This window comes from Aegilops tauschii, chromosome 4 (genome assembly GCF_002575655.3).
Source record: "Aegilops tauschii subsp. strangulata cultivar AL8/78 chromosome 4, Aet v6.0, whole genome shotgun sequence".
In the NCBI taxonomy this organism is placed as follows: Eukaryota; Viridiplantae; Streptophyta; class Magnoliopsida; order Poales; family Poaceae; genus Aegilops; species Aegilops tauschii.
This window is the reverse complement of record NC_053038.3, coordinates 61,054,723-61,126,811: the sequence shown is the minus strand read 5'-3', so window position 1 is coordinate 61,126,811 and position 72,089 is coordinate 61,054,723.

Sequence of the window (72,089 nt, the reverse complement as noted above, 5' to 3'; positions counted from 1 at the left end):
AGGGCCGGCTCCGTAACAGGAACCGTAAGGGCAAGATTGTACTTGCCGTTGAGGGATCTGGCGACCCCGGCGCCGCCAATAATGCCAAGGCCGACGACCCCGGCAAGGAGATTGCCGAGTGCGCCGCCTACCGGGCCTTGGCGGCTCCCGACAAGCCAGGAGGCTCCGACAAGCAGTATTGCAAGATCCATCACACCAAGGGCCATGACCTCCAGAACTGCCGACAGGTCGAGCTGCTTGCAGAAAAGCAGAAAGCTGAATATGAAAGGCGGGACAAGGAGAAGGGCTAGGATGGTGTTGAGGGGTCCGGCAAGAAGCGTGGAGGCCAAGGAGGCCGCCGCGGCAAGGATAATCAACAAGAGAGGCCCGCTCGGGGCCGCGACAAGAAGCAGGAAGATGATGATCATGACGAGGATGACGAGTCCGGCGAGCACGAGTTCCAGAAAGCTACAAAGGCCATGTGCGTCGACGGTAGCACCTCGTTGCACGCCTCACACCGCCAACTGAAACAGTGGGCATGTGAGGTCACTGCGGCGGAGCCATCGTTTGATGCCCAGAGGCCACTGAACTGGTCCCGCATGCCCATCATTTTTGACACCGAGGATCACCCTGATCGCACAACTGTGGTCGGGTGTTTGCCGTTGTTGGTTTCACCGACAATACGCAACCTCAAGGTGACAAAAGTGCTGGTTGATGGTGGGGCCGGTCTGAATTTGATCTCGCCCGATGTGATCAAGAGGTTGCAGATTCCTGATGGAGATCTCGAAGAGACGGGCAAGTTTCAAGGGGTCAACCCGGGAAGGAGCAGCCAAAAGGTAAAATCACGCGGCCCGTTACATTTGGGGGTGAGCTGAACTATAGGACGGAGAAGATCGTTTAAGATGTCGCCAAGATCCCCTTGCCATACAATGGGATCCTTGGCCGCCTAGCGCTGGTCAAGTTCATGGAGGCGTCGCACTATGCCTATAACACATTGAAGATGCTGGGGCCGCTGACCATCATCACCGTCCCCTCTGACAAGAAAGATGCGCTCATCTGCGCCGACCAACTCTACCGAGAGGTAGCTGCAGTAGCTGCAGCCAAGGCACTTGCTCCTGCTGCTGAAGCCCCGGGAAGGAAGAAGGCCGGTAAGACCTCTTCCGGAAAGACCCCTTCCGGCAAGACCTCTTCCGGCCAGACCTCCGGCACCCACTTCGGCAAGCGCGCCTCTTCGGGGTGCAGCGCTCCCGTCGAGGACGTGCCAGAGAGCTCCACTGGCAGGAGGAAGAAGTCCAAGGCTGCACCACCGGAAACCAAGAAGGTGTCCGTTAAGGAGGACGGCACGGGCGGGGCTTTCACTATAAGCTCCACCCTCGACAACAAATAGGAAAGTGCGCTCGTCGCCTTCCTGCGGCGAATGTTGATGTATTTTCATGGCAAGCATCTGACATCCCCGGCGTTCCCAGGGAGGTGATTGAGCACCATCTTGTTGTCTGTCCTCATGCGCGGCCCGTCAAGCAGAAGGTCAGGAAGGAAGCTTTGGAGCGACAAGAGTTCATCATTGAAGAGATCAGGAAGTTGGAGGCGGCAGGCCTGGTTAGAGGAGTGCTCCACCCCACGTGGTTGGCCAATCCAGTGGTGGTGCGTAAGGCAAATGGGAAATGGAGGCTGTGTATTGACTACACAGATATCAATAAGGCCTGTCCAAAGGATCCTTTCCCTCTGCCACGCATTGACCAGATTGTGGACTCCACTGCCGGGTGTGACCTACTGTCATTCCTCGACGCCTATTCAGGATACCACCAGATCTTCATGATGAAGGAAGACGAAGAAAAGACCGCGTTCATCACCCCATGTGGTACATACTGTTTTGTACGAATGCCGTTCGGGTTGAAGAGTGCTGGTTCGACGTTTGCCCGAGCGATCCAAATTGGTTTTGAGCCCTAGCTACATAGAAATAGGGAAGCTTATATGGACGACATAGTGGTCAAAACCAAGGACAGGGCCACGCTCGTGCAAGATCTAGAAGAGACATTTGCAAATCTGCGCAAGATCAACCCCAAGCTCAACCCAGATAAGTGCGTGTTCGGTGTCTCCTCCGGCAAGCTTCTTGGGTTCTTTGTGTCATAGCGTGGGATCGAGGCGAATCCCGACAAGATCATGGCAACTGAGCATATTGAGGCGCCAAAACGGGTCAAGGACGTCCGTAGGCTCGCCGGCTGCGTTGCTGCCCTGAGTAGGTTCATCTCCAAATCTGCTAAGCGTGCCCTCCCCTTTTTCAAAGTTTTGAAAAAGGCAGGTCCAGTAAAGTGGACTCCGGAGGCAGAGGAAGCACTGCAAGATTTGAAGAGGTACCTCTCCTCCACGCCAATACTAGTCGCGCCTAAACCACAAGAGCCGTTGATGCTATACTTAGTAGCAATGAATCAAGTGATTAGTGCTGCGTTGGTGGCACAGAGGGAACTTGAGGAAGAAGCAGCAGCAACAGCCGCGAAGCCATCGGATGGTGGGCCGGAGTCCTCCCCGGCAAGGTCTGGCCCCGGCAAGGCAGAGTCTATGCAGATGGGTGAAGTGGAACATAAGAAGAAGGTGGTGCAGCACCCATTTTATTTTGTCAGTTCCCTCCTATAGGGGGCTAGATCAAGATATTCTAGTATACCGAAGCTACTTTTCGGCCTCCTCATGGCCTCAAGGAAGCTGCGCCACTACTTCCAAGCACATGAGATCACCGTCGTCACCCGCCTCCCGTTGCAACGAATCCTGCACAACCCGGATGCAACTGGGAGGATTGTGGAGTGGGCTTTGGAGTTGTCAAGCTTTGGCCTCAAGTTTGAAAGTACTTCGACAATTAAGAGCCGAGCCTTGGCAGAGTGGACCGCAACGCCTGACAAGGATATTCAAGAGACCACCCTTCCCGGCAAGGAAACGAGTGGTGAGTGGATTATGTACTTTGATGGAGCTTTCTCACTCCAAGGTGCTGGTGCCGGCGTACTACTCGTCGCACCCAACGGAGAGCCCCTCAAGTACGTAATCCAGATGCACTTTCCCTGGGAAAAATCAATGAACAACACGACGGAGTACGAAGGATTGCTGGCCGGTCTCAGGATCACGGCAGACCTCGGAATCAGGAAGCTCATCATTAGGGGATATTCACAGCTCATCGTCAAGCAAGTGAACAAGGATTACCAGAGCCCGTTGATGGAGGCCTATATGGATGAAGTAAGGAAGTTGGAAGAGCGCTTTGACGGATTGCAAGCAGAGCATGTTCCCCAAGCGGGGAACAGCATTGCTGATGACCTATCAAAACGCGCTCCCCTCAAGTTGCCTGTGGAACTAGGTTGTCGGAGTAAATGGCCATGGGTAGCCTAACCGACAACCCCTGGCTCTTCAAAAAGTTACCAAGCCATTCGAGCCTTCAAGCATTCAAAGCATTGGGCCGCCTTCCCCAGGAGCCGACTCTCAGAAGGCGACCCAGCCTCAGAAACCTCCCCCAAGATAACTACGAGATGGCCGACTCTAGGAAGCCGGCCATAGAGAACGCCGACTCCCCAGAGCCGGCCATGAAGAACGCCGACTCCAAGAAGCCGGCCAAGAGCGCACCCACCGAAACCACGCCCACATAACGGTGACAAGACGGGGTGTGGCTACAGCGCGGCCCACTACCCCCGAATCCCGAGGTAGGCATGGCCACAGGACGCCGTACGGGTCGGCCATCTCCCGTCCGGCTCGGCACTGTAGCCATGCTGGCCTCAACGTCATCCACGACAGACGCCAGTACGGCCCACGGGCGGCGGGCCCCTTCGGCCAGAGAGAGGCACGAAGGCAGCCCGGCCTCCCCCCAGTCGGCCAAGGGCGTAGCCGGCCCCCAGAAGCCGGCTACCCCCCCCTCCCTCGAAACATGTGCCACATTAAGGAGGCAAGACGAGGTAATGCTACAGTGAGAGCCCTCGAGGCGGCACACTGTAGCCACGCTTACCTCGACGAAGCCCTCGTCATCAAGGGCGAGGCTACAGTAAACAGCCGCCGACAAGACCCCCAGGCGGTGGGGCCGGCCTATCGACCAAGAGGCCGGCAGCCGGCGGGACCCACCAGTCGGCGGGCCCCAATGGCCGGCGAAGAAGCCGGCGAGCACAGACACTGACGACTGGGACCCGCGCCCAGCCGGATTACAATTGTACCCCCGGGGGGTAGGCCTATATAAACCCCCCGGGGCACCCATGCAAAGGGTTGGCTTCTTAGAGTTACACACACCATATAGAGAGGGAAGTGAGAGCTAGACTTGCTCTTCTTCTCCCTTGAACCAGACAGCTCAAGGAGCACTTGTAGCGACTCGCTCTGATTTAGTGATTATGCGGAGACCCCGCAGAGCAGGACTAGGGGTGTTATCTCCACGGAGAGCCCCGAACCTGGGTAAGATTTGCCGGCGAGCATGTCTTCGCCTCATCCCGTTTCCAGGCACCGACGACGTCTTACTGGCTCCCACAATGATAAGCCACCCGTTGGCATATGTCGCACCTACCACCCGACACAGGTACCTTTGTGCTCCAATTAACTCAGCCATCTGTTGAACCATCAGCAGGACAGAGCAAACGAAGGAAGGCATGCCCTGGCAAGTACTTTCCCGCTGAGCTCCCAGGAGCCGCCGACAAGGACGTTGCCGGGTGTCCCGAGCTTGCTGGAGAGCAGCAGCCCCCGGCAGGGCCCCAAGCCCGGGCCATAGAGGCAGCTGTCCTTCCAACCGAAGATGTGCCTTTAGTCTTTGTCGTCGAACCCCAGGCTCCAGCATGGGCGCAGCCCACCGTCTGTTTCCTCAAAACAGGGGAGCTTCCCGAGGAACAAGAAGCAGAGAAAGTAGCCCATTGGTCCAGCATGTATCAGTTCGTGGATGATGCCCTATACAAATGGAGACTGAACATCGTGAAGTTGTAGTGCATTCCTCAGGAAGACGGACTGAGGCTATTGGCAGAGATACATGGAGGCATGTTTGGCTCCCACATAGGGTCAAGAACCCTTGCCGGCAAGGCATTCCGGCAAGGTTTCTTCTGGCCCACCACTCTCCAGGATGCGATGGCACTAGTAACCAAGTGTGAAGCGTGCCAGTTCCATTCAAAAAAGCTTCATCAACCAGCCCAAGCCCTTCAGACAATCCCGCTTTCCTAGCCTTTTTTGGTCTGGGGGCTCGACATACTGGGCCCCTTTCCCCACGCTGCGGGGGCTTTCAGTACTTGTACGTCGCGATTGACAAGTTCACAAAGTGGCCGGAAGTGGAACCAGTGAGAAAGGTGACAGCACAGTCAGCCGTCAAGTTCTTCAAGGGGCTAGTCTGCCGTTTTGGTGTGCCCAACAGGGTCATCACTGACAACGGCACACAGTTCACAAGCCACACCTTCATGCAGTACATTCAGGATCTCGGCAGCAAGGTTTGTTTTGCTTCTGTTGCTCATCCCAGAAGTAATGGCTAGGCTGAGAGGGCGAATGCAGAAGTGTTGCGGGGCCTCAAGACCAGAACTTTTGACAAGCTGCACAACTGTGGAAGGCGCTGGATTGATGAATTGCCAATGGTTCTTTGGTCGATCAGAACGACGCCAAATCGAGCCACTGGCCAGACACCCTTTGCCCTAGTATATGGGGCAGAAGCAGTTCTCCCCATGGAACTCATATATGGGTCAACTCGAGTGCTCGCTTATGATGAGCTTGAGCAAGATCAGTTGCGTCAATAGAATGGGACGCTCCTTGAGGAAGATCGTCTTCGGGCTGTTGTGCGAGCCACTCGCTACCAGCAAGCCTTGCGCCGCTATCATAGCCGCCAGGTTCACGCCTGAAGCCTTGAGGAAGGCGACCTTGTTCTTCGGCGAGTTCAATCCGCCAAGAATTCAAACAAGTTGACGCCAAAGTGGGAAGGCCCTTATCGGGTAATACGAGTCACCAGGCCCGGCGCAGTCCGCGTGGAGTCTGAAGATGGCATTCCGGTGAGCAATTCTGGGAATATCGAACATCTTCGCAAGTTTTACCCCTAAGGCGCGGTTGCCGGGAGCCCCGACAACCCCCATTTTGTACTAGCCTTGCCGGCAAGGCATGTAACCCTATGTACAAAGCCAGGCGCAGACCCTGAGCATAAATAAATGAAGCGCTGGCGCCCTAAGTTTTAGCAAGCATGCTAGGTTGAGTCTCTCTCTTTGTGTTAGGGTCGATAGTGCTTAGCAGCGACTAACCCCTAGCATAGAGGCCGAGTGTGCGTCCCTATGTCTCTTCCCGTCCTTTCTTTTGGTTCGCAAGATGTGCGAGCGTTTCTGCTGAACTGTTTGGGGGAAAGGAAACAGGCCGACGCCCAAACCCCGGCAAGCCAAGGTTGCCGGGGGCTACAGATACAGAGATCCGACCACGACAAGCCCTGGTTGCCGGGGGCTGCAGAATCAGATAAGTCTTTCATCCCCCGCTCTACACTTTCATATGGAACTTGAACGTACGAAGCTTCGCTCACTCTTATAGCGCCATGTTCCCTCTTTCCTATGCCCAAGGACCTTTCTTTGGGCCGGAACATGGTTGTAGCACGATGGGAAGGGAGCAAACGGAGAGCCTCATCCTCCTTTGCCCCTACCTCCGTCAAAAAGCGTGAGTGTAGTCGAGGTATAGAGCGGGAGGACGGCAAGGTCTGTTGCCGGGTGACGATGTTTATTTTTAAGATAACAAGGTGTCGGCGGAAAACGGCACCTACGGAATCACTGGGATCCCTTCTACGGTTGGCGGGCACGGGGTTGTGCAAAGAGCGGGTCTGGTAGCTAGCACAAATATCGTTTACCCAGGTTCGGGCCGCGAGGATGCGTAATACCCTAGTCCTGCTTTTGGTGTGTATTTGATTTTTCTTGAGCTCTCGAACTAGCTACGGTGCGTGCGTAGTCCAAAAGATCCGAATCCTTCTCCTGGACGCCCCGGGCCTCCTTTTATAGTAAAAAGGGGTCGCCATAGCGGCACACAGGAGGTGGAAAGGTATACGTGTACAAGCTTATCGCCTATCATTACGGGACAAGAAGCATTAAATGCGCCCCTTAGGTGTCCCATTGGTTTATTGGGGACGGCGACGAGGCCCGTCCCGTCCGCCGCCGCTCCGCCTCGCTCCAACACGCACCCAGGCCAACGACGAATGCAGCGCCACACAAGCTGGCAGGCTGCTGAGATGGCGCGGTGGTAGGATCTTCACGAAGATCTGCATGCCACCACGCAGATGCTTGCTGAGTTGGCCTGGGGGCCGCACGTTGCCATGCAGGCGCCTGCCCAGCTGGTTGGGCTGGCAGCTGCATGGGAACGGCGGTGGAGTCCTTGGCAGACGCGGGCCTGGCTGTGGCCCTGCAGATGTCTTTGGCAACGGTCTTGCTGGGCCTCGGCAAGGGCCTTGCCGTGGCTTCGCGGTTGTCCCCGGCAAGGATCTTGTCGGGGGTCTCGTGGATTTCCTCGGCAGGAATCTTGCCGAGGATCATCGTCTTCTGGTCCTCATCTGATCTTGTGTGTACATGATCTTGACAAAGATCTGCATGCCACCATGGAGGTGCCTCCCGAGCCTTGGTTCCAATGTGGTTGACGGTGTTGGAACCCCTTGGGCTCAAGGGTGGCGCGCCCTGCTGGTGTTGGGCAAGTTGCCCCGGCAAGGCTCTTGCCGGGGCTGCGGAGGCCGCCCTGGCAGGGGCCTTGCCGGGGAGCCCACCTCGCCCTTTTGCTCTTTGCGTCTCTGGTCTTGGCATTGCTCTGCTTGTCTTGTGCCTCTGGTTCCTCCCTTTGCCCTACTTAGTGTGGTCGCGGGTGCGGCTTTGATTGCCCGTGCACAAGTAAAGGGGTAAAAAAGGAGAGCCCCTGCTTTTGTACACCGACAGGAGCCCCCGGGCCTGGGCCACACATAAGCGCGTCGCGTTGTTGGGCCGGGCCCAAAACTGTGCGCGGGCAGGCGGGGCGGAATTTTACCGTAGTAACTCCTCCGCTCACTACGCTTCCCCACGATACGCGTTGAATGCGCGGCGTGGAGGGTCGTGCGTGACCTGGGGGTCATGTGTGGGGCGGTCGCTGCCCTCATGCGTCACACCGTGGTAAAGAGGCAGCACGCGCCTTCCCCATAAAAAGAGGAAAACGCAGGGGCCCGACCCATTTACTGCGTAGACTCGGGTCGTGGCCTTTGAGGCGCCCGTGCCCTACGATCACGGGGTGGAAAACGGTCGCCTCACCCGTCCCCTCGATTTCTGTTTGCTCGCCACGTTTCCTCCATGCCTTGAAGATGCTAGGCAGTGCGCGCGGGCCTTGAATGACGAGGCGGAAAACCGGGCCGCTGTTGATTGGAGCAGCGGGTCGGTCTTGATTCCCTGCGCTCCAGATGGCCGGATTGGTCGAGTGGGGCAGCCGAGCCCCGACCCCGCCCCTTCGTAAGAAGGGGAGGGGGATGGCACCCCTCAATCTTTCACCACCCGCCCCCTTCCATGTCAGCTTCTTTCTTTCTTCTGCTATGGCAAGAGGGCGCGCCGGTGCTTCGACGATGGCGACGAGGGTCTCCGCTTGACAGCGCGCTCCTCCTTCCCAAGAGCTCATGGCGGCGGATCCGGCCACGCGGGGAAGGGGGAGGGGGCGAGGCCGAGGTCGTCGTGGCGCTCGGGGAAGAGGAGGACGGGGCGGCGCACCGGCCTCGCCTCCGCCGGCGGTCCCTCCCACATCGGAGGGCCACGTCGGGGACCAGCCTCGCGAGTTCTTCGTCAGGCTACACCGGCCAGCGCGCCGCCGTCTTTGTCTCCCTACTCCATTTGCTCGGGAGATGGAGCTCGACCCGCCACAGACTCTGAGATTGCATATGAGGGGCTGCGGGAATGGTGACACGCGGGTCGATGTTGATTTTCCCGCCCCTCATGTCATGTATCTTCGTCGCGGATGGAAGACCTTCGCTCGTATCCACAGCCTGACGGCGGGGCTCGTTCTCTATTTAAAATTAATGGAGAACGGCCTGCTCCCCGTCAAGGTCTTTGGAGACTTTGGAACTTGCCTAAAGTGCCGCGTGGAGAGCTCCTCCGATGACGAAGACTCTTCCTCAAGCGGGAGTGACGAGGAAGACAGCGACAGCGACGACGAGGGTAGTGGGCGGGAGGATGACGGGTCCGACTAGGCGTCGGGCACACTGTTCTTGGGCGACGCCGGCAGCACCATCATCTGAATCGCCAACTCCTTGAACTTCTCGGGGTCATCGCCTTGGGCGGCTGGTGTTGGAGGGACGGGGAAGACGAAGAAGGCGGGTGGCGGGCTGTCAAGTCGGAGTACGCGGGCGCTGACGCCTTCATCGCGTATTGCCGGCCCGCTGCCTCATCTTCCGGCTTTTCCTCCGGCACCGTCATCACCGGCCTCCTTCCGGACGATCGCCGATATGTTCTCTTGGCGTCTTTTGCTGCTCGTACCTCGCCTAGGTGCTCCTTTTGCCCTTCCGCCATCTTGTTCCGTTTCCTGAGGGGAGGGACAAGAGAGGGATTACGGGCATCTTATCTCTTTTTCATTTGTAAGCCTTCGAACCTTAGTAGAATTTAGACCTTGTAATCCCCTCGCTCGGGCATACGTTCCGTACGAAATGTACTTGTTAACAATGTATGAATGAAAAGAAGGGTGTTTGCCGGATCTCTTTTGTGTGTGGGCGGGGGCCACACCAAGGAATGAGTCCTTGTTATCTTTAAGATAAACATTGTAATCCGGCAACAGTCCTTGCCGTCCTCCTACTCTATAGATCGACTACACTTACACCTATGGCGTGTGACACCCAAAATTTTATTTTGGCTTTTCAAAACTTTTATTTGATTTGAGGGAGGATATTTAAAATTTTCTTCTAAAGAACTCTCCCTCTCAAAATTCTCTTTTGTGACAAATATTTTTGTTTGGATTCACCCAAGACTTGGTTTTTGGTCTTGGAGGTTTTCTTTTGTATTTGGACTCAAAACCAAATGCTTTTCAGTTGGGAAAATTTCGTTTGAAAAATCTTTTAAATGGCCCTATGGCATATTGAGTGATCTTTTCCCCTTTTCAAAATCCCTCTTGACATGACCTAAGTAGAAATCCCCTCCCATAAGCCTTTCCCCACCTTTGTATCAAGTTATTCTTCAAATCTAGCAAGTTGAACCTCTCCATATATTTGTTTCCACTTACTTCTCATCAAAAAACAATTTCTGCCTTCTATCTTGATCCTTGGAGGTTTACAAAGGAGCTACCCTTTCTGCTTTGAATTTTGCCTCCAAACCAATTTCCCTAGCTAGTCCTTTGAGCCCTCAACCAGGATCCATGAAAATCCACTGGTCTCCAGTTCAAATATTTCAAACTACACTTGCTGCAAATTTGGACCTCATTTGCCAAATTTGATGAAATTCATTTGAATTCTTCTCCTAAAAATCTGAGAAAATTCAGGCAGCCTCTGGGTGCATTGAGAGGTCACCTCACCAAGTCCCAGCTCCAGAAAATTTTTTCTGCTTGCCAAATCATTTCATCGAACACCTGCTGGACACTGTTGCTATCATGTTCAGTAAGTTCAGTTAACAGTTTCAGAGCTGCTGTCATTTTCTTCAGAGCTCGTTGTCGATCTCGCCAGTAGCCGCGGTGGCGCCTTGCTCCCCGTCCCCTCCTTCTTGTCCCTGCGCCGCACGAACGCCTGGATGGTTGCGGGCGTCGGCGACGAGCAGGAGGAGGTGCGCCACCCCGTGAGCGACGGCAGCGGCGGCTTTGCGGCCGCCAGAGAGGGGCGCAGCGTAGACGGCGCCGTCCAACGCCGCCCAAGCCACCGGAGGTCGCCGCATGGCCATCCACTCCCCCGTGCGCGCTGTCACCCTCGTCGTGAACTGCTAGGCGCGGAGCGCGCTCTCTGCCGCCGCCGTGCCCGTACGACCGCCCCGTCGAGGACCGGCGCCATTACGCCAAGCCCGACCAAGGTTAGCAGTGGAACGGCACCAGTGAACCTCCCTGATGCTGCCTGGCCACTTAAACTCCCTGCTCAACCACTGCCTCGCCGTAATCGCTCGCCGGAGATTTCCTGTTCACGGCCACCCCCTCGAATCGCCTATAAATAGAGGCCCCGAGCTCGAACCCGAACCCACACCACCTCTGCACACTTCCAATACCACGCCAAGCCACTGGAAGAGCCCCGAGGGAGCCTTCTTCCCCAACTCCGGCCGCCTCGACCCGCCACGGGATCCAGCTCGATTCGCTCCCGTGCGTGCACCTCTACCCCTCAGCTCTTGCCAGTAGCCTTCTAGTGCATCCACTCTGCTGACCCGCGCTTCAATTTGAAGTTTGCAGCACCCACCGGAGTTCTCCACCATCGCCCGAGCCGCCGTCCGCCGGAGATAGTGTCGCCGTCGACGTGGTGCTCTCCGTCGGTCAAGTCCACCACCCACCGACGTGGAAGGACGCACTAAACCTCTTGGTACACTCCGATCTCCCTGCCTCGCCGTGGTTCAACGCCGGCGACCACCGCAGTCTTCGGGCGCCGGCGAGGTTTTCAAACCTAACGTGTGGACCCCCCCCGTCAGCCTCTATTCTTCTTCCCCCTCGAACCGTTTTCTGTTGGCGCCTTCGGGCAAATACGTTTTCTCTTTGGGCTGACGTCTTTTACTCCGAACCGTTTTCCGTTTTCCCAGTTAAGTCCCTAGATCTTTTCTGTTTCATCACAGATTAGTCCCTGGACTAAAGCCCTTATAACTTTTTAATAAAAGATGATTTTTGAGTGATTCTTTTTCAGCCAGTCTTGTATTTTTGTCTAGTTTTTTATAGTATTTATTTGGAATATTTTTGGAACAAATTTTATGCACGCGATGATTTTCACGTTAGGGTACGTTTTCGCTATACCGTAGGTTCCGGAAGAGGTGACGGAGCCGCGACCTTCGCCGAGCTAGGCTCCGACTTCTCCGAACCAGGCAAGCATGTTTGAACCTTTGATATGACGGGTGTTTTGCATGTTTGCCTGAATGGTTTGTGCATGGCATATGAGCATCGGTGAGTATCTCGTTGCATGTAAGGCAACTATCCGTGTGCTCCGAAGTTACTATGATCTCTGATGAGAGATGGCCTAGTCATGTGGTGACATGAAAGGCAGTAAGGTGGTATTGTTGTAGCATGCCAGCCTTACGATGTCCGATAAACTCCGATGTTAACGTGGACTGAGTCACGTTATCGTTCTTCCCCTTTCCGTGCCGCCACATGTTTTCTGCCAAGAATACGGTTTAGTAAGTTGGTAACCTCTTACCGAGTACACACCAAATAGAGGGGCCGGTATGAGGGTTCCATGGCCCTGGATTAAAGCCAGTCATCCGGTCAGGGGGCATGGGTGTTTCCGGTTGGGACCGAGAGGGGGGCACCCCTTAGAGCGCGCGTATATAAATTTGATCCCATGCTACGCGAGGTTGTAGCCTCCCCGTCTCAAGGTTTTTCTTGAACGTTGCCGAGGGTGATTCCTGGCTTCGGAATGTTGAATGGGTGTGTACTGGTTAGATGTGTTTCTCCTAAAACACCGTAAACGGAACTAGTCCCCATGACTACTGAAATCCGTTGGCTGTGGTTAAAGTACAAACTCTGCAGAGTCAAATTCCTTCCGAGTCATCGTATCTATGGTCAAGGACCATGGCTAGTATATCTATATCTATGCCAATCCTCGTGGTAAAATCCCCGGTGAACAGGCTTGAGTGGTAAACCCAGTTTAATCGTTATTCCTATGGATGGACTAACCTTTTATTTGTCTCGTACTTGAAAAGATTTATATTCTTGAACTACTGAATTATTAAGTTATGATATAAGCCCTTTATGTGATGTCGCTCAGACGTCCGACTGTGGCACTCTTGTTATTTACTTGTGATATAAGCCCTTTATATGATGTCGCTCAGACGTCCGACTGTGGCACTCTTGTTATTTACTTTTGATATAAGCCCTTTATGTGATGTCGCTCAGACGTCCGACTGTGGCACGCACTGTCTTTTATATTTTCTTATAAGCCCTTTATGTGGTGTCGCCTTGATGTCCGACTGCGGCATTGTTATTTTATCTTTACCCTTCCGAGGAGTCTTTCAGACACTCGATTGGCCCTCATTATTACTTTGGGATTTCGGGAGGACTACCGCCCGACTTCTCTTTTATTTCCCTTGCATTATTATCTCATTGTCTGAGTGCGCTTTGTTGATCTGTTCATATGCATCATGTTTACATTTGTTATATCTTATGTCCGAACTGTCTTGTGAGTACTTTCATAGTACTCACCTGGCCTGTTGTTTTGGCCAGATGTTGATGAAGGCGATCTCATGGATGAAGAGTTTGATAGTGAGTCCGACGCCTAGAGGAATCCCAGTCAGTCCTGTGCGATCCTGGATATTGGTCACTTGTATCATATACGCTTCCGCCACCCACAATAAGTCTCCTCGAGTCTCACTCCGACGCTCGAAGAGCTGTTAGTTTTCGGGAATCATATCACCTACTTCGCTGTGATATATCCACCACCGCTTTTATCGTGAGTTAGTAGTTATGCCACCCTATCCGCCTTTATGTATTATTGGCGTGCTTGTAATAAATTGTTGAGCAGTCTCCGCTCAACCTTGTATTATATTCAGTACTCCTGGTATTTTCTTCTGTGATCAAGATTTTGTTTACCAGTAAGAAGGATTCTTCTCTACTGGTCCGTAAAAGGGATCGATTTCTCAATAAATATTTTTATTGGAAAACCGGTCGTGACATGGCGGAGGTAGGGGCAAAGCAGGATTGGGCCCTTCGCCCGTCCCCTTCCCACCGCGCTACGACCATGTCCCGACCCAAAGTAGGGTTTTTCTTTGGACATGGGAAAGAGGGAGCACGGTGGTATAAGAGTGAGCGAAGTCTCGTACGTTCAAGCTTCATACGGAAGTAGAGAGTGGGGAATGAAAAACTTATCTGATGTTGCAGCCCCCGGCAGTCTTGGCTTGCCGCGGACGGATCTTCGGACCTGCAGCCCCCGGCAACCTTGGTTTGTCGGGGTTGGGGCGCCGGCCTGTTCTCTTTCCTCCAAACAGCTCAGCAGAAATGTCCATGTACCCTGCGAACCTGAAAATGATGGGAAGGAACAGAGAGATGCACACTCGACCTCTATGCTAGGGGTTAGTCGCCGCTACGCACTATCAACCCTTACCGAGGAAGAGACTCATCCTAGCATGCATGCTAAAACTTAGGGCGCCAGCGCTTCATTTATTTATGCTTAGGGTCTGCGCCTGGCTTTGTACAAAGGGTTACATGCCTTGCCGGCAAGGCTTGTACAAAAGGTGGCTTTCCGGGGAGCCCGGCAACCGCGCCTTATGGATAAAACGTGCAAAGATGTTCGATGTTACAGGAGTTGCTCACTGGAATACCATCTTCGGTCTCCAGGCGGACTGCACCGGGCCTGGTGACTCGTATTACCCGATAAGGGCCTTCCCACTTTGGCGTCAACTTGTTGGAATTCTTGGCCAACTGAACGTGCCGAGGAACAAGGTCGCCCTCCTCAAAGCTTCGGGCATGAACCTTGTGGCTATGATAGCGGCGCAAGGCTTGCTGGTAGCGCGCTGCTCGCACAGCCGCCTGAAGACGATCTTCCTCAAGGAGCATTGCGTCATCTAGCCGCAACTGCTCTTGCTCAAGCTCATCATAAGCGAGCACTCGAGGTGACCCGTACGTGAGTTCCGTGGGGAGAACTGCTTCTGCCCCGTAAACGAGGGAGAAAGGTGTCTGGCCGGTGGCTCGATTTGGCGTCGTTCTGACCGACCAAAGAACCCCCGGCAACTCATCAATCCAGCGCCTTCCACTCTTGTGCAGCCTGTCAAAAGTCTTTGTCCTCAGGCCTCGCAGTACTTCAGCATTTGCCCTCTCCGCCTGGCCGTTGCTCCGTGGGTGTGCCACGGAAGCAAAATAGACCTTGCTGCCGAGGTCTTGGATGTACTGCATGAAGGTGCGGCTTGTAAACTGTGTGCCGTTGTCGGTGATGACTCTGTTCAGCACACCAAAACGGCAGACTAGCCTCTTGAAGAACTTGACGGCTGACTGTGCTGTCACCTTCCTCACTGCTTCCACCTCCGGCCACTTTGTGAACTTGTCGATTGCAACATACAAGTACTCAAAGACCCCGACAGCGCGGGGGAAGGGGCCCAGTATGTCGAGCCCCAGACCGAAATTGACCAGGAGAGAGGGATTGTTTGAAGGGCTTGAGCTGCTTGATGAAGGTTCTTCAAATGGAACTGGCACGCTTCACACTTGGTTACTAGTTCCGTTGCATCTTGGAGGGCAGTGGGCCAGAAGAAACCTTGCCGGAATGCCTTGCCGTCGACCCTATGTGGAGCCACATATGCCTCCGTGTATCTCTGCCAACAGCTCCAGTCCTTCCTCCTGGGGATGCATTTCAATTTCACACCGTTCGGCCTTTTTCTGTACAGAACGTTGTCAACGAACTCATACATTGCAGACTGACGGGCTACTTTCTCTGCTTCTTCCTGCTCCTCAGGAAGCTCCCCTGTTTGGAGGAATCAAACGGTATGCTGCGCCCATGCCGGAGCCTGAGGCTCAACGGCAAGGACCAAAGGCATCTCCTCTACCATGGGAGCGGCTGTCTCTATGGCCAGGGCTTGACGTCCTGCCAGAGGCTGTCGCTGTCCCATGGCAAGCTCAGTGTCCATGGCAACACCCTTGCCGGTGGCTCCTGGGAGCTCGGCGGGGAACCAACTACTAGACCGGATTTTCACAACCGCGCTCCCCTACCTGGCGCGCCAAAGATGTCGGTGGAAAATGACACCTAGGGAATCACTGAAATCCCTTCTACGGTTGGCGGCGTGGGGTTGTGCAAAGAGCGGGTCTGGTAGCCAGCACAAAGATCGTTTACCCAGGTTCGGGCCGCGAGGATGTGTAATACCCTAGTCCTGCTTTTGGTGTATATTTGAGTGTTCTTGAGCTCTCGAACTAGCTACGGTGCATGCGTAGTCCAAAAGATCTGAATCCTTCTCCTGGACGCCTCGGGCCTTCTTTTATAGTAAAAAGGGGTCGCCACAGTGGCACACAGGAGGTGGAAAGGTATATAGTGCACAAGCTTATCGCCTATCATTACGGGACAAGGCGCATTGAATGCGCCCCTTAGGTGTCTCGTTGCTTTATTGGGGACGGCGACGAGGCCTGTCCCGTCCGTCACCGCTCCGCCTCGCTCCGACACGCGCCCAGGCTATCGAGGCATGCAGCGCCATGCAAGCTGGCAGGCTGCTAAGATGGCATGGTAGGATCTTCACGAAGATCTGCATGCCACCACGCAGATGCTTGCTGAGTTGGCGTGGAGGCCGCACGTTGCCACGCAGGCGCCTGCCCAGCTGGTTGGGCTGGCAGCTGCATGGGAACGGCGGTGGAGTCCTTGGAAGATGCAGGCCTGGCTGTGGCCCTGCGGATCTCTTTGGCAAGGGTCTTGCCGGGCCCCGGCAAGGGCCTTGCCGTGGCGTCGCGGTTGTCCCCGGCAAGGATCTTGCCGGGGGTCTCGTGGATTTCCTCGGCAGGAATCTTCTCGAGGATCGTCGTCTTCTGGTCCTCGTCTGATCTTGTGTGTTCATGATCTTGACAAAGATCTGCATGCCACCATGGAGGTGCCTCCCGAGCCTTGGTTCCAATGTGGTTGACGGTGTTGGAACCCCTTGGGCTCAAGGGTGGCGCGCCCTGCTGGTGTTGGGCAAGTTGCCCCGGCAAGGCTCTTGCCAGGGCTGCGGAGGCCGCCCCGGCAAGGGCCTTGCCGGGGGAGCCCACCTCGCCATTTTGCTCTTTGCGTCTCTTGTCTTGGCATTGATCTGCTTGTCTTGTGCCTCTAGTTCCTCCCTTTGCCCTAGTTAGTGTGGCCGCGGGTGCTACTCTGACTGCCCGTGCCCAAGTAAAGGGGTAAAAAAGTAGAGCCCCTACTTTTGTACACCGACACAAGGATTCACTCCTTGGTGTGGGCCGCGCTCGCGCACAAAAGAACCCGGCAAACTCCCATTTTCTTCATTAATACGTTGTTAACAAGTACAATTCATACGGAATGAGAGCTTGAGCAAGGGGATTACAAGGTTTAAATCTGACAAATGCCCGCAGGCTTAAAAACTAAAAACAGATAAGATGCCCGTAAACCCTTTCTTGTCCCTCTCCTCAGGAAACAGATTAGGATAAGCAGGAGGGCAAAAGAAGTGCCTAGGCGAGGTACGAGCAGCAGAAGACACCAAGAGAGCATCCTGGTGGCCGTCCAGAAGAGGGCTGGTGATGACGGTGCCGGGGAAGAAGCCGAAAGATGAGGCAGCTGGCCGGCAATATGCGACGAAGGCTTCGGTGCCATCGTACTCCGAGTTGACAGCCCGCCACCTGCCTTCTTCGTCTTCTCTGGCCTCCCCACGCCAGCCGCCCAAGGAGGCGATCCCGAGAAGTTCAAGGAGCCGGCGATGCAGATGGTGGTGCTGCCGGCGTCGCCCAGGGATGGTGTATCCAACGCCTAGTCGGACCCGTCATCCTCCCGCCCACTACCCTCGTCGTCGCTGTCGTTGTCCTCCTCGTCGCTCTCGCCCGAGGAGGAGCTTTCATCATCGGTCGAGCTCTCCGCACAGCACCCTAGCCTGTGTCCCGAGCGCCCGAAGACCTTGACGGAGAGCAGATCACTCTCCGCTAGCCTGAAGTAGAGGACGTGCCCATCCATCAAGCAATGGGCATGTGCGAAGGTTTTCCAGCCCCGATGAAGGAGCATCACATGAGGGGCGGGAAACCATGTGTTCACCCACATGTCGCCATGGCAACACCCCTTCAGGTGAAGCCTCAGCCTCGGTGGCCGGTCGATCTCTAGCACCCTCGTGAACACCTCGGGAAGGCGAAGGCGGCTGCGCAGTGGCCCATGCAGCTGTAGAATAAACTCCAGCGCCGTGTCCCCAACATGGCCGCTCGACAAAGCAGGAGGAGATGGTGACGGAGATGGAGACGACGCAGGCGTTACCCTTCCACGCTCACCTCTGCCTCGACCGCCTCTGCCTCGGCCGCCTCGCCGACCGCGGCCCTGTCCGGCACCCCCGCCTCGAGTGTGGCCATTGCCTTGGGCGTCTGGCTCTTCCTTGACTGTCGCGGCTCTCTGGCGGGGGGAGGACCTGGTCGCCTCCGCGGAAGAACGGCTATGGCCACGCCCTCTCGCCATGACGGTAGATGGAGAATGGAGACGAAGGGGAGACGCGGGGAGATGATCCTCCTCCTCCTCCCCCTGAGTTCCCTTTTTATAGCTGAGCGGGGAAGGCTAACAGACTAGCTCTACGCCTCTGAAGAGCCCGTTCAGGTCCGGCTCATTAAGTGGCAACGAGCAAGGCCATCGACCGCCCTCCCCGCCCAATAAAAAGGCACGTGAGTATCGGCCACCATGTGCCATCCCATATCCCGTGCTTCTGTCACCTACCCCACGCCGTGCATGCAGCGTACGTGGCGCAAGGGGCAGGCGTAGTGGGAAACGTGGAATGATGGTTCCGAGGCAGAGAGAGTAAATGAGCAGCGGCCCTGCAGTTTCAAAGGGACACGCAAGCTGCCTCTTCGCTATTCACCACGGGATGACGCAAGCATGTTGCGGTCATTCCACGCACGACCCCCATGTCACGCATTCAACGTGGGTCGCGGGGAAGCGCAAGTGGCGAAGGGAACTTACTGCGGTAAAACTCTGCCCCATGAGCCCGCGCACCGTTTTGGGCCTAGCCCAACAACGAATCGCACTTATGTGTGGCCCAGACCTGGGGGCTTCTGTCGGTATACAAAAGTAGGGGCCCTTCTTTGTACCCCTTTACATGTGCACGGGCAATTAGAGCCGCACCTACGGTCACACTTAGCGGGGCAGAGGAAGGAAGCAAAGTACAAGACTACCAGAGCAGCGCTCAAGACCAGAAGCATGAAGAACAGAGGGGCGAGGTGAGACTCCCCCGGCAAGGCCCTTGCCGGGGCGGCCTTCACGGCCTCGGCAAGAGCCTTGCCGGGGCAACTTGCCCAACACCAACGAGGCTGCCACCCTTCTGCCTGAGAGTTCCGACGCCATCAACCACATTGGAATCAAGGCTCGGGAGGCGCCTCCATGGTGGCATGCAGATCTTTGTGAAGACAAAAGGGCCTACAAGGCCTGGATAAGAACCAGAAGACAAGACAACCGTGAGGCTCCTCGCCGAGGATGCCCACGAGGCACCGACAAGGCTCCTTGCCGAGGATGCCCATGAGGCCCCGTCAAGGCTCCTGCCAAAGATACCCACGAGGCCCCGGCAAGACTCTTGCCGAGGGCACCCGCGAGGCCCCGGCAAGACTCTTGCCGAGGGCGCCCGCGAGGCCCCGGCAAGACCCTTGCTGGGAATATCAGCAAGACCGTGGCAAGGCCTTGCCGCCCCGTCGCCGCCTCAGCTCAGCGGCCTACCCACCAACTAAGCAGGTACCCATGTGGCAGTACGTGGCTCCTGGGCCAACTAGTCAAGCACCTACGTGGTTGCATGCAGATCTTCGTGAAGACCCTGCCACCACACCAGCTCAGCAGCCAGCCAGCCTACATGGCGCTGCATGCCTCGTTGGTCTGGACGCGCGTCGGAGCAAGGCGAAGCGGCGACGGACGGGACGAGCCTCGTTGTCATCCCCAATAAAGTAAGAAGACACCTAAGTAGCGCATTTAATGTGTTTCGTCCTGTAATGACAGGCGATAAGCTTGTACACTGTACAACTTTCCGCCTCCTGTGTGCCACTGTGGCAGCCCCTTTGACTATAAAAGGAGGCCCGCGGCATGCTGAGGGAGGATCCAGACTTTTTGGACCATGCACGCTTTGTAGCTAGTCCAAGAACACCATATAAACACAACCCAGCAGGAGTAGGGTATTACACATCAGTTGCGGCCTGAACCTGGATAAATTTCTGGTGTTGGTGTCTTAAACCCGCTCTTTCCACAGCCCCGCACCCGCCGACCGTAGAAGGGATTCCCCGTGATTCCATAGGTGTCGTTTCCCCCGACAAACATGCAACATACAGATGCAGTGACAACATCAAGCTTTTCAAGTGAACAGTGATAGCATGTGAAACATGGCGATACCAACTACTAGTAATTCCACTAGTGCAACATAATTATCATAACATCGATACTACTAACATTAAACTAGACAGAGGCATGATGTTATCAGTAACAACATCCAGCTGGCATGTCAATTTATTTCATGAAAGCACAAGCATGCAAGGCAGATAACAAAAACATATAGCACGACGGAAATAACAGCAGACGGAACAGAAAAGAAACTACTGCAACTAAACACACACACGAGGTGCAAGCAAAGTCAACATGCAAGTCCGGGGCTCATGATAAGAGGTTGGCTTGCCTGGGGGTCGACAAATACTCCGGGAAGAACTGTGAAATGATCGCGGAAAGATTTGCCGGAAATAGTTCTCCTCGGAGGGGGCTGTTTACTGGCAAGGGAGAAATGGTCATTTTCACTATGTGGAAACATAATGAAAATGATACCAACGGAAACAACTCGACAAACAGAGAACGTGAGCGTTGGAATCACCTCAATCGGAGTTACGGTTGAAAAGTTGTGGCCGTTCACTTTTTAGGCAGAAAAGTGGCTTAAATAGTGAACGTTTACAATTTAAGCATTTCGGCGGGCGGGGCTGAAAAAGAGAAAGCGCATTTGAGAAAATACGTTTCCAGATAATAGAAAGCGTATTTAAGGTAATACGTCTTCGGCTAAGGAAAATGAAAAGGGGTGGGGGCGTCTCGACTTATCTGACCTGGCATCACCCTCTCGCCGACAGGTGGGGTTGCGCGGGGTGGGGCCCGCCTGGCCTGTCTTCTTCTTCCTCCCGCTCGGGCGCGCGCCTGGCCGAGGGAGGCATCTGCCCCAACGGCGCTCACCGGCGACTCCGGCCACCGCATGTGACGGCCGACCTACCCAGATTCTGACGAGGGAGAGACGCATCTCGGGGTGGTGTCATCTGCCGTCGAGGAGCGCTGTAGCAGGAGCAGCAAGGCCTGCGGCGGAGGAGGGCTTCAGCTCGGGTGGGCATGGTGCTCCGGTGAGGGAGAGGAGGGACCGAGGCCAATGGGAGGCTCGCCGGACCCTGGGGAAAACAATGGTGGTGAGGGAACGGAGAGGAGGGCTCGAGATCGCCGGAATCGTAGAGGAGCCGAGGCGGCGGCCATGGCGATGGGGAGGGGATGGACAGCTCCTCGAGCTCGAGCTGGTGGCTAGGCAGGGTCGTGGAGGTGAGGTAAGGTGAGATACGAGCTCAGACGGGTCGAGGGGTGGCTATAAATAGCCGGGCGAGGGGATGCCGAGCCGGTCCCCACCGGACGAGTCCGGCCAGGGCTCTGGCGCGCGCAGGGCTCACGGGGAGGAGTGGGAAGGCGACGAGGGGGATGCGGACAATGAGCAGGAGCTCACGAAGTTGGGCAACGCTCGCGGATGAGAGGGAGAAGAGGACAGGTGCGAGGAAGAAGTATGGCCACGGGAGCACTGTTCGGTCATTGGAACGGCTCGTCGGAGAAGAAAACGGAGGGGGGAGGGGTCCAGGGGACCAGCGACGACGATGCTGAGCTATGTGACACTAGGACAAATCCGACCGGAACGACTCTGCCGTCGCCAACAGTGGCGAGACCACCGTTTTGGCCGGCATTGCCCGTGGTCACCACCAAAAACACGCGCTCTGGTCTCCTACTTCATGCCAAACGATGTCATCAGTTAAGTCCTTCCAAGGTGCATTAAAACCATGGTAATGAGACAAGCAGAGGCACAGGGATCAGAGAGAACCAAGCTTCACAAGTTTGCTGTTGCAAACTTGGCCACACTCTAGGGATTAAACCGGAGAGGTTAAAGGGTAAACTTGATGTCTGGGAGGTTTAGGGTAGCAAGGACTACGGTCCTAGGGGTTATGAGGTCATTAGGACGAAGATTTAACATAGTTGCTTTGCAACTGCTAAATTATGCCCAAAAACTAAATGAGGAAGGAGCACTCACTAGGAGTGTTGGATTAGGCTACCACTTAGCAAATCTTGATGACTTGGTCATATGTAGATGCTGCAAAAAAACATACGAAATGGACCTGCCAAATTGGTACTTGTTTCACAAGCATCTCCTCTGTCCAGAAACTTGGAAAAATTCTAGGAAAATATTGGCTAGATGAAATGAGACAAACTCCTGTGGAGGTGGATCATATGGATAGGAGAAGGCCTGGGAATATTTCCAGCCATAATGGAGCAAGATAAAATATACTCGCTTCACAAACTGAAAATTTGGGCAGAAAACAAGAATTACTCCTGTGCTCACATAGTTCAATGAAATTAACTGAATTTAGGTGGAGGCTAAAGATTTAGGATACTTGAGAAGATGGAAAAGTTTCATCCCGTTTGGAAACTCTATGAAGGTACTTCCTTCACAAAGTCACAATCTGGTTAGAAACTTTGAAAATTGCACAGGGAGCTAAGATGAAGGGATTGAGCTGATCTTTGGTATCCATGGGTGACTTGTCAATGTTAATCACCCTGACAAATTGCAGCTCAATTGGAATTAGGAATAAAGCACTTCCTTTGCAAAATTTCAGAGAAGGCAAAAACTTGCATTGGATCATGTGCCCAATTTTTAAACTGAGGAACATGAGATAAGGATGGAACTAGTGAATATATAGCAAGGACAAGCTCCACAATTTATGTGGGAATTTTCTCTGCTATAAAAATAGTAGTTCCTTAAGGAAGTGGCAAAAATAGTAGTTCTCTGCAATTTTCCTTATTTAATTATGGCCAATATTTTTGCCAGAGCTTGGATTAGGCATAAATGTCAACTCCACAAATTCTCATGAATTTAGGAGATGGCTAGCTATGCCTTTGGATTTTATTCCTCAGAAAGGCAAGAAAAGGAATAAATCATAATTCAAAAATATTGCATGGGACTTAGCAATATTTTTGCATATCCAAGGTGCACTACTAGAAAAAGGCCTACTAGTGGCGCACCAGTTTTGCCTACTAATGGCGCACTACTGGTGCGCCACTAGCATCACGCCACTAGTAATTTTTACTAATGGCGCACCGCTGGTGCGCCATTAGTATCTGGTATACTAATGGCGCACCAGTGGTGCGCCATTAGTATATGCCACGGTGCGCCATTACTATCTGACTTAGTAATGGCGCACCACATAGAAGTGCGCCATTAGTAACAATTTTTTTTCAGAAATATTTTTTTCAGAAAAAAAGTTTTTCAAAGTTTTTTTCTTAATCTCGGGTCACTATGGCTTAATCTCAGGTCAATATGCTTAATTTCAAGTCAAATCGCAGTAGGTGGTCAAACTTCCCAGAAGGTCACCCATCCTCACACTACTCCAGCCCGAGCACGCTTAACTTCGCGGTTCTATCCAACCCCAGCACCACCTCACTTAACAGCCACTTGTTGATATTTCTATCATATCAATCCTATTAAACCTTGTTGATGTCTAGGACTTTGTTCATATTCATGAGTATGATGAAATTTTGAAAAATATTTCAAACTTCCCTGTCATATTACGAATCATTTTTTGAAAAAAAAATCCAAAAAAAATTCAAAACAAATATTTTTTTCTGTTACTAGTGGCGCACCTAGCAACCGGTGCGCCACTAGTAGGTTTGAAATTTTTTGAATTTTTTTGCCTCCAGATCTTAAAAGCCCCGTATCTTTTTTTCTGTTAGGTTTTTGAGGATTTTGAAAATGTTTAACGGGGTTCCACCCGTTAAATTTGGATGTAACTTTTCGAGTAGATGATTTTTCATATTAAAAACTTTTTCATCCGAGTTCGTATGCAAAAGTTATGCCCATTTTAAGAAATTCCAGAGAGATTTTGCAAATAAAGTCGAAATTCATATTTGTTAATTTTCCCAACAACTAGACCACATATCACATGGGAAACTTATTTTATTTTATTTTTTTGACATTTCCATCATTTTCTTTTATTTTTTCTAAAACTGAAAAGGCGGTCCAGGGGGGGGGTGCATTCGGTGGAATGGGCCAAGTTACTAATGGCGCACCGTGGGGGTGGTGCGCCATTAGTAGTTCAACTAGTAATGGCGCACCACCCCAACCGTGCGCCATTAGTAGTTTTTCAAAAAAAATTGAAAAAAAATTTGTAACAAAATTACTAATGGCGCACCTGTGAGTGGTGCGCCATTAGTAGTTCAACTACTAATGGCGCGCCGTGGGAGTGGTGCGCCATTAGTAGTTGAACTACTAATGGTGCACGGTCCCACGGTGCGCCATTAGTAGTTTAAAAAATAAAAATAAAAAAATTTGAAACATAATTACTAATGGCGCACCGTGGGATGGTGCGCCATTACTAGTTGAACTACTAATGGCGCACCATCCCATGGTGCGCCATTAGTAGTTTTGAAAAAATTAAAAAAAAAAATTTTACTAATGGCGCACCGTGGATGTGGTGCGCCATTAGTATTTTCACACTAATGGCGCACCGACACATGGTGCGCCATTAGTATTTAGTAATGGCGCACCACCTGTACAGTGCGCCATTAGTGGCCATTCCATCTATAGCCCTTTTCCTAGTAGTGGTGGGATGATCAAAAGATCAAGGAAAATGATGACTGCTTTATATTCACAAAGGGCATATTATAATTCCAAAAATTTGGAATTAGGGTTTGAGATGATGCAAATGAGGTCTTGCACAATGACAAAGACATGAGCAAGGTTTTAAATGGTTGGAAATGACAAGAATTCTCAGAGTCATCCAGCAAACTTAGGAGAAGGATTTTGAAAATGATTGCCTGGAAGGAATAGCAGCACAAAAATTGATAACCCAATTTTGGGGCTGTTACACGGGCCGATCGTAACAACGTCCAGGATCGCCTCAGCCACTTGGTGGACCAAGTTGCGACACACGTGTTGTGGCTGCGCGATGCCTACCGTCGTGCCAGCACGACCATGTTGGCCGTCGGGCTAAACCCGTTCGACCACCCCGTCGACTTCAACAAGCCTCGGCTTCCTGACCTGGTCTCCTTCTTCACCTATATCTCCGAGGAGCTAAGCCGTCTCCGCATGATGGTGGGGGCGGAGCTGGACAAGGAGGGGTTGCGGACTGCCGTCGCCGTTGCCAAGTGAATCCTCTCATGGCTCTGTCACCGGAATCCATTCGTGCCATTGGACGTCGTCTTTGACGAGCCGGCTCCCGTCGACCGGGAGCGGGCTCTGCGGGCGGTTGCACCCTGCATCACCAACGTCGTGCGCCTCGAGAAGCAGAGGGACTTCGGTGGTGTTTAGGCGTCCTCTGCATGGGCATGTCCATGTCTCGGCGCAACATGATCGTTGGATCAAACTCACACGGTGCAGATCGGTCACTATAGCACAAAGCGTGTGGGTGTGTTTGGTTGCATTCTCATCTCAAGATAGTTGTTCCCTCTTCGTGTATTTTCGTTAACCTACTAGTGTGGACTCATGCACCCTTCATGCACTCTGCTAAACATCCAAAAGTGGATCGAGAAGGGAAATTTTGCTCCCATCCCGTGCACCTTTCATACACCTGCCTAACACCGATTCGTGCTTCATATGGTTCATGTTTCGTGGAGTACTGTAGCACCATTCTCTCCGTGCGCTGTAGACCTAGTTATGTTAACATTGATCTCACAGTTCATTCTCGACCGGACAGTCGAAAAAGCGGTACTATGTTACATTACTGTTCATATAGTTGACATACGCACAACATCATTTGTTGTTGTCATATATTACTACGCTAGCAACAAGATTATGTAGTACTGACGTATGAACCACTGCACATGCCTAGTAGAAGGAGCACTCTGTATGTTCAAGTGGCTGCCGTGTTTTGCACTCCTCCGTCGTAAGAGTGGAAACGCTTGCTGTAATCATTTTTTTCTTCAGAAAAACAGTGGACACGCTCTACCGTGCGGATCCTCCTCGACGGTCATCGGGAACCTTGCTACTCACTTTCACCGACGTGTGGGACAGCCAGCATTGGGGTCCACCAGCCATGCATTACTCCATAGTAGAGTGCTTAAAGTTCGGTGACGATTGGTATTATGAGTTTTCGTGTTTTGATGTACCGAAGGTAGTTCGGTGTCCCGGATATGATCATAGACATGACGAGGAGTCTCGAGATGGTCGAGATGTAAAGATCGATATATTGGACGACTATGTTCGGACACCGGAAGTGTGTCGGGTGATTTCGGACATTTACCGGAGTACCGGGGGGTTACCGGAACCCCCCGGGGAGTATATTGGGCCTAATGGGCCTTAGTGGGAGAAGAGGAGGGGCGGCCAGGGCAGCCGCGCGCCCCATCCCCCTCTAGTCCGAATTGTACAAGGAGGGGGGCGGCGCCCCCCCGCTTTTTCCTTCTCCTCCTCTCTCCATTCCTTCCCTTCTCCTACTCCTACAAGGAAAACGTGTGCTGAACTCGGAGGTGGCGTACGTTCGGTACTTGGATTGGTCGGATCGTGAAGACGTATGACTACATCAACCGCGTTGTGCTAACGCTTCCTCTTGCGGTCTACGAGGGTACGTGGATACACTCTCCCCTCTCGTTGCTATGCATCACCATGATCTTGCGTGTGCGTAGGAAATTTTTGAAATTACTACGTTCCCCAACAGTGGCATCCGAGCCAGGTTTATGCGTAGATGTTATATGCACGAGTAGAACACAAGTGAGTTGTGGGCGATACAAGTCATACTGCTTACCAGCATGTCATACTTTGGTTCGGCGGTATTGTTGGATGAAGCGGCCCGGACCGACATTACGCGTACGCTTACGCGAGATTGGTTCTACCGACGTGCTTTGCACATAGGTGGCTGGCGGGTGTCAGTTTCTCCAACTTTAGTTGAACCGAGTGTGGCTACGCCCGGTCCTTGAGAAGGTTAAAATAGCACTAACTTGACGAACTATCATTGTGGTTTTGATGCGTAGGTAAGAACGGTTCTTGCTCAGCCCGTAGCAGCCACGTAAAACTTGCAACAACAAAGTAGAGGATGTCTAACTTGTTTTTGCAGGGCATGTTGTGATGTGATATGGTCAAGGCATGATGCTATATTTTATTGTATGAGATGATCATTTTTTGTAACCGAGTTATCGACAACTGGCAGGAGCCATATGGTTGTCGCTTTATTGTATGCAATGCAATCGCCCTGTAATTGCTTTACTTCATCACTAAGCGGCAGCGATAGTCGTAGAAGCAATAGTTGGCGAGACGACAATGATGCTACGACGGAGATCAAGGTGTCACGCCAGTGACGATGGTGATCATGACGATGCTTTGGAGATGGAGATCACAAGCACAGGATGATGATGGCCATATCATATCACTTATATTAATTTGCATGTGATGTTTATCCTTAATGCATCTTATTTTGCTTTGATTGATGGTAGCATTATAAGATGATCTCTCACTAAATTTCAAGGTAAAAGTGTTCGCCCTGAGTATGCACCGTTGCCAAAGTTCGTCATGCGGAGACACCACGTGATGATCGGGTGTGATAAGCTCAACGTTCATGTACAACGGGTGCAAGCCAGTTTTGCACACGCAGAATACTCGGGTTAAACTTGACGAGCCTAGCATATGCAGATATGGCCTCGGAACACTGAGACCGAAAGGTCGAGCGTGAATCATATAGTAGATATGATCAACATAGTGATGTTCACCATTGAAAACTACTCCATTTCACGTGATGATCGGTTATGGTTTAGTTGATTTGGATCACGTGAACACTTAGATGATTAGAGAGATGTCTATCTAAGTGGGAGTTCTTAAGTAATATGATTAATTGAACTTCAATTTATGATGAACTTAGTACCTGATAGTGTTTTGCTTGTCTATGTTGTTGTAGATAGATGGCCCGTGCTGTCGTTCCGTTGAATTTTAATGCGTTCCTTGAGAAAGCAAAGTTGAAATATGATGGTAGCAATTACACGGACTGGGTCCGTAACTTGAGGATTACCCTGATTACTGCACAGAAGAATTACGTCCTGGAAGCACCGCTGGGTGCCAGGCCTGGTGCAGATGCAACTAACGACGTTAAGAATGTTTGGCAGAGTAAACTTGATGACTACTCGATAGTTCAGTGTGCCATGCTTTACGGCTTAGAACCGGGACTTCGACGACGTTTTGAACGTCATGGAGTGTATGAGATGTTCCAGGAGTTGAAGTTAATATTTCAAGAAAATGCCCGGATTGAGAGATACGAAGTCTCCAATAAGTTCTACAGTTGTAAGATGGAGGAGAATAGTTCTGTCAGTGAACATATACTCAAAATGTCTGGGTATAACAATCACTTGATTCAACTGGGAGTTAATCTTCCGGATGATAGTGTCATTGACAGAATTCTTCAATCACTGCCACCAAGCTACAATAGCTTCATGATGAACTATAATATGCAAGGGATGGATAAGACAATTCCCGTGCTCTTCGCAATGCTAAAGGCTGTGGAGGTAGAAATCAAGAAGGAGCATCAAGTGTTGATGGTCAACAAGACCACCAGTTTCAAGAAAGAAGGCAAAGGGGAGAAGAAGGGGAACTTCAAGAAGAATAGCAAACAAGTTGCTGCTCAAGAGAAGAAACCCAAGTCTGGACCTAAGCCTGAGACTGAGTGCTTCTACTTCAAGCAGACTGGTCACTGCAAGCGGAACTGCCTCAAGTATTTGGCGGATAAGAAAGATGGCAAGGTGAACAAAGGTATATGTGATATACATGTTATTGATGTGTACCTTACTAGAGATCGCAGTAGGACCTGGGTATTTGATACTGGTTCTGTTGCTAATATTTGCAACTCGAAACAGGGACTACGGATTAAGCGAAGACTGGCTAAGGACGAGGTGGCGATGCGCGTGGGAAATGGTTCCAAAGTCGATGTGGTCGGCGTCGGCACGCTACCTCTAGATCTACCTTCAGGATTAGTTTTAGACCTAAATAATTGTTATTTGGTGCCAGCATTGAGCATGAACATTATATCAGGATCTTGTTTGATGCGAGACGGTTATTCATTTAAATCTGAGAATAATGGTTGTTCTATTTATATGAGTAATATCTTTTATGGTCATGCACCCTTGAAGAGTGGTCTATTTGTGTTAAATCTCGATAGTAGTGACACACGTATTCATAATGTTGAAGCCAAAAGATGCAGAGTTGATAATGATAGTGCAACTTATTTGTGGCACTGCCGTTTGGGTCATATTGGTGTAAAGTGCATGAAGAAACTCCATACTGATGGACTTTTGGAATCACTTGATTATGAATCACTTGGTACTAGCAAACCATGCCTCATGGGCAAGATGACTAAAACGCCGTTCTCCGGAACAACGGAGCGAGCAACAGATCTGTTGGAAATCATACATACTGATGTATGTGGTCCGATGAATATTGAGGCTCGCGGCGGGTATCGTTATTTTCTCACCATCACAGATGATCTGAGCAGATATGGATATATCTACTTAATGAAACATAAGTCTGAAACATTTGAAAAGTTCAAAGAATTTCAGAGTGAAGTAGAAAATCATCGTAACAAGAAAATAAAGTTTCTACGATCTGATCGTGGAAGAGAATATTTGATTTACGAGTTTGGTCTACATTTGAAACAATGCGGAATAGTTTCGCAACTCACGCCACCTGGAACACCACAGCGTAATGGTGTGTTCGAACGTCGTAATCGTACTTTACTAGATATGGTACGATCTATGATGTCTCTTACTGATTTACCGCTATCATTTTGGGGTTATACTTTAGAGATGGCTGCATTCATGTTAAATAGGGCACCATCGAAATCCGTTGAGATGACGGCTTATGAACTGTTGTTTGGTAAGAAACAAAAGTTGTCATTTCTTAAAGTTTGGGGCTGCGATGCTTATGTGAAAAAGCTTCAACCTGATAGGCTCGAACCCAAATCGGAGAAATGTGTCTTCATAGGATACCGAAAGGAAACTGTTGGGTACACCTTCTATCACAGATCCGAAGGCAAGACATTCATTGTTAAGAATGGATCCTTTCTAGAGAAGGAGTTTCTCTCGAAAGAAGTGAGTGGGAGGAAAGTAGAACTTGATGGGTTAACTGTACTTGCTCCCTTATGGGAAAGTAGTTCATCACAGAAACCAGTTCCTGTGACACCTACACCAATTAGTGAGGAACCTAATGATATTGATCATGAAATTTTAGATCAAGTTACTACCGAACATCGTAGGTCAACCAGAGTAATATCCGCACCAGAGTGGTATGGTAATCCTATTCTAGAGGTCATGTTACTTGACCAAGGCGAACCTACGAACTATGAAGAAGCGATGGTGAGCCCAGATTTCGCAAAATGGCTTGAGGTCATGAAATCTGAGATGGGATCCATGTATGAGAACAAAGTGTGGACTTCGGTTGACTTGCCCGATGATCGGCAAGCCATAGTGAATAAATGGATCTTCAAGAAGAAGACTGACGCTGACGGTAATGTTACTGTCTACAAAGCTCGACTTGTTGCAAAAGGTTTTCGACAAGTTCAAGGAGTTGACTACGATGAGACTTTCTCACCCGTAGCGATGCTTAAGTCTGTCCGAATCATGTTAGCAATAGCCGCATTTTGTGATTATGAAATTTGGCAAATGGATGTCAAAACTGCATTCCTAAATGGATTTCTGGAAGAAGAGTTGTATATGATGCAACCGGAAGGTTTTGTCGATCCAAAGGGAGCTAACAAAGCGTGCAAGCTCCAGCATTTATCCATTTATGGACTGGTGCAAGCCTCTCGGAGTTGAAATAAACGTTTTGATAGTGTGATCAAAGCATATGGTTTTATATAGACTTTTGGAGAAACTTGTATTTACAAGAAAGTGAGTGGGAGCTCTGTATCATTTCTGATATTATATGTGGATGACATATTGCTGATTGGAAATAATATAGAATTTCTGGATAGCATAAAAGGATACTTGAATAAGAGTTTTTCAATGAAAGACCTCGGTGAAGCTGCTTACATATTGGGCATCAAGATCTATAGAGATAGATCAAGACGCTTGATAGGACTTTCACAAAGCACATACCTTGACAAAGTTTTGAAGAAGTTCAAAATGGATCAAGCAAAGAAAGGGTTCTTGCCTGTGTTACAAGGTGTGAAGTTGAGTCAGACTCAATGCCCGACCACTGCAGAAGATAGAGAGAAAATGAAAGATGTTCCCTATGCTTCAGCCATAGGCTCAATCATGTATGCAATGTTGTGTACCAGACCTGATGTGTGTCTTGCTATTAGCCTAGCAGGGAGGTACCAAGTAATCCAGGAGTGGATCACTGGACAGTGGTCAAGAACATCCTGAAATACCGGAAAAGGACTAAGGATATGTTTCTCATTTATGCAGGTGACAAAGAGCTAGTCGTAAATGGTTACGTCGATGCAAGCTCTGACACTGATCCGGATAATTCTAAATCGCAAACTGGATACGTGTTTACATTGAACGGTGGAGCTGTCAGTTGGTGCAGTTCTAAACAAAGCGTCGTGGCGGGATCTACGTGTGAAGCGGAGTACATAGCTGCTTCGAAAGCAGCAAATGAAGGAGTCTGGATGAAGGAGTTCATATCCGATATAGGTGTCATACCTAGTGCATCGGGACCAATGAAAATCTTTTGTGACAATACTGGTGCAATTGCCTTGGCAAAGGAATCCAGATTTCACAAGAGAACCAAGCACATCAAGAGACGCTTCAATTCCATCCGGGATCAAGTCCAGGTGGGAGACATAGAGATTTGCAAGATACATACGAATCTGAATGTTGCAGACCTGTTGACTAAGCCTCTTCCACGACCAAAACATGACCAACACCAAAACTCCATGGGTGTTAAAATCATTACTGTGTAATCTAGATTATTGACTCTAGTGCAAGTGGGAGACTGAAGGAAATATGCCCTAGAGGCAATAATAGAGTTATTATTTATTTCCTCATATCATGATAAATGTTTATTATTCATGCTAGAATTGTATTAACCGGAAACATAATACATGTGTGAATACATAGACAAACATAGTGTCCCTAGTATGCCTCTACTTGACTAGCTCGTTAATCAAAGATGGTTAAGTTTCCTAACCATAGACATGAGTTGTCATTTGATTAACGGGATCACTTCATTAGGAGAATGATGTGATTGACTTGACCCATTCTGTTGGGGATATTACTACTGGGCGTAAACCGGCCAGGAGAGGCCGTGTTATCCCCATAATGGATTATTGTATCTGGACCCCATGAAGACAAAGACGGTGGCGCTTTATGAAGGCCCAGGGCCCAAAGACGGTTTAAGGTCTGTAGACGTAAACCGACATTGATATGTAAACTTGTGTTGTAAGATAGAAAGAGCAGAGACCGAGCTGGACACGTTTATGAGCCGGCCTCGGAATCCTGTAAACCGGCGGGCGTCAACCCATGTATATAAGGGGACGACCCGGCGGCGGTTTCGGGACAACAAACAAACAACTCGAGACCCAGGCAAAGCGTATTCGCTCCCTGGTCATCGAAACCATAGCAATCCCACAACAACTGGATCGTAGGCTTTTACCTTCACCGCAAGGGGCCGAACCAGTATAAACACTCTGCGTCCCTTGTCCGCATTAACCCCTTTAAGCTAACCCGTCGCGATGGCTCCACGACTAAGTCCTTTCTCTAGGACATCTGCCGTGATAAAACCACGACAGTTGGCGCCCACGGTGGGGCTATCACATGATAGTTTCGAGTTCTTAGAGGGCAGCTTCAAAGGTCTCAAGGGATACGCTGTGGGCGGAATGACCAAGAGTCGTCGCGGCAAGCTCTACATCGACGACGCAGGCTGGGGCCCCGAGGCCGGCTCAATCGAGTATGGGTACCGGGTCCCCTTCGGCGGCATCCACCTTTTCATTGGCAAGATTGGTGAACCGGGCCCTGAGCCGGACATCTACACCGACATCATCGAGACAGCTCAGCGTGCGAGATCTGCTCGGGTTAAGCCTGTCATGAAGCATGCCTTCGTGGGAGTCATCCACGGAGTGGAATTGGAGGATAGATCGGAATCTAGTGGTGAAACCGTCGTTTATTCTGGCGACGAGTCATCGACCGGAGAGACCGAGTCATTGTACCAGTTGCAAGATGGCCGGATTGGGGGCTCTTCTGATGGAGACAGTATTCCGGACCCCTTTGATCCGCCAAACCGAGTTGCGATCTTCATGGCCGGTGCACAGCAAGCGCTCCACTCTTCAACCGCAGCGGCGATGGTTTCCGAATTAGTAGCAGCGACAGCGGCCGGGGCAGGAGGCCCCGTGCGACCGCCGGCTCAGGTTTTATCTGATTTATTTAACGCTTCGGCAACACTGATGGCGGAAGTTAATCCGGCGAATCAAGATGAGCATAATGCGGAAATCGCGAAGGTGAAAGATCAGATAACTTAGGCCAAGGCCGACCTGGCAGCTGAGGATACCAGGATGGCGGCGGAATGGGCCGCATTGGATGCACAGGCTTACCGGCTTATGTTGGATCAGAGCGCATCAAACGATGTCATGAGGAGAAGATACCAGTCTCACCTGCTGCCGGTTTATGAGGCCAGGAACCTCTTTAATATCCCAGGAGCAGGGACCAGTAATCCTCCAGTGGTAAACCGGGCAGAGGCACCTGGAACGGGAGCATCGGTTCAGCCGCGTGCAACAGATCCGCCTCGTCAGAACAACGTTCCGTCACAGCACGTCCCAACACAGCCGGGTCACTACTCTACTCCGATGGATAACATTGTCGCTGCCGCTTCACGGCTGGCGGCTCTCCCGATCGAAGGCGAGTCCCCAGTAGCGGTCGAGATGCGACGGGCTAGGGAGCTCCTTCAGACAACTTTGACTCAGCAGCATGCTTATTCATATAGTCGCGAAAGGATCCATTCTACTCCCCGCCCAAGCCAGAGTTATAGCAGGCATATCGATGAATCGGCCGTGTCAAGCATTGCGCGAAACCGTAATCCGCCCCGCGGCCATAACCCGGCGGGTGGCGGTGGTGATGCTCAGGATGTGGTGGATCGTGCTAGGGCACGACGAGAGGCCAAGTTAGCAGCGCAACATGAAGCCCGCCAACTTACTCCGGTTCGTCCAACCACGTCGGTGGAACCAAGGGTTACTTCCAGCTCTTTGGGAGTGCCGTGTCTCGTGCCAGCGCTGCGCAACGTGCGCCTGCCTAAGGATTTCAGGGGCCCACGAAAAGTGCCGAATTACACCGCCGATTTATCCCCGGAGTCATTGGTTGAAAGCTATGAGATGGCAATGCAGATGCTGGATGTGGACGATGCGGCGTGTGCTAAATACTTCACCATGATGCTGGAGGGGACAGCCAGCACTTGGCTGAAGAACTTGCCGGCTAACTCCATTGGGTCATGGGCCGAATTAAGGGTCCGGTTTATCCAGAATTTTAAGGATACATGTAAGCATCCCATGTCAATTGTGGACTTAGCTGCCTATGTCCAGGAGGAAGGAGAATCAACAACCCATTGGGCGCGCCGGGTTTCGGAGATTTTGCATTCATCGGACCGCATCAACGCTGATACAGCAGTTTTAACGTTGGAAGGCAATTGCCGGTTTGCACCTCTGAAGTTGAAGTTGGGACGGCTCAAACGTCACTGCAACGACATGGGAACACTTATGGCAGCTCTGGTGAAATATGCCGACTCTGATAGTACCAAGGATCCCGAGTCTGAAGACGACAAGACAGGGAAGGGAAAGAAGAGCGGCAGCACCAAAGGGCAGCAGCATAACCCGACGAGTCATGGAAACAGTGGTAAGCGTAAAGCGGATAACAGTTTAGATTCCGTTGCTAATACCAATCTGCAGGACAAAGGCCAGTGGCGTAAGGGTAAACCGCCCAGTGTGGTGGAGGACCAAGTCCTAAACCGGAGCGCCTGTCTTATCTGTTAAACCAGCCTTGCCCAAAGCACGGGTCGCAGGACAAACCGGCCACACACCTCTGGAAGGATTGTTATATCATGCAGGAGTTCAAAAATTCCGACTTTTTCGGTATGATCATGGACCGGGCGGGTTACGGTGGAGGCAGTTCCGGTTCAGGTCTTCACGGTAATAAGAGCGGGCATGGTAATCAAGGCAATCAGGGCAACCAAGGTGTTTATAATCACCAGGGCAATCAGCAGCAACAGCAGCAGTCGGGCTACCAGAGCAACCCGAAGTAGTTGAATAGTGGGCAGTATCATGTCTTCACCACTAGTCTATGCAAGCATGATCAGAAGCTTCATAAAAGGGCAGTAAATTCCGTTGAACCGGCGGTGCCCCGTTACTCGCGCTGGTCTGAGCAGCCGATCGTGTGGAGTAGAGAGGATCATCCACCCCGGGTTGATAATCCGGGTCATCTGGCATTGGTGGTGGCGCCTCAGGTTGGAGGATATAAGTTCACCAAGGTACTCATGGACGGAGGGAGTAGTATCAATATACTTTATTATGAAACCTTCCGACGCATGGGGTTAACAGATAAAAATCTTAAACCGTCCAACACGGTCTTTCATGGTGTAGTGCCTGGTAAATCGGCGTATCCAGTGGGTAAGATAGCTCTGGAGGTTGCTTTTGGTGATGAGCATGATTCAAGATCAGAAACATTGACCTTTGAGGTGGTGAAAATCAAGAGCCCATATCATGCCCTGTTTGGACGGCCAGCTTATGCTAAGTTCATGGCAAGGCCTTGTTATGTCTATCTACAGCTCAAGATGCCGGGTCATAAGGGGACCATCACGGTTCATGGGAGTCGCAAGATTGCTTTGGAATGTGAAGAAGGTGATGCGCCTTATGCTGAGTCGGTTTGCGCAACAGAGGAGTTGAAGTTCTATAAGGACAATGTTGATCCGGCGGATATGACTTCTTTGAAAAAGCCAACTATAGAGCATGATCCGGCCTTGAAGTTTAAATCGGCTGATGAGACTAAGCTTGTTGATTTCGTTCCTGGCGATTCATCCAAGCAGTTTAGCATCAGCGCTAACTTGGATCCAAAATAGGAAAGCGCGCTCACCGAGTTCATCCGTGAGAACCGGGACATCTTTGCGTGGAAGCCTTCTGACATGCCAGGTGTACCAAGGGAACTCGCTGAGCACATACTTAATGTTGATCCCAAGTTTAAACCAGTCAAGCAGTTTCTTCGCCGGTTCAATGAAGAAAGACGCAAGGCTATTGGTGAGGAGGTAGCCAGGCTCTTGGCGGCTGGGTTTATTGTCGAGGTGTTTCATCCTGAGTGGTTGGCTAATCCGGTGCTGGTACTTAAGAAGAACCACACTTGGCGTATGTGTGTGGACTACACAGATCTCAACAAGGCTTGTCCAGCAGATCCTTTTTCCCTCCCTCGTATTGATCAAATCACTGATGCTACGGCGGGTTGCGAGCGTTTGAGTTTTCTGGATGCGTATTCCGTTTACCATCAGATCAAAATGGCAGTTAAGGACCAGGAGAAGACAACCTTCATAACTCCCTTTGGAGCCTTCTGCTATGTGTCTATGCCCTTTGGGCTCAAGAGTGCCTAGGCGACTTATTAGCGTTGTGTGCAGAATTTTCTTCATAATCTGATCGGCCGCAATGTTCATGCTTACGTGGATGATATTGTGGTAAAATCCAGAAAGGAGGAGACATTGATACATGACTTGAAGGAGACCTTTGATAACCTCCGGGTATATAAAATGATGCTTAATCCGGCCAAGTGTGTCTTTGGTGTACCGGCAGGCAAGCTCTTGGGCTTTCTGGTGTCTAACAGAGGCATCGAAGCTAATCCGGAGAAAATCAAGGCTATAACTTCTTTGGCTAAACCAAAGTGTATCAATGATGTTCAACGCCTGGCAGGCCGGATTGCTGCGTTGAGCCGATTTATTAGCCGCCTTGGGGTGAAGGCTATCCCCTTATATCAGATGCTGAAGAAGACGAATAACTTCGTCTGGAGCGACGCCGCCAATAAAGCATTTGAAGACTTAAAGCGGCAGCTAGCCGAGCCGCCTGTCCTTGCTGCTCCTATTGATAAAGAGCCTTTGCTGTTATATGTGGCTGCTAATGCCCGAGCTGTCAGTGTGGCTATTGTGGTGGAGCGCAAGGAGGCCGGAAAGAAGTATCCGGTTCAATGGCCGGTTTATTACACCAGTGAGGTACTTATTGAGTCCAAGCAGAGGTACCCACATTGGCAGAAGCTGGTGTATGGAGTTTTCATGGCGAGCCGAAAGCTTAAGAAATATTTCCAGGGTCATCCCATCACTGTGGTCAGTTCTGCTCCTTTGGGAGATATAATCCAAAACAGGGAAGCAACTGGCCGGGTTACCAAGTGGGCTATTGAGCTTGGGCCTCATGGGTTAAAATATGTGCCCCGGACGATGGTCAAATCTCAGGCACTTGTGGACTTCATCAATGACTGGACAGAGTTACAGGCGCCAGAAGAGAAGCTGGATCATACTTATTGGACTATTCATTTTGATGGCTCCAGGCAATTGGAAGGCTCGGGGGCTGGAGTCGTGTTAACTTCCCCACGAGGTGATAAATTTTGTTAGGTTCTCCGTTTAATGTTCCCTTGCACTAACACTGCAGCTGAATATGAGGCTCTACTCCACGGTCTTCGGATGGCTAAGGAGATGAATTTAATCCGGGTTAAGTGCTTCGGTGACTCGGACCTGGTGGTTCAACAAGTGTCTGGTACTTGGGATTCCAAGGACCCACTCATGGCAGCATATCGACGAGAGGTGGACATTGTTGCAGGTCACTGCAAGGGTTATCAGGTTGATCATGTGGACTGGCAGAAGAATGAAGCAGCGGACGCCTTAAGCTGTTTGGGTTCTCAACGTAAACCGGTTCCACCCAATGTTTTCCTGGATGTACTGCATAATCCGTCAGTCAAGCTCCCTACAGAGGAGGATTTGGCTGTTCCTGATCCGGAGGCTCAGTTGGTGGCAGCTCTTCATGTTATCCCGGATTGTACGATCCCATATTTGGCGTATATGAACCGGGGAGAGTTACCAGAGGATGAAACCTTGGCCAGACAGATAATCCGACGATCAAAGTCCATAACTATTGTCAATGGCGGGTTACATCATTGCAGTGTAACAGGGGCATTTCAGCGTTGCGTATCTCCTGAAGAAGGCCGTGAGATTTTGCGTGAGATCCACGAAGGGGATTGTGGTCATCATGCCGGTTCAAAGTCACTGGTAGCTAAAGCTTTTTGTCATGGCTTCTATTGGCTGACGGCTCACGCTGATGCGGAAGACTTGGTGAAAAAGTGCGACGGCTGTCAGAAATTTTCACGCCGAGCTCATGTTCCGGCCCAGGAATTGGGGATGATTCCAATCACTTGGCCGTTTGCGACTTGGGGGCTGGATATGGCTGGGCCCTTTAAGAGATCCAAGGACAAGAATACCCACCTTTTGGTGGCGGTTGATAAGTTCACTAAGTGCATGGAGGCAGAGCCAGTCAGTAATTGTGATGCAGCTACGGCGGTTCAATTCCTCAAGAAGGTGATTTTCCGGTTTGGCTTTCCACACAACATTATAACTGATAATGGTACCAATCTATCCAAAGGTACTATGAAGGAGTTCTCTCAACATGAGCACATCCGGCTTGACGTATCATCAGTGGCTCACCCAAGTCTAATGGTCAAGCGGAGCGAGCCAATCAAGAAATCTTGAGAGGCATCAAACCCCGGCTTATGGTTCCTTTGCAGCGGATGCCGGGTTGTTGGGTGGAAGAGTTACCTTCTGTATTATGGAGCATCAATACCACACCCAACAGATCCACGGGTTACACACCTTTTTTCATGGTTTATGGAGCGGAGGCGGTTCTCCCTAGTGACATCCGTCATGACTCACCTTGTGTGGCGGTGTATGTTGAATCTGACAATGGGAAGGCACGACAGGAAGCACTTGACCTGTTGGATGAGGAGCGTGACATTGCAACAGCCCGTTCGGCGATTTATCAGCAAGATTTGTGTCGTTATCACATCTGTCGGGTTAGAACCAGAGCTTTTCAAGAAGGCGACCTGGTGCTCCAGCTCATTCAGGACCAGATTGATATGCACAAGTTATCCCCGCCTTGGGAGGGACCCTTTGTGGTCAGCAAGAATCTGCATAACGGGTCATACTACCTTATTGATGTTCGAGAGCACAAAGACTCACGTAAATCGGAGGAGGAGACGCACCGGCCGTGGAATATCGCTCATCTTCGGCCTTACTATACCTGAGCCATAGGCTCTGCTTATGTACATAGTTATGACAATGTATACATTATGATCAATATAATGAACTGGAGCCTCAGCTAAAGCAGGGTATCTGTTGTTTTCCTTATATCATGTGTGGTTACATGGGGGCTTCTGTTCATAAAGCGGCGTCCGGTTTACCCCTTGATTCAGCTTAATAAAGCCTTACATAAAAATCACTTGGGGGCTTGGTCGTACTCGAACCATAGCTACACCTTTTGATCGGCGCAAGGCCACCAGAAAAATTACTTGGGGGCCTGGTCGTGTCCGAACCATAGCTACACCAGAAAACTACTTAGGGGCCAAAGAGAGTGTTGCAAAAGAACAACTCAAACATAGGCACCCACTGAGCACAGCTCAAAATATTGCTTGGGGATTCTTTGCTATCGCAATGAACAAAGAACCTACACTTGTAATAGGCTATCAAGCCACGGCTTGGAAGCCTGGTGTATACACCTAAAACCCCGGGTTAGCCTGCCTTTTTAAGTAAGTCACTCTGTCCAGGTAAACCTGGTATGACCCGCCGAACTTCGACAAGTCAATCTCATAAGACCCCGAACTTGTCAAAGTTAAAATGACGATTGGTTAAGGATTGAGGACCATCTTAAAAGGCTTTGTGAAATGGTTTAACTCAGTGGCCTGGCAGCCCATCAAAAGCCTCGAATTTGGGGCCTGGCAGCCCGTGAAAAGCCTCGACTACAAGTTTTTTCCTATGCTTTTATTTGCCAAGTTTTTTCTCTTTTGATGACATTTATAATGTTTTGATAAACCGGCGTTCATTAACCCGGCTTGACTTTCAACTAAAAGTTGTCAGTATATGATCAGTTATAATCCGGGGATTATTAACCTGGTCTGGTTTTGGCTATAAGTCGCCAGAATTGAATATGGATAAACCGGTGTTTATCACAACCTGGAACGGTTTTATCTAAACGGTATAATATGACAGGAGTTATTATTTCTCCAGATTAGGGTTATCACCCTCACTACAACAGTTGGTCAGCCAACATTATGGCTCAAGGTCACAGGAGTAGCTTGGATAAATCGCTACGGATTATGAACATCATATGTCTTAAGCATGGCAGATTAACAAGTGTTAGGCACAAATAAATATGCACGATGGCATAGCAGACCAAGTGTTTTTAACTAGCCTATTACAAGGCGTTTCAGTGCCCAAAAGGATAATTGTTTCTCGACAAGCATTGCAGCACGTGGAAAACTAAACCGGCCTCTGGATCATGATTCCTCACCAGCTTGACTTGACGGTTGCGGATCGCCTTGCACCGGTTCATTGTCCTCCTCTCTACCCAGTGGCTTGAAGTCAATGGTTGCCCAGTCGATCCCAGTTAGGGCTTGGAATACAGCTTCATGGCTTATAAGGGTGGACGGTTCAATGTCAGGGGCATAGGTGTGCTTACGGATTGGCGGGATAAGATTTTGCGCTTCAGGGGTTGGTGCAGCAACCCGTTTGTTTTTGTCGTCATAACTCGCCTGGTAATATGAGAGACCAGCTTCTGCAGCTAGTTGACAAGCCAGTGGACGTACTTCCTGGTTTATGGCTCGGAGGTCATCATTGCCAAATTCTGATCCGTCTTCTTTTAAGCTGGGATAGCCTTTAGCCACTTCCACCGGATCAAGGTCAGGCACCCATGCTTTTGCCCGGGTTAGTGCGGTCAGAGCACCCGCCCTTGCAGCAGACCTCTTTAGCTCTTCTACCCGGGCATGCAGCATAGACAACCTTTCCAAGGTTTCCTTGATTAAAGAGGGGGGAGGCTTGTTGTGTGAAGCGGTACAGATGATCCGTTGCGCACCGGTATACAACTGCTCTATAAGAGTATAGGCAGCCGTCAGCTTCTTCTGTACGTCAGAGCCCAGATAACTAATGCGAGTCCCTGCATAATTACAAGCATTAGTAAGCCGGCAACGTATGGGAAGATATGTTGAAAATGTGAAGCAAGGATCTTTACCAAACACAGCAGCCGTCATGGCATGTATCTGCCACTTTACGCCAGTCAGCTCATCTACTACCGGTTTAAGAGTTGCTTCTGCGTCCTCGGCTCCTTTTTGCAAAGCGGATTTTTCTGTGTCCCAATCCGCCCTTTCGTTGTTGAAACTCTCCTTCAGTTTCTCCATAGAGGCTAAAGGGCTGGTCAGCTCATCCTTGGCCTTGGAGGTTTCGGCTTGCTGGGACTTGATGTTTTCTTGCAGATCGGCGGTTTGAGTTTCCTTTTTGCTCAGTTCAGCCTATAAGAGACAGACATATCATGAGTTGACGGTACATATTTGAAGTACCAAGCACATAACAAGTTATGCACCTGATACTTGGGGGCTAATGCATATTTGCTTGTTCTCGGAAATTTCTACAAGTCCCAAGCACAATACAAGTATTCCTCTTGGCACTTGGGGGCTAATGTATGTTTGCTAAAAGTAACATTATGGGTATCCTTCTAAAAGTTCCGGTTCATCTTTATAAGTTAAACCGGACCTTGGGGACTACACTGGCAAAAGTTACAGTATTATAAAAGTATCGGTTCATCTTAAAAAGATAACCCGACCCTTGGAGGCTAATCATGCAAAGTCAAGATATTCCAAAGTACCAGTTCAGATGAGTATCATAAACCGGCACTTGGGGGCTACTGGAGTTGATATTTGAATTGGACATAAGAGAGAAGCCGTTCTGCGGTTACCTCATATCGCTCCTTCATCAGATTTACTAAACCAGCTTCATAGTCACGACTTGTATACAGACGGTTCAAGAAGCCAGAATGAATGTCTTGAGCGCTGAGGTGGGCATAGCCTGATAAATCGGCATTCCACTTGCCTTTGCCGATAGCAGAAAGCTCGTCCTTGGAAGTATGCTTTGATAAAGCGACATGATTGCCAGGAGTGGTGTGGCCAATGCCAGTAATCATAATATCATCTTCTTCACCATCAGCGGCCTTTACGGGAGTCGATGGTTTGTCAGCGGCTTTAGCTGGACTTGCCGGTTTATCAGTGTTGCAGATTGGGCTTGTCGGTTTATCGGACTGGCCCGTTGGATCAATTTCCACTTGATCAGCAACAAAGTCATGATCCTGCGGCGGCGGGTCGTTAAGCATGGCGTCAGCGTTGGTATCTTCCAGATCTGGAGTCTTCTCCGGTTCAACATCTGCATTGTCGTCAGCCTGTTTATTTAACCGGGCCTTCTTACTGGGTCTGGGTTTAGCACTGCGAAGAACATATATAAAAGATCAGTACAGCATGCAAAAATAACACATCAAGGATAAAATCAAGTGCATAGCTCACCCAGGAACTGTTTGAGGATTGGAAGTTGTGTGGCTGTAGACTCGCCAGAGGATGAGTGAGGTGTTCCCTGATAATTCGAATCAGACGGATTAAGAGGCTGTCGGAAACAACCCGCCTTGGGGCATGAAGTGTCAAGAGTATAAGAGACCTCTGATCGACGTTTTCGAACCGGAGTGTTCGATAAACCGGGTGAGGTAACTACCTGGCCGCTATGCCGGGTTGTGCGACGGGCTTCATGTTGCTGCTTCTTCGAAAGAAAGTTTGGGTCCAAATGAGCAAGGGGGTGAGAAAATTTTACTTTCCGGTTTGCTTGACGGATTGTCTGAGTTGGCAGAGGATCTAAACCGGAGGAAAGAATAATTACCTCTGCATCCTCAGCTTGGCTGCCTTCAGCGTCGTCCTGATAATAGTCATTGTCAATGAGGTGTATGTAAAATGAACCAAGGGAGTCAAGTTCTACCTCTGAGTCCGGATTAGCCAAGTCAACATCAACGTTTGGTTCAGAAGACGCAGTAGTCCACTTCTTGGTAGGTTTCTTGGTAACCTTGGACTTCTGGCGAAGTGGCTTTGCCGGTTTGTCTTGTGGTTTTGCCAGTTTATCCTGTGGTTTTTTCTTCCAGAACGGATTATCACCCTGGCAAAGATGAACAAAATTTTGAGAGAGTATTTCAAGCGATTAAGCTGAAAAAAGAAGTCATATGATTCTTAGAGCTGGCGGTTTGTTGGAGGTGCAGAAAGGACTTAATCCGGTCTGGCTACAGACAGCCTCCGGTTCATTCAGTATCTTCTTCATAGCCTCAGTAACTTCAGCATCTGTAAGATGAATATCAACGTGTCGTTGAGGGTCCTTCAAACTCCCGGTGTATTCACACATTAAACCGGGGCGTCGGCTTAAGGGCAATATGCTCCAAGTTATCCAAGAACGAGCAAAGTCAACACCTGTTAAACCGTTTGCCATGAAGGCTCTAAGCTTTGACAGTTGTGGAGCATAGTTGGACCTGACCTTTGTAGTTAATCTCTGAGGAAAGGGATGTGTATTGCTAAGACGGCGAGGGCGGTAACCCGGCAAAGGATTTTCATCAGTTCGAGATGTGTCTTTGCAATAAAACCAGGTCTGGTTCCACTCTTTAGGGTGACTGTGAAGCTTGGCGTGAGGGAAACTGACATCCTTCCTCTTTTGAATCGCCATTCCGCCAAGTTCAGTATTGGGTCCATCTGTGAACTCTGTGCGACGGTTTAAATAGAAGAAATGCCTAAACAATTCAACTATGGGTTCCTCTTGAAGATAAGCCTCGCAAAAGACTTGGAAATGGCAGACGTTGGACACCGAGTTTGGACCAATGTCTTGAGGGTGGAGCTGAAAACTGGCAAGCACATCTCGGAAAAACTTTGAACCGGGAGGGCTAAAGCCTCGACCCAGATGGTCAACGAAAGCAACTACTTCTCCATCCTTGGGTTCAGGAGGATTTTCCGGACCAGGGGCCCTCCAGTGGATGACCTCTTTCTTGGCTAAAGCGCCAGTTTGATCTGATATTTTCCAGTGCCTTTATAGTTAGAACTCCGTTTTCCTTATTAGAGCATCTGCCTTGTTGTAGAAAAAACCTCATCTGGAACTGTTAAACTGCTTAAGCGCCTGCACTTTAGGTCAGAATATATTTTGATTTACCAACACGCTGCAGATCTGAAATTATCATATCCATCCGTGAAACTTGTTTTTCCTTCACTTAGGCATCTTAGATATGTATCTTCTATACCGGAATAGGCGGTTTAATCTCGTAGAAAAATGATGATCCGGTAGGTACCATTAGTCCCCTGTTGAACCGCCAAGCCGCTTTATCTTTGTACATCTCCCATGTCTGATTCCGGTTTAACAATGTGTACATATTTCTGTCTTCTTCTGCTCTTGCACCGCTTTATACTTGTCCATCATAAAACTTAAACCGACAATAACCATGTTTCAGCTTTCCATTGAAATGGCCAAACAAGTCTATGAGTGCAACTGGGTTCCTTCCCGGGTCACTGTAATACAAATGACCAGAAGACTTACCAATGTCAAAAGAACAACGGAGAGGCGCCGCAGCTTTCTGGTGCGATCAGGTTGATGCAGCGGCCGTTGTTGAGGCAGATGCAAAGATCGACGGCGGCGGCAGAGCTCGAAGGTTCGGACGGTGCAAGGAAGAAGACGATGCAAAGAGGCACAGGGGGGGAATGGAAAAGACCCCCTGGTCATATTTATAACGGCAAAGGGATAAGTGACAGGCGCGAGAATCGAGGAGCCCAAAAATTAGATATATGGCAGAGCTGTCGCCTCGATTGTCGGAGGCTCATTAAGGAAGGTGAGCTATATGCAATTTTTAATAGCAGGTGACGTCATGGCAGTTTATCACGATTATGGAAGATGACATCATGGCGGTTTACAAGATTTCTGTGAAGATGATGATGCGTTGAAGATTCACATGAACCAGTTCAAATCAATCTGGGGCCTAATGTTGGGGATAATACTACTAGGCGTAAACCGGCCAGGAGAGGCCGGGTTATCCCCATAATGGATTATTGTATCTGAAGCCCATGAAGACAAAGACGGCGGCGCTTTATGAAGGCCCAGGGCCCAAAGACGGTTTAAGGTTTGTAGACGTAAACCGACATTGATATGTAAACTTGTGTTGTAAGATAGAAAGAGCGGAGACCGAGCTGGACACGTTTACGAGCCAGCCTCGGAATCCTGTTGTGACGCCCTCGATTCAATCATACACTAATCATACACGCAAATGTGTACGATCAAGATCAAGGACTCACGGGGAGATATCACAACACAACTCTAGACACAAATTAAAATAATACAAGCTTTATATTACAAGCCAAGGGCCTCGAGGGCTCGAATACATAAGCTCGAAAACACAAGAGTCAACGGAAGCAACAATATCTGAGTACAGACATGAGTTAGACAAGTTTGCCTTAAGAAGGCTAGCACAAAAGCAACATCGATCGAAAAGGCAAGGCCTCCTGCCTGGGAGCCTCCTAACTACTCCTGGTCGTCGGCGGCCTCCACGTAGTAGTAAGCATCAGCGGTGGCATCTGGCTCCTGGGCTCCGACATCTGGTTCCATCAACCGGAAAGAAGAAGAAAGGGGGAAAGGGGGGAGCAAAGCAACCGTGAGTACTCATCCAAAGTACTCGCAAGCAGGGATCTACACTACATATGCAACATTATCAAAGGAAGGCTGTATATGTGGACTGGGCTGCAGAAATGCCAGAATAGAGGGGAGAACCTAGTCCTATCGAAGACTAGCATCTTCTGAAAACCACCATCTTGCAGCAACAGGAGGGAGTAGAGTAGCATAAAGCAAAGTAGTAGAAATGTTATCAACCTCGGCCAGAGATCCTTTCTCGACTCCCTGCGAGAAAGCAATCCCAGAGCCATACTATCTAGTTATCATCTCATATCCAAGTCTCATCACAAGTATCCAGTTGTAGTTGTATCGATCGGGATACAACTCCAAGTGTCCGTTACCATAGGACAGGCTATCGATAGATGTTTTCTTCCCTGCAGGGGTGCACCAACTTACCCACCACGCTCGATTAACTCCAGCTGGACACACTTTCCTGGGTCATGCCCGGCCTCGGCCAAACAATACGCCGCAACCCGACCTAGGCTTAATAGAGAGGTCAAGCACGCCGGACTAAACCTATGCCCCCAGGGGTCATGGGCCATCACCCCGGGAACTCCTGCATGTTGCGTGGGCGGCCGGTGAGCAGACCTAGCTACCTCCTTAAAAAGGTAGGAGCTTACCAGTCCAACCCGGCGCGCGCCGCTCAGTCGCATGACGTCTATTAAGCTTCGGCTGATGCATACGACGCAGAACGCCCATACTATGCCCACGTGATGGTTAGTGCTATCAGGCTAGAGGCCACTCGGATCAAATATCCAAATCATAGTGGATTAGGAACGCGCGGTAACAAGCAGAGACTCATGAAAGATGTGACCCCGTTGCCCCGTCTCGAGGACTTGCGGCAAGGGCTAGGAATGCCCGGCCACGCCTCGTAATTATCTCGCGGGCACCTTCCAGGTCAACCCGACTCCACATCACTCGCAATTATGCTCGCGCCGGTACCCCTCAGGGTCGACCCGTCTTTAGTAACATGGTTCAGTGTAAAGTCATAGTAACCATAGTAACCGTGTGTCCAATCATCAAGGGGAAAACCTGAGGAATCAACCCCGTTGAATTCCTCTCGATGTAATCATCAAGGTGAATGTAAGAGGGACCACCCTCGAGGTTCCCACTTGAGGGGTTGCACGAAAGAGTCGTATCGGAAGTGGTTAAGGAGGAATCACCCTCGATGACCACGACCGAATAACTACACTAGCGGGTTAACATCAGAAGTGTTGTTGAGGCCTCACCCTCGGCACTCGATAGTAACCCAGTAGTGTCGAGTAAATAAGGGGAAGTGATGTGCGGTGTCGGGGCTTGGTCTTCGATCCCGTTGATCGGGTCTTCGATGATGAAGCAGGGGCAACAAGGACAAGGTGGGGGTCACTGGTGGATCACTAACCAACCTATACTAAGCAGTTTAGGATAAGCAGGTAGGTAACAATGAACAGGTTACAAAAGAGGCTATGCATCAGAATAGGAGCAAACAATAACAGTAGCAAAATCTAATGCAAGCATGCGAGAATGGAATGGGCGATATCGGGATGATCAAAGGGGGGGCTTGCCTGGTTGCTCTGGCAAGGAGGGGTCATCATCGACGTAGTCGATCACAGGGGTAGCATCGGTCTCGGGGTCTACTGGAGAGAAGAGGGGGAAGAAACAGTAAATATAAAGCAAACATAGCATCACAAAGCATAACGTGGCAATATGTTGTGCCGGGTGTGACCTAACGCATGGCTACACGATATAGGTGAAGGGGGAATTCAACCGGGAATGTATTCCCGGGTCCGGACCTGTGTCAGACAGATGACCGGAGGGGAATGTTCCATGTTGAGATAGTTAGAGGCATCTGACAGGTAAACAGACCGCGTATTCGGATTCGTCTCGTCGTTCTGAGCAACTTTCAGGTATAAAGCTTTTTCATCCGAGTTACATATTATTTTATATGAATTTCTGAAGTTTAAGCAATATCCTAGATTTATTACTAAACTAAACTAGGGTTATTGCACCAGCATGATGTCATCATGACGTAATCAGTCAGCTGAGTTGACCATGGTCAACCCTGACGTGTGGGGCCGGTCAGTGCCCAGTTAGGAGTACAGTCAGCGTTGACTTGGTCAAAGTTGACCAGTCAACAGGGTCAATGGGGCCCATCTGTCAGTGTCACATATTTTAAAAGGGTGGGTCAAATTAAGCTAACTAGGGGTGGGGCCCCACTGTCATAGTCCTCTAACTAACTAATTAGCTTATTAGTTAATTAGGCAAAATTAATTAAGTTAATTAACTGAACCACTAATTAATTAATTATTTTAGTAGTTATTTTATTTTTATTAACATTTCTTTTTTCGTTTTTCTTAAGACAGGGGCGTGGGCCCCATTCGTCAGTGGCTCAGGCTAGTTGAGGGCATGGGCTAACGGGCGAGGCAGACCCGGGCGCGGTCACGGCGAGACCGGCCGGAGCGGCGCCCGGCAGCGGCAGTGGCGGGAGAGGGGCTCCGTCACGCGCGGGGACAGCGGGGAGCGGTGGCGGACGCCGGCGAAGGCAGCTGCGCGGGGATGGGGAGCAGGGCCGGCCGCAGCCAGAGTCAGGCGCGGGCGGGGCGCGGCCTGGGAGCGTGGTGAGTGCGCGCCAGGGAAGGCGGCAGTGCGCGGGCGCACGCGTCGGGCATGGTCGAGGCGCAGGCGGCGCGAGCAACGGTGAGCGCAATAGCAGAGGGAGGAGGAGACCGGTGGGGTTCCTCACCCGCGTTGCAGGGGAGGCTCGGGGAGGCCGGCAATGAGCAGCCCAACGGCGACGACGTGCGGCGGGAGGTCGGGGTGGCCATGGACGGAGCACGGGTGGAGCTCAAGGAAGGCGGCCGCGGTGCAGCATGGAGAGGAAGGAGGCGAGGCGGTCCGGTGGCGTCGTGGTTCTGGCGAGGGGGCTCCGAACGACGGCGGCATCGTTGAGGCCGAGCCCCAATTCCAGATCAGGGGCGGAGGGGACGAGGCGGCGGATGGGTGTCGGGGCGAGGTGAGGCAGCTACTGCGACGGGGACGGGCGCCCTGGGCGCGGGTGGGCGTCCAGATCGAGCGGGGCAGGGGGGTCGTGCGAGAGAGATGGGATCGTGGGGGTGGGGAAGTGGATCGGGGGTCGAGCGTGGGGCTCTCCCTGGCAGCGATGTAGGGAGAGGGTGGGGTTCGGGGCAGTCAAGGGTTAGGTCGGGGGCTGGGGGAGTTATACTGGGCTGAGCCGGTTAGGTCGGGGGCTGGGCCGGTTGGCCCAGTGGGGGGGCTTTTCTTTTCTTTTCTTTTTTGAAACTTCTTTGTTTTCTTTTAATTTCAAAAGGAAAAACAGTTTTATAAACCACAAAGCTTGAACCTAAATTATTATTATTATTTAGACTACTGCCACAATTAGTTTGGTAACTAAATAAATTAGCTTAGCATTTTTATAAAACAAAAAGGCATTTAAGCAATGTTTTAACCATTGTTTTAATTAGTTTAGGGCATTTAAACACTTTGCAAAAATGTTGGTTCACCACCAATATTGCCAAAAGGATATTTGCCACATGATGAGCATGTTTGAGCAATTTAGAATTTTGACTTTAATTTGAAATTGAGATTTGGACTGGAATAGAATCAAAGTGAGATTAGCAACAGTAACAATGATGACAAGGAAACATTTAAAGGGGATTACTGTAGCATGATTCTCGGGGTGTTACACGGTGGGCGCCAAATGTCGGGTGGTTGGTGCGACATATGCCAATGGATGGCTTATCATTGTGGGTGCCAATAAGACATCGCCGGTGCCTGGAAACGGGATGAGGCGAAGACATGCACGCCGGCGGATCTTACCCAGGTTCGGGGCTCTCCGAGGAGATAACACCCCTAGTCCTGCTCTGCGGGGTCTCCGCATGATCACTAGATCAAGGAAAGGTAGCTACAATCGCTCCTAGAGCTGTTGGGTTCAAAGGAGAAGAAGAACAAGGCTAGCTCTTGCTTCTCTCTATCTCTATGGTGTGTGTGCTGTGTTCAGAAGCTAACCCTTTGCATGGGTGCTCCGGGGTGTTTATATAGGTCTACCCCCCGGGGGTACAATGGTAATTCGGCTGGGCACTGGTCCCAGCCGTCAGTGTCTATGCTCGCCGGCTTCTCCGCCGGCTGTTGGGTCCCGCCGACTGGTGGGTCCGCCGATTGCCGGCTTCTTGGTCGACAGGCCGGCCCCACCGCCTAGGGTCTGGTCGGCGGCTGCTTACTGTAGCCTCGCCTCTGATGACGAGGGCTTTGTCGAGGTAAGCGTGGCTACAGTGGGCCGCCTCGGGGGCTCTCACTGTAGCCTTACCTCGTGTTGTCTCCTTAATGGGGCTCCTGCTTCGAGGAAGGGAGTAGCCAACTTCTGGGGGCCGGCTACACCCCTGTCCGACTGGGGGAGGCCGGGCCGCCTTTGCGCCTCTCTCTGGCAGAAGGGGCCCACCGCCCGCGGGCCGTACAGGAGTCGGTCGTGGATGACGTTGAGGCTGGCATGGCTACAGTGCCGAGCCGAACAGGAGACGGTCATCCTGTACGTCCTCCTGTGGCCATGCCTGCCTCGGGCCTCGGGGGTAGTGGGCCGCACTGTGGCCACACCCCGTCTTGTCTCCGTTATGTGGGTGTAGCTTTGGTGGTTGTGGCCTCGGCCGGCTTCTTGGAGTCGGCGTTCTTCTTGGCCGGCTTCTTGGAGTCGGCCACCCCGTAGTTGTCCTGGGGAGAGGTTGCTGAGGCTGGGTCGCCTTCCGGGAGTCGGCTTCGGAGGTAGCCGGCCAGGGAAGGCGGCCCATTGCTTGGAGTGCTTGAAGGCCCAAAGGCCTGATAATTTTTTTAGAAGAACCAGGGGCAGTCGGCTAGGCTACCCGTGGCCATTTACTCCGACAGTAGTCCCCGAAGCTGATTGGGCTTCGAGGTGGAGTAGGGGTTGAGAAGCTCGATCAGCTTCCTATCTTGACAAGTCGGCAGCTGGGAGCCGGCTTTGGTTAGGCGTGCCACCTTGGTCGAAAACTCCAGAGTCGGAGGGCGGGAGCCCGCTAGTGTGTGCACTGGGCCGCGGGCCGGCCACTTGCCGGCTGCGAACCACGTGGCCTCCCTTGGCCAGAAAGCCTGCCAGCCCACGCGCGCGACGGGACGTCGCTGCAGGGCGGGGGCCCGCCACGTCCGCGCCCGGGCCCGGGCGCGGATTCTTTGCATCCCGAAACCGCCCGCACGTCTCCTTGCGGCAGTTTCGGCTCGCCTTTAGGGCGCAATAATCGCGGGGCGTGGGGGGAATGGGTGCAGTTAATCCCATGTCTCCCCCCACGTCCGGCCTCCCCGGCCTCGCCTCGCGGAGCTATAAGTAGGGGGAGGTGGAGGGCGGCAGGCCCTCGCACGCTCCTCCTACTTCCACCATCTTCTTCGCTCGCCGTTTCTCGCGACAGCGCCTCGCCGCCGCGCTCTTCCACTACTTGCTCCTCCGTCGCCGCACTTGTTCTCACCATGCCTCCCGCCACGGAGCAGTATGGCGGGGATTGGGACGGCTCCAATGTCCACGAAGATCACGTCGAGTTCCTCCGCCAGACGCGGCGGCTGCCCCGCGCGGACAAGGTGGAGGTCCGCCTCGCACCGGCGAGGGAAATTACGCCGGAGCCTCAGGAGGGCGAGCGGGTGGTCTTCCGCTCGCACTTCTTGCGCGGCATCGGCCTGCCAGTGAGTGCCTTCTTCCGGTCCTGGCTTGATTTCTACCAGCTCCAGCCGCACCACCTCACCCCAAACGCGGTGGTGCTGCTATCAGCCTTCGTCACCCTGTGCGACGGCTACCTCGGCGTCCTCCCCACCCTCGAGCTTTGGGGGGAGTTCTTCCAATCCAAGCTGGGCACGCGCATGCAGGGCGTGCCGGCTCAGACTGGCGCCTTCATCGCGTCGCGGAGGTCGGTCGCCGACAACCCCTCCCCCGTCATCACGCTGATCCAATCGGTGAAGAAGTGGCAAAAATCGTACTTCTACGTGCGGAACATCGCCCCGCGGGGCGACTACATCAACCTGCTGGCCTACGTAGCCGGCCCACCGGCGGGCAGGCGGCCCCAGTGGTCCTTCCGGGCCGTGACTCTGACGCCGGCCGGGTCCGCCGCCGTCGCCCGAGTGCGAGAGCTGACCCAGTCGGAAGGCTTGACGGGGCCCGACCTGCTGGTCGCATTCGTCACGCGCCGGGTTCTTCCGCTCCAGAGCCGGCCTCATCTGATCTGTCAGATGAGCGGCCAGCTCGATCCGAGCCGAATGTGCACCAAGGAGATGCCGCGCGAGGAGGTCGCCTATATAGTGAACTACCTTGCGAACTGCAAACTCACCGAAGAGTGGCAGTTCGGCAAGGAGCCATATAGCCGAGCCAATCCGCCGCCTACGGTATGTTCTCCTTGTCTCTTTTTCTTTATCTTTGCTTTGTTGCCGAGTTCCTCTTGGCCGACTCTAACTTAGTCGGTTTGTTTTTCGACAGAGCCCTCTTCTTCGGCCGGCCGGCGGGTCAGACGCAGAGCGTCGATTCGTCCCCGACCGGACCAAACATGATCTGGAGGACCCCGACTTGGGGGCGGCCGGTATGGACGACAACATTGAGCCGAGTGGTGGCCAAGCCGGCGGCGAAGCAGGCGGCTCCGGGCTCGGAGTCACCTTCGACGACTGGCCGGACGACGATGAGGCCGAGGTTGCCCCGCGCCGCCAGCCGGCATCTGGACGTGGCGCGGGTTCCTCCGCTGCACCGCCTGCTCGGGGCGGAGGTCAAAAGCGTCGCGCCGCCCAGGGTTTGTTCGGCAGCCGGACGAAGAAACCCAGGGGCGGGGCGGCAGCCACCAGGCGGGAGGAGGCGGCCGTGAAGGCGGCTTGCTTCCGCAAGACGGTGAAGCAACCGCGGACCGTGTCGGCGTAAGTTTACTTTCTTTCGTATACTCTTTTTTCTTTCTTTTCTCTGGTGGTTCCTGAGCCCTTGTCTTTTTTCTCCAATGATCAGAGCTCCGTTGTCGCTTGAGCGGGCGGCTGGTGCCTCCGTCGTCGAGTCGCCGAGGGGGTCTGGGAGCACCTCCCGCCGTGTGGACCCCCGCGCCGAGCTTCAGGCTGCGACGGAACGGAACGCGCGGGAGGCGCGGGAGGAACAGGAGGCGCGGGAGGCGGCGGCCGCCCAGGCGGCACGGGAGGAGGAGGCGGCGAAGGCGCTCGCTGACGCCGCTGCCAGGGCCCAAGCGGAGGCTGCGGCCGCGGCGGTAGCGGGGGAGGTTTTGGTGGTCATCCCGCTGCGCGTCATGGCGCCTGGGGACGTGGAGCCCTCGCCAGAGGGAGCCAGCGGCGACCAGCCAGGGCTGGGGAGAGACGACGACGTCATCATCCTGGAGGGGGCGCTGGTGCCGACCCCGCCAACTGGGGCGGCTCTAGGCGGCCGGCCTGATCTGCCGCTTGTGCAGTCGGCAGGGGGGTGAGCCGACCGCGAGGACTGAGATGGCGGTCCGGATGCCGCCGAGCCGGCGCGCGGGGAAGGCTGCGTCGGAGCCACAGAAAGCCGCGTCGGAGCCGCAGCCGGCCGTGGGCTCCAGCTCGTCAGCCCAGGATGCGGAGGCGGCCAGCGCTACCTCAGGGTGGACGCCAGGCGGAGGGACGGCCGTGATGAACGTGGCTGCGCAGGACGTCCGGACCCGGCTCCAGGGCCAAGCTGCGGCGCTGAGGCAGTTCACCGACGAGTTCCTCGCGACGCGGGCGGCCATCCGGGTTAGTCTTCCCATCTTGCTTCTTCTTGACTTTGATTTCTTCTATGGGGGCGCGTCAGCGCACCCACTGGGTGTAGTCCCCGAGTTCCGAGTCGGCTGCTGAGTAGGCGGCTTGGAACTTCTTGGTTGATTTGTCTTTGCTATTCTTGCTCTTACTTCGAACTTCTGTCTATCTTGCAGGACTACCACAATCTTCGTGCGGCCGCCTTCAACTCCCAGGCTCGGGAGCTGACCCAGAAGACCGCCGACCTTACTGAGAGCCAAGGTACGTGCTTTGTTCTTTATCTCATGTGGGGGCGCGTCAGCGCACCCACTGGGTGTAGTCCCCGAGATTCGGGCCGACTGCTGAGCAGTCGGGTCGGATCTTCCTTGACGACTTCTTCTTTCTGTTCTTTTTTTTTCTGCCGTCTCCGCAGCGGCCAACGCTAGTCTGAGGGCACAGCTGGGAGAGTCTCAGACTGCCCTTCATGCCAAGGATGCCGAGCTCGCCGCCTTGGTGCAGGAACGCGACCGCCTGGCCAAGAAGTTGGCCGACCAGGAGGAAGGCCACAAGGCGGCACTGAAGGCTGTGCAGGACCGCGAAGCCGCTCTCCAGGCCGAGTACGAGACGGAGGCGGCTGGCTGGGCTGAGGCCAGGCAGACTCTGATCTCTGGCTATGGCCAGATCGAAGATCTGGTTGACGGTAAGCCACCTACCTCTTCGTCCTTTCTTGCCATCTGCCTCTTTGGCTCTTTTTCTGATTTGGTGCTCTTTTCTCCTTTTCTTCTTCTTTCTTGCGCAGAATATTTCCCTGGCTATTCTACTGCCGCCAACCAGACCATCGAGGCCCGTCGCCAAGTGCGAAGGCAGGCTGGCTTTGATATCTCGCCAACCGCCGGCCGTTCGCTGGAGGAGCAGCTCCTGGCGATCCAGGCCCGCATCCAGCCGGCTCACCGACAGCTCCGCCGGCTTCAGCGTGCCGGGGCGCAAGTCTTGGCCGCCCTCTGGCCCGGCCAAGTGGTTCCTCGCACCCCCAGTCGGACTGCCGACTGGCTGGAGGTGGCAGTCGGCCGCTTCGAGGCTTGGAAGGCCTCGGCGGCTCGCTCCGGCGCCAGGCGGGCGCTGGAGTTCGTCAAGGCCTGGTATCCCGGCCTGAGCCTGGATCAGCTGGCTACCTGGCGGCAGCAAGCCGACACGGAGCTGGAGCCGGCGCGGCCGGCTATCATCCGGCGGGCTTCGGCGATCGCCGACTACACCGACACCAGCGTCTTCGCCCCCGAGGTAGATGACAACGGTGTCGCCCAGCCGGAGGAGTGGTTCGGGCTGAACCCGGCGGACGGTGAAGACTCGGCGGAGGAGATTGACTCCAGCGACGAGGGCGAGGAGGAGGAGGAGGAAGGTGAAGACGCCGAGCCGGCTGGTGGAGCAGCCGACCAGCCTCAGCCTGGCCGCGCCTCCAGCACTACGTCGCGTGCGAGTGCGTCGCCTGCCCCTGGTGGTGGCCAAGCCGAGACCCGCTAGGCGGCCACTCCTTTAGCCGGCAAGGCCGTCTCCACCGACCGGCTCGGCTTCCGCGTCGCGCCCTAGTCTGCCATCTTTTGTTTCCCTGTCTTGTTACTTTTGGAACAATGTTTGGTTAAGTCTAGACAATTCCACCCACTGGGTGTATTCGAACTTATGTCTGTTGCCAGCCTGTTGGGGCTTCTTATATGTATATATAACTTATGCATGCATTTGGCCTTTCCTTGTACTTTGCTTTTTATCCTTCCGCTTTTTCCTTTGCCGCTCTCCCTTAGTTGCCGCCTCCCCAGTCCAACAGTTGCTCTGCAATCCGTAGCTGGAGGAGTGCTTGGCCGATGGGGGGGGGATTACTCTAGCTTTGTTGGACTGAAGCTAAGTGTTTAGGAAGCCGGCCAGCCGGCTGTTCTGACAGCCGGCAGGCGTGTTTGGAGGCCGTCCTTTTGCTATATAAGTTCGTTGGTCCTTAGCCGTTTTTCGTGTGGGCATCCTTTCTGCCTTGTCTCTTGCTAGTCGGACAGTCGGTTCTTCGAGCTGCGACTTTCAACAAGAGAGGACTCGGGAGCCGGCACACTACTTTTCTGACTTTAGGTAGAACTTTTAATATAGCTCAAGGCGGCCAGTCCCCCGGCCGACTAGTTGAACCCGGTGCCAGACAAGAAATCAAATGTAATAATACATTCATGGATATGACACTTGTCATTCATAGATAAACAAAGGCAGTCCCCGAGTACTGTTCGGGGGGCCTGTTGGTTTGTACTTAATACAAAAAGGGGTAGCATGATACATACTGCTTTCAACTGTAAAATCGTCTTAGGAGGTTTGCGTTCCATGGTCGCTCCGACTCCTTGCCGGAGTCGTCTCTCTTGCGTGCTCTTGGTTTTTGTGCGTCGATCAAGTAGTAAGAGTCGTTGCCGAGTGCCTTGCTGACGACGAAGGGGCCTTCCCAAGGGGCCGAGAGCTTGTGCTGGCCGGCTGTTCGCTGGATCAGCCGGAGCACAAGGTCGCCCTCTTGGAAGGATCTTGGCTTGACCTTGCGGTTTTAGTAGCGGCGCAGCCCTTGCTGGTAGATGGTGGACCGGCTGAGTGCTAGCAGCCGGCCTTCTTCCAGTAGGTCCACGCCGTCTTCTCTTGCTTCTTTGGCCTCCTCTTCCGTGTACATGGTGATCCGAGGCGAGTCGAACTCGATGTCTGTTGGGATGACAGCCTCGGCACCATACACGAGGAAGAATGGAGTGAAGCCGGTTGACTTGTTGGGTGTAGTGCGCAGACTCCAGAGGACAGCCGGCAGCTCATCGAGCCAGCAGCCGGCCGATCGCTCCAGTGGTACAACTAGTCGGGGCTTGATGCCAGAGAGGATGAGTCCATTTGCTCGCTCGACCTGGCCGTTTGACTGCGGGTGGGCAACGGACGCTAAGTCCAGTCGGATGCCCTGCGTTGCGCCGAAACGTGCCAGTGCTCCTTTGGCGAAGTTCGTGCCGTTGTCGGTGATGATGCTGTGCGGCACGCCGTACCGAGTAGTGATGTCAGTGGTGAATGTCACGGCAGTTGGCCCGTTCAGCTTCTTGATTGGCTTTGCTTCGATCCACTTTGTGAACTTGTCCACACCAACAAGTAGATGTGTCAAGCCGCCGCGGGCTGTCTTGAAAGGGCCCACCATGTCCAGTCCCCAGACGGCAAAAGGCCAGGTGAGGGGAATGGTCTTGAGTGCAGAAGCCGGCAGGTGTTGCTTGGAACTAAAAATTTGGCATCCTCTGCAGCTCTTGACTATTTCTTTAGCATCCTCCAAGGCAGTCGGCTAAAAGAAACCGTGGCGGAAAGCCTTGGCCACAAGTGATCTTGAGGCTACGTGGTGGCCGCATTCGCCTTGGTGGATGTCTTTGAGGATTGCCACTCCTTTTTCTGGCTCGACACAACGCTGGAACACTCCAGTGACGCTGCGCTTCACAAGCTCTCTGTTGATTATTGTATATGCTGCGGCTCATCGTTGCACTAGTCTTGCTGAGATCTCATCAGCCGGCAGCTCTCTGCTGACTAGGAACTTGAGGATGGGCTGGGCCCATGACAGAGCTGTGACTTCTTCTTCTGTTAATGTAGCCACCATGACTCGGGTGGGTGGGTTGGGTGGCGTGGAGTTGGAGTCGGCCACTGCTTCTTGTGTTGTTGCAGTCCCCGGGCCGACTGCTGCAGTCCCCGGGCCGGGTTCTGAAGTCCCCGGGCCGGGTGCGACTACGGCAGTCCCCGGGCCAGTTGTCGAAGTCCCCGTGCCGCCTGCAGGGTTTCTCCAGTCGGATCCGGCTGTATCTGGTGCAGGCGGTACGAAGATGGAATCCAACTCTGGAGACGGCTTGATGGACGGCTTGAGGAGGCGCTGGAGGGAGACGCCAGTCGGTATGGCTTGTCGGGTGGAGCCGATCCGTGCTAGGGCATCTGCTTGGTCGTTGTCGGCCCTTGGCACGTGAAGGAACTCGCACCCTTCGAAGTATCCGCTGATCTGCTGGACAAGGAATCGATAGCTCGCCATGTTCGCGTCCTTGGCGTCCCAGTCGCCAGACGATTGCTGGACCACCAAATCTGAGTCGCCGTAGCACAGGATCCAGCGTATGCCGAGCTCTTTGGCTAGCCGGAGCCCATGTACGAGCGCCTCGTACTCGGCCACGTTGTTGGAGGCGGCGAAGTGGATCTGCAGCGTGTACTTGAGCTTGTCGCCTTTGGGAGAGGTGAGGACGATGCCGGCTCCCAAGCCGGTGCGCATCTTGGACCCGTGAAAGTGCATCCGCCAATGGGTAGAGTCGGGAGCCGGCGGTAAGTACTCGGTCTCGGCCCAGTCGACGAGGAAGTCGGCTAGTGCTTGGGACTTGATGGCGGTGCGGGGTTGGTAGAAGATCGTGTAGGGCGCCAGCGCAATGGCCCATTTGGCCACCCGGCCTGATGCATCCCGGCTGCCTATGATCTCGGCGAGCGGGGCAGTGCACACGACCGTGATGGGGTGCTCTTGGAAGTAGGGCTTCAGTTTCTTGGCAGCGAAGTACACCCCATAGCACATCTTCCGTTAGTGCGGGTAGTTTTGCTTTGAGCTGGATAGCACTTCGCTGAGATAGTACACCGGCCTCTGGACTAGCTGGGCTCGGCCTTCTTCCGGGCGCTGAACCACAACAACAGTGCTGACGACTCAGCTAGTCGCGGCGATGTAGAGGAGCATGGGCTCCTTCTCAGTCGGCGCTGCCAGGACAGGCGGAGTGGTCATCATTTTCTTCAACTCATGGAAGGCTTGGTCGGCTTGTTCGTTCCACTCGAAGTGAGTGGACTTCTTCATGAGTCGGTACAAGGGCAGAGCCTTCTCTCCTAGTCGGCTAATAAAACGGTTCAGGGAGGCTAAGCAGCCGGTGAACTTCTGCACATCTCGCAGCTTGGTGGGAATCTCCATCCTCTCGATGGCCTTGATCTTGATGGGGTTGCATTCGATGCCGTGCTCAGAGACCAGGAAGCCTAGCAGCTGGCCGGCTGGCACTCGGAACACGCATTTCTCGGGGTTGAGCTTGATTTGGAATCGGCGCAAGTTGGCGAATGTTTCTTTGAGGTCTTCCAGCAGGGTGCCGCGCTTCTCTGTCTTCACCACAATGTCGTCTACATAGACGTGGGCATTTCTGCCGAGTTGTTTCAAGAGGCATTTCTGGATGCAACGCTGAAATGTGGCATCGGCATTTCTCAAGCCGAATGTCATAGTCAGGTAGCAGAAAGCTCCAAAGGGTGTGTTGAAGGCAGTCTTCAGGCGGTCAGCTGGGTCCAACTTGATCTGATGGTACCTTGAGTACGCATCCAAAAAACATAACAGCTCGCATCCGGCTGTGGAGTCTATCACTTGGTCAATCCGTGGCAGAGCAAACGGATCCTTTGGGCAGGCCTTGTTCAGACTGGTGTAGTCTATACACATGCGCCACTTGTTATTCTTCTTCAAAACCAGAACTGGGTTGGCAAGCCATTCTGGAAAGAACACTTCCATGATAAAGCCAGCGGCAAGGAGCCGGGCTATCTCTTCTCCCACAATTCTTCGCTTCTCTTCTAACAGTCGGCGGAGGGGTTGCTTGACCGGCTTCGCATCAGCTCGGACATGTAGCTTGTGCTCGGCGAATTCCTTCGGGACACCCGGCATGTCCTTTGGGGACCATGCAAAAATGTCTCGATTCTCACGGAGGAAGTCGACGAGCTCGCCTTCCTATTTACTGTCCAAGTTCGCCCCAATGACAGCGAACCTCTCTGGGTTCTCCGGGTCCAGAGGTATCTTCTTCGTCTCTTTGGCAGGTTGGAAGGAGCCCTGTGCATCACAATCCTTGGGGTTGGGGGACAAGGCCGGCTGCTTGCCAGCCATGGCCACAACCCGTTCCAACATCTTCTTCTCTTCTGCCACCACGAGGGACTCGGCCAGCCGGCTACTGGCCATGGCGCACTCGATGGACTTCTTGTAGTCGCTGGCTATCGTGATGATCCCCTTCGAGCTTGGCATCTTCATCTTCAGGTAGGCGTAGTGGGGCACAGCCATGAACTTGGCCAGAGCAGGTAGGCCAAGCAGTGCATGATAGGGGCTCTCCAAATCCACTACCTCGAACCATATTGCTTCTCGGCGGAAATGATCTTTGTCTCTGAAGAGAACATCCATTTTGATCTTGCCGATTGGGGAGCAAGACAGGCCGGGGACGATACCATGGAAGACAGTGCGGCTCGGCATGAGCTGTTTCGCTTTGATGTTCAGTTTTTCCATGGTATCGCGGTACAGTATGTTGATACTGCTTCCGCCGTCTATCAGGACGCGGGAAAATCTGGCAGCTCGCCTCTCCGTCGCGAGGGTGACGTCCAAGACCATTGCATAGGAGCCAGGAGAGGGCATCACCTCTGGGTGGTCGGCCTGGCTCCAGCTGATTGGCTTCTCTGACCAGTGCATGAACTCGGGGGGTGCTAGTGGCGACCGCATTAACTTCTTGATGCTGTCTGCGCCGACTGCGCTTGTCGTCGGCTTGACTGGTGAAGACGACATAGGCGGCATGTTCTTCAAGGAATTCGTCTTGGATAGCGCCGACTGCCGGCCGAGCCGCCGGCTGCTGGGGGGCTGGAGGCGGCGGGCCGGGAGGCGGAGGCGGCAACATCCCCTCGCCCTTGGTGATGCGGGTGAGCCAATGGCATTTCCGGGTTGTGTGGTTGGACGGCTTCGCGCCGCTGGAACTTGCAGGGGGCGTCGAGAGCCTGCTCGTAGGAGAAAGACGGCTGCCAGGCTGGCCTGCCACCCTTCTTCTTGGGAGCGGGCCGTTCTTCGGGCTGCTCGTCTTCAACTGTGGCCACCTGCCGACTGGAGGAAGTAGGCATGGGGGCCTTGCGCTTGTGATCGTTGTGGTAAGGGTGCCGATTGGGGTCGCCAGCCAGCGTCTTGGGAGCCGGAGCAACCACCTTCCCAGAGGCGTCTACTCGCAGCTCGGTCTTCATTGAGGAGTCGGCCGTGGCGTATTTGTCTGCGGTGACCAGTAGTTCGTCAAGGGTGTCCGGTTCGTCGCAGAGGAGTCGGTGCTTGAGGAGGGTGCCCTCTCGGCACCCGGCGGTGAAGTACTCGATGGCCTGGACCTCATGCACCCCCTCGCAAGAGTTGCGGACCTCGGCCCACCGCGTGAGGTAGTCGCGGGTCGACTCGTTGGGCCCTTGGACGCAGAGGGAGAGCTGGCGAGGCTTGGGAGGCCGCTTGTAGGTGCTGGTGAAGTTGCGGACGAAGACTTCTGTGAAGTCCAGCCAACTGTTGATGCTGTAGGGCTTGAGGCTGTTGAGCCATGTGCGCGCCGTGCCTTGCAGCATGAGGGGGACGTACTTCACGGCGACGCGCCGATTGCCGTTGGCTATGCTGACGGCCGTGGAGTAGTCGATGAGCCAATCTTCCGGCTTCACTGAGCCGTTGTACTTGGGCGTGTCTCTAGGAAGCGAGAACCCTTTGGGGAAGGGCTCGTCGCGGATGCGGGGGCCAAAGCATGGCGGGCCGACATCGTCTTCTTCTTCTAACGCCAAGGATCGAGCAAGGAGGTCGATCCTGTGGCGGGCGTCGTTCTCGCCGACTCCTTCTCGGCGGCTGAGTCGGTCGCCAAGAGTCGGGTGCGTGATAGGCGGCGGGGTGAGACGTCTTTCTCTTCGAGGCGGGGGAGGAGGCAGATTTCCTTGGTGCTCTACTGCTCGAGGGCGGCCCTCCGCGTTGCGCTCGATGGTGATGTGAGTCCGGCTGCGGCTGGCAGCCGGCTCCTTGTCTCTCTTCTGGCGTGCACCGCTCGCAGTCGGCGAGCGGGACGTCGCGGCGTGCTCCCGGCGCGGGGGATGACTATCAGCACGGGCGTCGGCTTCGTGCCGTTCTGCAGCCGCGTCGATCAGCTGCTGGATCCGTCTCGTCATGTAGGGGAGCTCATCGGCTCCCAACCCATTGAGCTCTTCTGCGGCCGCCTGAGCGGCTCGCAGATTCTCGAGCGGGGTGGCGTAGACGGGGCGATCCGCCCCCAGCATGCTGGCGACGGCCGCGCCGCGCTTCTGGACGAAGCCGGCTCGGCTCGGGCCGCTAGGCGGCGGCGTACCGAAGGCGGCGCGGTCGACTTCGCGCTGGTGGGCCTCGGTGAGGCGTCTCATGGAGGCTATCTTCTGGCCCTCCGCAATGAGGGCGAGGCGGCGTGCCTCCAAGGTCTCGGCGTCAGCATCGGCCGGGATGGGGGCGGAGAGGTCGTGCATTGCCGCTTGCAGGGCGTCGTGGGCGTTCTCGCCCGAGTTGGCGACGTGGCTGATGACCAGCACTTCGGTGACAGCGCTGCTGCCACTGTCAGCTCGAGGAAGGGGGTCGTCGAAGACCACCACGTCGGAGGGGTAGGCGTCGAGCGATGCCGTGTCGGAGTCGACAAGCATCGGGTCGGTGGAGCCGACCGACTCCACATCTGCAGCAGGCTCGCTGGAGACGTGAAGCTGGTCGAGGAGGCTGACGAGGCGGCTCTCGGGGTAGTCTGTACCTGCGTCGGACGCAGGCTCGTCGGAGATGCGAGTCTCGCTGAGCAGATCTGCGAGGCAGCTTGCTGCGCAGGCGTCGTCGACGCCTTGCAGCGCGTCGAGGCAAACGCCATCGGGCGCAACAGGCTGGCTGCGCTCGCGGGGGAGGAAGAGGGTTCCCGTCCAGAACAGGTCTTCGGACGACGGTGCACCTGGCCCCACGGTGGGCGCCAAATGTCGGGTGGTTAGTGCGACATATGCCAATGGATGGCTTATCATTGTGGGTTCCAATAAGACATCGCCGGTGCCTGGAAACAGGATGAGGCGAAGACATGCACGCCGGCGGATCTTACCCAGGTTCGGGGCTCTCCGAGGAGATAACACCCCTAGTCCTGCTCTGCGGGGTCTCCGCATGATCACTAGATCAAGGAAAGGTAGCTACAATCGCTCCTAGAGCTGTTGGGTTCAAGGGAGAAGAAGAACAAGGCTAGCTCTTGCTTCTCTCTATCCCTATGGTGTGTGTGCTGTGTTCAGAAGCTAACCCTTTGCATGGGTGCTCCGGGGGGTTTATATAGGTCTACCCCCCGGGGGTACAATGGTAATCCGGCTGGGCACTGGTCCCAGCCGTCAGTGTCTATGCTCGTCGGCTTCTCCGCCGGCTATTGGGTCCCGCCGACTGGTGGGTCCGCCGATTGCCAGCTTCTTGGTCGACAGGCCGGCCCCACCGCCTAGGGTCTTGTCGGCGGCTGCTTACTGTAGCCTCACCTCTGATGACGAGGGCTTTGTCGAGGTAAGCGTGGCTACAGTGGGCCGCCTCGGGGGCTCTCACTGTAGCCTTACCTCGTCTTGTCTCCTTAATGGGGCTCCTGCTTCGAGGAAGGGAGTAGCCGACTTCTGGGGGCCGGCTACACCCCTGTCCGACTGGGGGAGGCCGGGCCGCCTTTGCGCCTCTCTCTGGCAGAAGGGGCCCGCCGCCCCTGGGCCGTACAGGAGTCGGTCGTGGATGACGTTGAGGTTGGCATGGCTACAGTGCCGAGCCGAACAGGAGACGGTCATCCCGTACGTCCTCCTGTGGCCATGCCTGCCTCGGGCCTCGGGGGTAGTGGGCCGCACTGTGGCCACACCCCGTCTTGTCACCGTTATGTGGGTGTAGCTTTGGTGGTTGTGGCCTCGGCCGGCTTCCTGGAGTCGGCGTTCTTCTTGGCCGGCTTCTTGGAGTCGGCCACCCCATAGTTGTCCTGGGGAGAGGTTGCTGAGGCTGGGTCGCCTTCCGGGAGTCGGCTTCGGAGGTAGCCGGCCAGGGAAGGCGGCCCATTGCTTGGACTGCTTGAAGGCCCAAAGGCCTGATAATTTTTTTAGAAGAACCAGGGGCAGTCGGTTAGGCTACCCGTGGCCATTTACTCCGACAGCAAAACAGTTTTATAAACCACAAAGCTTGAACCTAAATTATTATTATAATTTAGACTACTGCCACAATTAGTTTGGTAGTTAAATAAATTAGCTTAGCATTTTTATAAAACAAAAAGGCATTTTAGCAATGTTTTAACCATTGTTTTAATTAGTTTATGGCATTTAAACACTTTGCAAAAATGTTGGTTCACCACCAATATTGCCAAAAGGATATTTGTCACATGATGAGCATTTTAGTTTTCATGTTTGAGCAATTTAGAATTTTGGCTTTAATTTGAAATTGAGATTTGGACTGGAATAGAATCAAAGTGAGATTAGCAACAGTAACAATGATGACAAGGCAGCATTTAAAGGGGATTACTGTAGCATGATTCTCGGGGTGTTACAAATCTCCTCCACTACAAGAAATCTCGTCCCGAGATTTAAGAGATGGAGTAATGGGGAAGACTCGGGATGGATGGAGTTCAAAACAAGATAGGTACCTGGGGGCTATCTCGGTGCACGTGGCATAGAGGCATCTCTCGAGTTGAAATTCAAGAAAGTCATCGAGAGCAAGGTAAGAAGGAGCAATAAGAAGCTTCAACCGGGTAGGCAATCGTTCGTTGCCTGAAACAGAGGGTGAAAGGGGTTCATAGCAATGGGAATAAGTATTGCGTATGATACCAAGATAGATCACTACGTGGGTAAGCCAAGCGCGAGGGACAATTTCGGAAAACAGGGACGTACAGGAGAGTCAGGTTTCGATCCTGTGGAACTGCGTGTTATGGGCCCACCATGTGGTTCAAAAGTAGGAAGGACGCCGACATATTGCACGGTCATGGTAGCAAGGCATGGCAGAGGATAGTATGTCAGTTATGTTGGCAACAACGTTGGTACCAAGGGCGAGGAACGAAGAGAACCATTTTCCTGCTCATTGAACGAGGCGGACCAATAGGCAAAGTTCTCGTCCATCGGGGGTTACCAGGATGTCGTCAGCAATAATAACAGGGTCACACTGACAGAGTTGTAAACCGAGGTATTCCCATAAGCAGGGAATTATTTATGCTTATAACATAAATAGATCACAAGAAAGGTTAAGCAAACCGAAGGAAAGGAAAATGTGTTTATAAACAAGATTTAGGAGTGTATCTTTTCCCAAGGAAAACTAGAGCATGATATACATGTTAGAACAACAAGTAAATCACCATTTGGATAAAGGGGCAAGGGAATTCATGATGTTATCCATACAACGGTGTTTGTATAATACAGCAAGAAACATTTGGCAATGAACTTCCAATGTTCTTAATGATGTTCGGATTACCACAGCCATGCTTCGGGATAGCATTGACATGGTCATCAGGTAAAGATCGGACCTTGGGAACACAAAGGATCCATCAGGAATTTCTAGAACATCTCATGCAAATTTTTTTTCCAGGAAAAGGATGAGGATGTGGCCGATGGGTTAAGCAGCAATCCATCGACATGTCAAAAAGATGTGTTTCCAAAATTTTATATGAACATGTTTTCATTGGGGGGGGGAGGCAAGAATGTTGTCGATGATAACCCAAATCATCAAAGGTCAAGGATGGTATTTCTCATCACGAATTCGATTGATATCCTGGAAGAGCTCAGAATGTTGACGATGATCATGACACATTTGTCGAGAGATTTCATGAAGATGTAATCAATCATCAATGACATCAAGTCAAAGGAATGATGAAGCGAAAGGTTATTGGAACCACGGGTACGACACAAACTCGAAATCAAGCTTGCTGTTCAAAGCGAAATGATATGACGAGGAAGATCGACGTAGGCTTAGCTCATCGTCGAAAATTCTGTTCCGAGAAGAAGGATCAGGTAGCACATTTTAAATTTAGCACGATAATGATATAGCCGATCAGGCTAGGAATGACTTGAAGGATTATTAAACTCGTAAGCAACGAAATTTACTTAGAGTTATTGAATTGGAGTGCGGGATCGATTCTCTTATCGGTGTTCTTGAGTGACTGATAACTCAGAACCCGGGGGAAAATCTGAAATCAGGGAGAAGTAATACTAGATGAATACTAACTGGAAGCAACTCAGTTATTTGATATTCTCGAGATACCAGGGGTAATTCTCGATGGTAGACCATATTAGAGTTTGGACATGTGTATTGATATGCAGAAGGCAAGCAGTTCAACTTGTCCAAGAAAGGGGATCAAAGAAGAGAATCTTGGTTGGAACCATGATTGCAAAGGCCAAAATCACAGATGCAGGATCAAATTATACCAAGGGAATAATTATTGTTACAAGAAGCTTCCATGATAAGATCTACATTGTTTCCATGGGCATGAACACAAAGTTCAAGGTCGACTCCCACTTCTCCAATGCATAACCTTTCATTCACTTCTCGCATTCAATGAAGTTGTAGTGTTGAAATTTTATCTGGCAAAAAGTCAGAAGATTATGACTCGTGAAAACTCTTGGGTTCACACGGATTAGGGAAGGCATAGGTTCAACCCATAGGGGTATCTTAGGAACATATACCACTAACTTCAGGATTAAAATATACCAGCTCGAAAGCAGATATGGTTGACAAAAGCAGATGATAGAACTTACCAAAGGCATTATGTGTCAGGGCAAAACTCACAAGTTTAATGAATATGAAGGACATTGTCGGATAATAATCCAACCAAGGATATGGCGGTCCATAAAAGATCTGATGTGAGTATCGATACTCACCCAGAAGAAGAAAGAATGCAAAGGCATCGGGTTATAGATATAACTGGATAAATCCAAAGCTTGAATACAAAGGAATTACGATTTTCAAATCAGCAGATCTGAAGCAGAGGCTCTGATCAAAAGATAATTGAGTTGAATCGATACAGATCGACAATCAATCCAGGTTTGATTTCACAAGAACAAGCTCATGTTTGGAGTGACGTCTGAGCCGGAAGGATGAATGCTAGGATCTGATTAAGGATTGCGAGCATTCGCGACATATTGGATCAAGGGACTTGGAACGATAGTGACAGAGGATGTCAACGAAGATTACTAGAAATATGGAATTAACCATAATGCAAGCAAACAAGAATTTCAACAACAATAGGCTGCTGAGGATTTTCGGAAGATCGAATGGTATTTCGAAGGCATTTGTGAAATACCTAAACAATTGGGGATGAATGAATCCTCGATAATTGTGAGGAATTATTCGTACATGTATTCAGGCGGAAAAGGAGCTACAACGTAGCAGGCACAGTGGATTCTTGAAATACCTGAAAGTATTACAAGGCATCTTGTAATAACAAGATCAACTTGGGATGACAATATGAAGGACAGGTGTATGTAGTTATCCAGAGGGGTTTATCGGTGATATGGAATTGCAACAGTGAAGGGCACAAGGGTTTCGGGGAAACATCGGAGAGTATCTTCGAAATCTTCTGAAGCAGCAAGCGATCATCTGGACTGAAGGGGCTCTCCGGGAGAAAGTGGGTACGAGATCCTAATGTCAGACTTAGTAAAATGTTTAACCCGAATAGATGAGAGATCAGAGTCCCAGAGTATAGACGAGGAATAAAAGATCCTAATACCACCCAATGGCGACGTGGGCCCGTAAGCCACACAGCCAAGTTAGTAAAAGTTTTTCATTGACTAGACTCAACTTCGGCCAAGGAGTTGGAAGGGGGGCTACCTACAGGCAGTCGGCTCTGATACCAACTTGTGACGCCCTCGATTCAATCGTACACTAATCATACAGGGAAATGTGTATGATCAAGATCAAGGACTCACGGGGAGATATCACAATACAACTCTAGACACAAATTAAAATAATACAAGCTTTATATTACAAGCCATGGGCCTCGAGGTCTCGAACACATAAGCTCGAAAACACAAGAGTCAACGGAAGCAACAATATCTGAGTACAGACATGAGTTAGACAAGTTTGCCTTAAGAAGGCTAACACAAAAGGAACATCGATCGAAAAGGCAAGGCCTCCTGCCTGGGAGCCTCCTAACTACACCTGGTCGTCGGCGGCCTCCACGTAGTAGTAAGCATCGGCGGTGGCATCTGGCTCCTGGGCTCCGACATCTGGTTGCATCAACCGGAAAGAAGAAGAAAGGGGGAAAGGGGGGAGCAAAGCAACCGTGAGTACTCATCCAAAGTACTCGCAAGCAGGGATCTACACTACATATGCAACATTACCAAAGGGAGGCTGTATATGTGGACTGGGCTGCAAAAATGCCAGAATAGAGGGGAGAACCTAGTCCTATCGAAAACTAGCATCTTCTGAAAACCACCATCTTGCAGCAACGGGAGGGAGTAGAGTAGCATAAAGCAAACTAGTAGAAATGTTATCAACCTCGGCCAGAGATCCTTTCTCGACTCCCTGCGAGAAAGCAATCCCAGAGCCATACTATCCAGTTATCATCTCATATCCAAGTCTCATCACAAGTATCCAGTTCTAGTTGTATCGATCGGGATACAACTCCAAGTGTCCGTTACCATAGGACAGGCTATCGGTAGATGTTTTCTTCCCTGCAGGGGTGCACCAACTTACCCACCACGCTGGATTAACTCCGGCTGGACACACTTTCCTGGGTCATGCCCGGCCTCGGCCAAACAATACGCCGCAACCCGACCTAGGCTTAATAGAGAGGTCAAGCACGCCGGACTAAACCTATGCCCCCAGGGGTCATGGGCCATCGCCCCGGGAACTCCTGCACGTTGCGTGGGCGGCTGGTGAGCAGACCTAGCTACCTCCTTAAAGAGGTAGGAGCTTGCCAGTCCAACCCGGCGCGCGCCGCTCAGTCGCATGACGTCTATTAAGCTTCGGTTGATGCATACGACGGAGAACGCCCATACTATGCCCACGTGATGGTTAGTGCAATCAGGCCAGAGGCCCCTCAGATCAAATATCCAAATCGTAGTGGATTAGGAATGCGCGGTAACAAGCAGAGACTCACGAAAGATGTGACCCCGTTGCCCCGTCTCGAGGACTTGCGGCAACGGCTAGGAATGCCCGGCCACGCCTCGTAATTATCTCGCGGGCACCTTCCAGGTCAACCCGACTCCACATCACTCGCAATTATGCTCGCGCGGGTACCCCTCAGGGTCGACCCGTCTTTCGTAACATGGTTCAGTGTAAAGTCATAGTAACCATAGTAACCGTGTGTCCAATCATCAAGGGGAAAACCCGAGGAATCACCCCCGTTGAATTCCTCTTGATGTAATCATCGAGGTGAACGTAAGAGGGACCACCCTCGAGGTTCACACTTGAGGTGTTGCACGACAGAGTCGTATCGGAAGTGGTTAAGGCGGAATCACCCTCGATGACCACGACCGAATAACTACACTAGCGGGTTAACATCAGAAGTGCTGTTGAGGCCTCACCCTCGGCACTCGATAGTAACCTAGTAGTGTCGAGCAACTAAGGGGAAGTGATGCGCAGTGTCGGGGCCTGGTCTTCGATCCCGTTGATCGGGTCTTCGATGATGAAGCAGGGGCAACAAGGACAAGGTGGGGGTCACTGGTGGATCACTAACCAACCTATACTAAGCAGTTTAGGATAAGCAGGTAGGTAACAATGAACAGGTTACAAAATAGGCTATGCATCAGAATAGGAGCAAACAATAACAGTAGCAAAATCTAATGCAAGCATGAGAGAATGGAATGGGCGATATCGGGATGATCAAAGGGGGGGCTTGCCTGGTTGCTCTGGCAAGTAGGGGTCATCGTCGACGTAGTCGATCACAGGGGCAGCATCGGTCTCGGGGTCTACCGGAGAGAAGAGGGGGAAGAAACAGTAAATATAAAGCAAACATAGCATCACAAAGCTTAACGTGGCAATATGTTGTGCCGGGTGTGACCTAACGCATGGCTACACGATATAGGTGAAGGGGGAATTCAACCGGGAATGTATTCCCGGGTCCGGACCTGTGTCAGACAGATGACCGGAGGGGAATTTTCCATGTTGAGATAGTTAGAGGCATCTGACAGGTAAACAGACCGCGTATTCGGATTCGTCTCGTCGTTCTGAGCAACTTTCAGGTATAAAGCTTTTTCATCCGAGTTACATATTATTTTATATGAATTTCTGAAGTTTAAGCAATATCCTAGATTTATTACTAAACTAAACTAGGGTTATTGCACCAGCATGATGTCATCATGACGTAAGAGGGACCACCCTCGAGGTTCCCACTTGAGGGGTTGCACGAAAGAGTCGTATCGGAAGTGGTTAAGGCGGAATCACCCTCGATGACCACGACCGAATAACTACACTAGCGGGTTAACATCAGAAGTGTTGTTGAGGCCTCACCCTCGGCACTCGATAGTAACCCAGTAGTGTCGAGTAAATAAGGGGAAGTGATGTGCGGTGTCGGGGCTTGGTCTTCGATCCCGTTGATCGGGTCTTCGATGATGAAGCAGGGGCAACAAGGACAAGGTGGGGGTCACTGGTGGATCACTAACCAACCTATACTAAGCAGTTTAGGATAAGCAGGTAGGTAACAATGAACAGGTTACAAAAGAGGCTATGCATCAGAATAGGAGCAAACAATAACAGTAGCAAAATCTAATGCAAGCATGCGAGAATGGAATGGGCGATATCGGGATGATCAAAGGGGAGGCTTGCCTGGTTGCTCTGGCAAGGAGGGGTCATCATCGACGTAGTCGATCACAGGGGCAGCATCGGTCTCGGGGTCTACTGGAGAGAAGAGGGGGAAGAAACAGTAAATATAAAGCAAACATAGCATCACAAAGCATAACGTGGCAATATGTTGTGCCGGGTGTGACCTAACGCATGGCTACACGATATAGGTGAAGGGGGAATTCAACCGGGAATGTATTCCCGGGTCCGGACCTATGTCAGACAGATGACCGGAGGGGGAATGTTCCATGTTGAGATAGTTAGAGGCATCTGACAGGTAAACGGACCGCGTATTCGGATTCGTCTCGTCGTTCTGAGCAACTTTCATGTATAAAGCTTTTTCATCCGAGTTACAGATTATTTTATATGAATTTCTGAAGTTTAAGCAATATCCTAGATTTATTATGAAACTAAAATATGGTTATGCACCAGCATGGCGTCATCATGACGTAATCAGTCAGTTGAGTTGACCATGGTCAACCCTGACATGTGGGGCCGGTCAGTGCCCAGTCAGCAGTACAGTCAGCGTTGACTTGGTCAAAGTTGACCAGTCAATGGGGCCCATCTGTCAGTGTCACATATTTTAAAGGGGGGGGGTCAAATTAAGCTAACTAGGGGTGGGGCCCCACTGTCATAGAGTCCTCTGACTAACTAATTAGCTAATTAGTTAATTAGGCAAAATTAATTAGTTAATTAACTGAACCACTAATTAATTAATTATTTTAGTAGTTATTTTATTTTTATTAACATTTCTTTTTTCGTTTTTCTTAAGACAGGGGCATGGGCCCCATTCGTCAGTGGCTCAGGCCAGTTGAGGGCATGGGCTAACGGGCAAGGCAGACCCGGGCGCGGTCGCGGCGAGGCCGGCCGGAGAGGCGTCCGGCAGCGGGAGTGGCGGGAGAGGGGCTCCGTCACGCGCGGGGACAGCGGAGAGCGGTGGCGGACGCCGGCGAAGGCAGCCGCGCGGGGATGGGGAGCAGGGCCGGCCGCAGCCAGAGTCAGGCGCGGGCGGGGCGCGGCCTGGGAGCGTGGTGAGGGCGCGCCAGGGAAGGCGGCAGTGCGCGGGCGCACTGTCGGGCATGGTCGAGGCGCAGGCGGCGCGAGCAACGGTGAGCGCAACAGCAGAGGGAGGAGGAGACTGGTGGGGTTCCTCACCCGCGTTGCAGGGGAGGCTTGGGGAGGCCGGCAATGAGCAGCCCAACGGCGACGACGTGCGGCGGGAGGTCGGGGTGGCCATGGACGGAGCACGGGCGGAGCTCGAGGAAGACGGCCGCGGTGCAGCATGGAGAGGAAGGAGGCGAGGCGGTCCAGTGGCATCGTGGTTCTGGCGAGGGGGCTCCGAGCGGCGGCGGCATCGTCGAGGCCGAGCCCCAATTCCAGATCAGGGGCGGAGGGGACAAGGCGGCGGATGGGTGTCGGGGCGAGGTGAGGCAGCTACTGCGACGGGGACGGGCGCCCTGGGCGCGGGCGGGCGTCCAGATCGAGCGGGGCAGGGCGGTTGTGCGAGAGAGATGGGATCGTGGGGGTGGGGAAGTGGATCGGGGGTCGAGCGTGGGGCTCTCCCCTGGCGGCGCTGTAGGGAGAGGGTGGGGTTCGGGGCAGTCTATGTTTAGGTCGGGGGCTGGGGGAGTTATATGGGGCTGGGCCGGTTAGGTCGGGGCTGGGCCGGTTGGCCCAGTGGGGGGGGCTTTTCTTTTCTTTTCTTTTTTGAAACTTCTTTGTTTTCTTTTAATTTCAAAAGGCAAAACAGTTTTATAAACCACAAAGCTTGAACCTAAATTATTATTATTATTTAGACTACTGCCACAATTAGTTTGGTAATTAAATAAATTAGCTTAGCATTTTTATAAAACAAAAAGGCATTTAAGCAATGTTTTAACCATTGTTTTAATTAGTTTAGGGCATTTAAACACTTTGCAAAAATGTTGGTTCACCACCAATATTGCCAAAAGGATATTTGCCACATGATGAGCATGTTTGAGCAATTTAGAATTTTGACTTTAATTTGAAATTGAGATTTGGACTGGAATAGAATCAAAGTGAGATTAGCAACAGTAACAATGATGACAAGGCAACATTTAAAGGGGATTACTGTAGCATGATTCTCGGGGTGTTACACCTGTAAACCGGCGGGCGTCAACCCATGTATATAAGGCGACGGCCCGGCGGTGGTTTAGGGACAACAAACAAACAACTCGAGACCCAGGCAAAGCGTAATCGCTCCCTGGTCAATGAAACCCTAGCAATCCCACAACAACTGGATC